The sequence below is a fragment of the Cyprinus carpio genome, chromosome A22, assembly GCF_018340385.1.
Source record: "Cyprinus carpio isolate SPL01 chromosome A22, ASM1834038v1, whole genome shotgun sequence".
NCBI lineage: Eukaryota > Metazoa > Chordata > Actinopteri > Cypriniformes > Cyprinidae > Cyprinus > Cyprinus carpio.
This window is the reverse complement of record NC_056593.1, coordinates 14,852,743-14,924,831: the sequence shown is the minus strand read 5'-3', so window position 1 is coordinate 14,924,831 and position 72,089 is coordinate 14,852,743. Positions and strand designations below refer to the sequence as shown.

Here is a 72,089-nt window from a genome sequence, read left to right as displayed (position 1 = left end):
ACTGTGTTCCGATTGACATGTACATTCATTCACGGATTTGCACTACACCATTTCCTGCAGCGTCTTCACACACAGATGAAACTTACTAGAGAAGTGTGACATAATATACCTCTGTAAATGAATAAAATTAAAATTCACATCATGCACACTGTAATGCCCTTTGAATGAAACATATCTGGAATCATGGCAGAATCACAGTCGAATAGAACAAACGTCTGACGTGATAAGAGAAACATACAAAATGTGCATCACGAAACCCACTTTTGGAAGTGTAAATATAATTTTTCCAGTATAAATATCCTTCTTTTTTTTTAAGTTCTTCATGGAACCATGAATGCCAATAAAGTGTTTAAAAACAATATATGAAATCATATTTTACCAAAACAAAAGTTCTAACAAAACCATAATTCTGATCTCTTCTAATCTGAATTGTTTTCTTCTGTTTGAACAGTATTTATAAATAAGACGTTAGTGGGAGGATGGGGTAATCCACCGCCTACTACGACTGCTGCCACAACATCTGCTCCTATGACCACCGTACCAAGTACTGCAGCAGCAACTACCAACCCTATTACCACTACTACCAGTCCTAACAACACCCCTTTATAAACAACTCCAAACCCACAACAACACCTGTTATCACTACTACCACCCCTGTTATAACTACTACCAATCCTACTACCACCCCTGTTATAACTACTTCCAATCCTACTACCACCCCTGTTATCACTACTACCAGTCCTACTTCCACCACATTAAGTGCTATGACCACCACATCACCCATAACTACCACTTCATCAACATCAACTACCATCCCTAACCAGCTTTTAACCACTTCTCAATTTCTCTACAGGTATGCATTTCAGAAGAGTTCCGCTAAATTCTGGCCTGTAAAAATAAATAAAAGACCATTTCAAGTTTTGGTTCGAGGATGACTTATTAGTTTCATTTGCAGGTAATACCCTTTCCAGAGGAAACACTCAACGGTTTGACCTTCCCACTAACTGTGATTGGTCAGACTAGTCTATTCACACAGCTTTGCCCTCCAGGAACAGCCAGTGGTATGTAATATTACAAAGTAAACAGTCCATAAAATGACAAAAAAAACATAATCCATAAGCCCTACCCGTTCAGTGAAAAAAAAAGACAATTAATTATAAGATAATAGGCCATACATAATCTCATGTCTTTATCTTGACAATTCTTATATAAACAACAAACAAAAATAAAAAAATAAAATGCCACAAACTTAAATATATATAGTGTAATTCTAAACTGTAATTCAGTGTCAGACCTATTTGTCATGTCAGTAATAAGTACAATAAGCATAATGCTAAAATTCCTATGTTTGGAACTTGTTTATTTATTTCGGTTTTGTGCCCTTCTATGGAAGCAAGCAAATGTATACGAAATACCGAAGTTGCTTTTGTGTCCTGTTTTATTATATGTATCTTCTGTAGCTGGTTTTTCCAAAATGGCCCTTCAGCTCAGTGGTTACTGAACTCTTGTACCCACTTTTCCCAGCATTTGCCAGTGTGAGTTACTAAGCGCAGTTCTGGACCTGTGGGCTTGAACTGGGAGTGGTTGTTAGAACGGCAAAGTAACGACTGGCCAGGGCTGTATATTTATTGGTGCTTTGCAAATTCTAGGAAGTAGTGCATCAACTGATTTGACAATTTTTAACGAATTTACACGTATATCTATTTGAATGATCAAATAGTTGTTTATTGCTAAACTGTTTCTACTATTGTAGACTGTATCATGGTTAGTGAATAATAGACATATTATATATATATTGTCATTTCCATTTAAGCGGAGCATTAGCAACTTTACTTAATTGTATTATATTATATTGATCCATTTTTTAAAAAATGTTAAAATTGAAGCCCTAATTACCATACATTGGCTTGTATAAAAAATATAATTATGTTATATACTAAATATTTTGAGTTTGGTGGCATTTTAATGATGATAATTGAGTTTGATTACTGTCGGCAACACACATAGCTTGTCTTGCACCAAATAAACTGATTGATAACCAATCAGGACTTATGATAGTTAGTTAATCTAGAGCTCACGTATCAGATGTAAAAAATAAATAAATAAAATACAGTTGTAAAAAATATTACAGGGCTCGCACAATATGCAGTACAGGCCTTGTGTTTGATCCCGACTCATGGCACACAGGGTGAGGATGCTCCTTTTGAATTAACAAATATTGGCAACTATGTGTTTCCTGCGTTGCTCTTCATGTTTTAGGGGAACTCCTGGAAGAGAATGATGTACGTTTCCCGTCTCGATGTTCCAGCCATGCTCCACCTCCAAACCTGAGCACCTAACATCTCCAGAACATCACCTGCAGCTTGCTTTGATTGTCCAATAACCCTGCTGTCCCGCATAGCTTGTTTAAATGAGGTAAGAATGTACAAACAGTTACAATATAGTTAATTTGTTTGTCTGAACAAGGTGACTAGAATTTAAAATCATTATGTAGAAATGTAAATATATATTGTAATAATCGATAAATGATATAATCTTTTATACAGTCAGTTGGCAGAGCTCATGGGTGGCCACCATCATCTCCACAGCTTCAATGACACACTGAGAGAACTGGAAGACGACTAACCCTCTGTAAGACGCACTACAAAGGCTCTGTGAAAGTATTTTACACTCCACACATAGCTCTGGTCACACTACACAAACATCAATATACACTTGTGAAATGTTATTTAATAACTAACAAATGAGCAACACAACCACTTTCTTGTAATGGGAGCTTATTTACAACCCACGCCACAAACCAAACATTACACATAAATAAATGATATATGTTTTCACTATTAATATTAGTTTACTTATTTTAGTCATATATTATATAATTAACCCAATATCCCATTATATATAGATATCTAGATATATCATATTTAAAACAAGAAACAAATTAATTAAACCTGCAAGATTTAGCTAAATCATTAAAACTCTAAAGAATGGACCAGATTATAATAAAATGTCCTCCGACAATCTAAGCATCAATTCTCTCATTATCACTCACCAAAGTGCACACTATGTAAAAAAGACTGTCATTAACTGACAAACTAGTGATTTAAAGGGAGCCTTCTTTACACTTGCTATTCATATCAATTGTCAAGTATCACAGCTAAAAAATATAAATAAAAATTCATCCGCATTTAAATGCAGATGTGTATCATATTCCTTAAAAATATCAGACATGCAAGATTTGAGCTGGCAGACGCCGACATCGATGCTAGAGATGCAATGCACGGAGGCATCGTACTTCTTATTATGTCTACTATTAAAAATTTTATATCAACTTACAATGCTCCACAATCTTGCGTTTCGGTTTAATTTTTGAGTAACCCTTTCTGCATGCGTACACAACAAATTATTTACTTATGTGTAAATTCATAGTTTCAAAATGTAGAAACTGCCATTTTATTTGCAGTCCTGCTAGCATTTATATAATTTATTTGTACAATAATATTAACTTAAACACTGCTTATAATACTTCTTTTATTATTATACTGGCAAACCCCATAAGATTTTATTAAACAAGTTTATAAGAGGGGGCCCAGGGCATCCGTTTTAAATCTTGATTAAGAACCGTGGTTTCCCGGACACTAATGTAATCAACGAATTGGAGCGGCATCGGCCCGTTTAGATCATTTTAAAACTCAGATAGCATTCAAATTTACAGGTTATAACTTAATCTGTTTGCGGGTTGTATAACTTGTGAAGATTTACTTTTTAATGCCGATCCCATACTGTAACTAAAAAAACTGTGGCCTCTATTTCTTATTCATATTCAAGTGGTTTGTGTGCGAAAAAAAATTATTGTATTTTAACTGCGCATGCCATGACAGGGAGGGGCGCCCTCATCGTTTCACATAATTTTTTTTTTCCTGATTATTTTAAATAACTTAAAATTGGGGTGTCTCACATACATTGAAAATATATCTACAGAAAGCTTGAAATGTCTACGTTTTAAATGAACCAATTCAAAAAAAAAAAAAACAAAAGCATTATGTAATCTGTGAAGTATATCATACTGTGGAGATGAGAGTCCCATCACCTGGTGAATTTCATCTTGCAGCCGACAAAAAACATTAGTTTTTATTAAAATCACATGAAAGATGGAGACGACAAGACAGGTGTTAGGGTGCAGACCCAGCTGAAACCGAAACCTCATCGTATCCTCTGCTGAAAGAACAGCTCGTTGAACTTGGAAGGAAATTAAGTGAAGGCTGGGCCATATCTAAGCTCTATTATGTTGTGAAAGCTGTGTTTACCTAGGGAGACCAAACTAGCAGCTTATAAATCTCGACCATCACTCTTCTTGAGTTAGAGGTTACATTACGCTAAATACTTAACATTGTTGCATTGGTGGTTAAAATAAGCAAGAAGTTATTAAGAAACTTTGTGTTTTCACCATTTTTGTTTTCTATTTTGCCACAAAAAATAATACAAACACATCCACCACAGTCTCTCCTGAGCAATGACGGTGTTTTGTTCCCTGAATGAATCAACCGTTTTATAATAATTTTGGTTCAATCAGCAATGAACATCACTTATTAACAGTGACTTGCTGACACTCTACGTTTCGTATTATTTTTCACATTTAAAAAAATCTTTTGATTATTTATTTTATTATTTATTTAAATTTCAAATGAGTTAGGGCTATTCAACATTTTATGTCCTCATATATCAAAACATTATTTTCTGCATTCGTAATGGCAGGTTAATGCATTCATGTCGCTGCATTAAAACAGTGTGGAAAACAACAATCTAAATGCCACTTCTTCTGAGAAGCTTCTGTGTTTCCTCCTGCCATTGAAAAGTGTGATTTGTTTATACTGGATTTTGTCCTGGTAACAGGCCCAAATGTCTTATATTAGATTCTAAATAAATAACTGATTACTTTTTAATTAAACAAACAACTAGTTTGAGATTTAAAAAATGCCTATACCCCATCGGGTGGCAAAAAACTCAGTTTCCCCTGAGAGCGGCCGCAGTCCCTGCAGAGTTTAGTTCCAACACACATACCATGTACGTTTTCCCAATAAGCCTAAATGATTACATTAGCTGGAGTCAGGTGTGTTTAATTAGGGTTATATCTCCGCTCTGTGTTGGGGGGCTGTGCCCCCCAGGGGGGGGTGCGCGGCTGGGGAGTCTGACACCCTAGGTCTATCCCTGTGGGTTGTTTTTCCTCCCCTCCCACTGTTAAACTGTAACTAGGTAATTCTTTACTCTGAGTAATTTTTAGCAATCTACTTTTGTACTTTACCTTGAGGGGTAATATTTAGACGTCTCGTATCACTTGTAGTTATAAAATTTCATTAATGTAGGATACTTTTACTTGAGTAGAATATGTTTTTGAACTCTTTCCACCTCTGATCAAGAATCAGACGTTTTTTTTACCAAGAATGAACCGAAATAGAAAACATTTAGCTTCTAATCTGTGTTATAAATATATATATATATATATATATATATATAAATGGACTATAGCCTAAGACTATCTCATGTTTTGAAATTAACTCACTGTAAATTTTCTAATGGTTTTTAAGGATGTTATAATGGTATATTATACTGTTATTGTTGTTTTACTTCGTTGTTTCATCTCCGTTTACAAACTAACATTTTACAATTACAGTCAGTTTGCAATCCGTCCCTTTACAGCCACCTGGCAGTAGTTTATAAATGATTTTAACATGTGACTGACTTGCAGTTAACGCCACAGGCATCACGATTTTTTTAGCGTTATTACCCATGCTGGTTGTCCACCTACTATATATATATATATATATATATATATATATATATATATATATATATATATATATATATATATAACAAATGTAAAAAGTTAATTTAATTTTAGTGGCTAATAAAATATAATAACAAATATATATATATAATTTTATGTAAATAATTAAACTTAATTATTGTTCATGCTATTTTATGAAACAATACGATACGATAAACTTTATTGTGAGACTGAGTCTGAAATTTATCTTGTGTTACAGCAGGTTCACTTAAAAATTACAGTACTTTATCACATAAACAACAAAGACTACAGAACTCTCTCTCTCTCTCTCTCTCTCTCTCTCACACACACACACACACACACACACACAAAGAGCATTTACTTTTTATATTTTTTAGAGTTATTCAATGCTAATACAGCTTGATGTACAAATGAATTCTTTAACTTAATTACGACTGTATCTTGGGACCTTATATCGTTGATTAGATGGCAACAGTACAAATTCATTTCTACAACACATGATTAGGTTCAGAAACTATTTTGGGGGGGGGTTTTTATTACAAGTCTTACAAGATTATAATGATAAGATAGTTCATATGCTTTTTGAAGTGGCTGACCCACTATTTTAGAGCAGATTTTTAGTAAGTTCAGTAGCTTTGTTTTTAGACTAACAGATGGACTCATATAACAAACCGAATTACAGTACTGCAAGAGCACTCATGATTACAGACATAAAAAACAATAAAATAATCTGCTTTCTTGCTCTCCAAATGACCTCAGTCTATGGAGAAAGTAGATTCTTTGCATTGATTTTTTACAGGTACTATCTATATGATCTCTCCATGATAATGCCTTTTGTCTATCCATACTCAACCTAAGTACTTATATGCTTCTACTTGTTTGATGTTCTCTTCATGTATAACAACAGGTGTTGTATAAAAATGTCAGCAACAGGCCCGCTAATACTATCTCCATAAAGTTAATACTGAGAGGCATTTATAGTCACACCATTCAACCAGTTTGTTTACCTTGGTATTTTTCTTTTCTTTTTGTGTAAACCTTTTTTTTGTTGTAGTCATTATATATATAAATCAATTATAAATAGTCATTATTTAAGTGAAAAAATACTAATTTAAATACTACTGCATATATATTTATTTGTCCCTTAACAACATTTACATTTTAGATTGTATATAACTTACTCAACAAAACTTATGTAAAATAGATACCGTGCGTAAAACTTCTGAACTTTATAACTGAAGAAAATGACTAAGAATTGCGCCTTGTGTATTATATTATAGGCAACTATAATATTGTTGTTGTTGTTGAGATGGATAGTGTTAACCCCCCTTTTTTTTTTTTTTTTGCATGTTAATAATAATTTCTATAGTCTCACAAAGGACTTTTGGAGGATTTTTGCTTTTGAACAGATACGCAAAGAAGACTCCTAGGGTGTATACTGGTGCAGCCAAGCCTAGCGGTGCAAAGCATCAGGTTGCCAAATTGGACACTACAAGTGCAATTCTACTCTACAACGGGTCAGTGCGAAGGAAACCTCATATATAAAGCTCATATAAAACTAATTTACTATACATCTGCTGATGATATTCAAGAAAGAACTGTTTATACTCCTTAAAAACTAAAGAACTTAAGTTGCATTTAGTTACTGTACGGACTGTGAGAGTATTTCTCCTGAAAGAAATCGGATGCAGGTGCAGGCCGGCTGCTAACTGGTCATCCTCTTCAGGGACGTCCCCAGTTGATCTCCTGTTAACTATGAAACTGCAGAATGATTCCAAAAATGACTGGGGTAACTGTTTTATGTTTCTGTTTCTCATTTTGGTGTTCCTTAAAAAGTCAAAGTTTGGAGGCCCTTTTCCCTTCTGTTTCCCCATAGGGAACAAAAATCTCGGTATTGGAGTTGTGCTTTATGAAAATGATAAGTTTTTCAACTCAAAACAATTTAATAGTGAACTCGATACCAAGAGAAGGAGTGAGGGTGTCGACCAGCAGCCTGTCAGACAGAAAAAGCTTGCTTGATAACGTGGAGTTCACCATCAAGACAGAGGTAAATGATTGTAAAATCATAATGATTACATAAAATATAGCAGCCTCAGTCACTTGTGTTATTACTCAATGGGAATATTCTACATATGAATAATGTACAATCAGTTGTTACTTCAAAATTAACCCTGGTCAAGAAATAAATAAATAAATAAATAAATAAAATGAATGAATGAATGAATGAATGAACAAATAAATAAATAAATAAAAGGAAATAAATAATAATAATAATATTGAAATTAAATAATGAAAATACTGATCTAATATTGACAGAAAAAAAGAATTATAATTTATGTATTTTTCATGAATATTTTTCTGAATATTTTAATAAAATTAATATAATAATTAAAACAATAGTGTACACATTTAAAATCATACTTTTGAATAAATTGTATACATTAAATTTGAATGTAATAAGGATACAATAAATTAGGAATGAAACAAGTTAATTAACTAACTAGTTAAACATTACATGCATTTAAGTGTAGTCACCAATATTGATTATTTTTGCATGTTAACAATTTTTGTATCTTTGTTCTCATATAGTTACAGCTTAAAGACTTTCTATAGAAAGTAAATACTAAGTGCATTGCATTGTGTCTTTCTTTTTCCAAATACATCCCGGCTCAGCATCTATGACTTTGCCTGTGTTTTTGGGACTACGCCTCAATAGACTGAGAACCGTGGGCTGCGTCAAAATACGCCGATCCCAGTGGAGTGCACTGTGACTGTAACCACACAAACCAACTTTGCTGTTCTTGTGGTTAGTTTAACATCATATTTTCAGCTAGTGACTGCCTAGCAGGCAGCATAATGGAATATACTTTCCCATAGAAACTCACTAGTTGCAGTAAATAATGTTCCCCCAGCGTGAAGGCGCAGGGAAACAATTCGTACTGATTTCAAAAGATCTGCTGTTAGCAGGTTTGCCTTAGTCAGTCAAGTCACCTTTATTTATATAGCGCTTTATACAAAAAAGATTGTGGTCAAAGCAACTGCACAACATTAATTAGGAAAAAGAGTGTGTCAATTGAATGCAAAATGACAGTTAAAGGAATTTCATCTTGGATTATGTTAGTGATGTCATTCATCGTCAGTTCCGTGTGTAAAAGCGGACAGCTGGCCAAGGTAAACCCCACAAAACTCCATCAGGACAGTAATGGAGAGCGAAAAGAACCTTGGGAGAAAACCCCCAAAGTGTTACCGGTTTCCGATTTACCTAATGGTAAAAGCAGCCTTAAAAATCCTTTAAAACGCGGATTTGGATATTAGGAAGCGTAATTAGTGTGCTATGTGTAAACCCAGGGTAAAGAGATAGGTATTTAATCTAGATTTAAACTTGCGAAGAGTGTGTCCTGCCTGCCCGAACAATGTTAGGTGGGGTTATTCTAGTAGAGTTTGGACGCTAACTAGGAAAGAGGATCTGTCCGCCCCGCAGTTGATTTTGATAATTCTTGGTAGTCATCAAATTGCCCTGATGGTTTGTGGATGGGGAATGCACGCGGACGTGGAGGACTGACTATAATGTAACCAAGAGCTTGTTCAAATACTGGGTTGCTAAAACCAGGTTCCTCAATATCCGTGCCCGCGGGGAGAGAATAATGTTTGGCCCGCGCTAATTTCAAATAAATGTGGAATGAAAATTCAAAACGCAAGCAGTCAGGAAAGCTACATTAACTACACCGGACGACGAGCAGCGCGGCGCGATGACAAATCCCCCGACAGAAAACTGCTGGCACTCGTTCTATTTATGACTGCCGCTGACACAAAGTTCAAAATATCTGCATCTGCTGTTTGTCGTCCTGGTCGCGGTTTAGATTATACCATGTGACAGCTAAAAACATGGCCAAGTGTTAAGTACAGAAAAGTGGACACTGAAAATAGATGTATTTCAGATGTGAAATGGACTCTTGAATGACAGTTTTGAGGTGATTGTGAGTGAGTGTGATACCATCTCTATGGATGCTGGGTTAGCAGTGAGTTCTAGTTGTAACGTAGAGTTTGCTTTAGCATCATTTTATTTTTCAAGATCTGAGTGGGGTAAAAAATCTATGTGTTGCTTTGCTTACACTATAGCTATTAAAGTGCACTAATATCAAACTCACAGTTAGAACTTTTAACAGCTGAAGTACAATCACATAATCATTACCTGAGATTATCAATGTCATTTTTTTTGTATGTTTGTTTCCTTGCCGTACTGACTTCTGCAAGAAATAAAAAAGCATTTTCTAAAATAGATTGTCCTGTCGCTTATTGTGTCACGTGGGTCGCTGTCGCGGGTGGTTGTAAAGACAAAAACTACGATGGAAAATACGTTTTATCTCGCTTGTCAAGTACTGTTTGGGACCACAACGGTGTTTCAGTTTGATTACCGCCCCAAAAAATCTAAGTATATAAAATATGCAATGCTGATATTGATTTAATATTTGAATCTGCAACCCTTAGGGCAAGTGGAGAGAAGAGAGATCCAGTCTGGAGATGAAAGAAGGAACAGTTGGATTTGCATCGGGCAGAGCATGGAGATCCAGATTTTTTTTGTTTGTTCATTATGTTTTTAATATTCACAGGCAAAGTTCTTCTGTATCTAAAAGCAAAAGTGGCGTCATATTGTTGTTTGAATAAACAGACTACAGGGGTGGAAAATATGAATATTTATTCTTGTGGACCATCTTTTGATTATTTTAGACATCAAAAGCAACAATACTATAATAATTGTAATAATTTTCAGTATATATATATATAGTATATATAGATATATATATGTATAGATATATTATTAAATTAAATTTTAGCATTTAGCAGACGCTTTTTATCCAAGCAAAACCTTACAGTTGCAGTTCAGGCTATCAAGTTGTTTACCTATCATGTGTTCCGCGGGGAAATCAAACCCCCCACACCTTGCGCTTGTTAACGAATGCTCTACCCCTAACCGCTTGAGGACGCAGGAGCACTAACAGATATATATCTATAAAATAGGTCAGTGGCCCTTGGCTTGAGGTATCGTTCTGGCAGAATTCGGCCTCCTCTGTGAAAACTAATTCTAGGAACCCTGTGCCTAAACCATTCAGGCTTTATAAGTAATAAGCAAGATTTTAAAAAGTCTAACTAGCAATGTTTGATAGGGAACCCAGTGCAGTGTTTGATAGAACCTCGGCGCTAATCATGATCATATAGACTTCTGGTTCTAGTACTTCGACTCTAGGCTACGGCTCTACTGTTTGCTCTCCTGCGTGAACCAGTTTGGAGTTTTGTTGTATATTAAGCGTGCAGAACAACCACATACCAATAAAGCATTCCAATAATCTAACTCCCTTGATGTCATAACGGCATGGATTATAACTTTTCTCTGCGGCATTTGACATTGAAAGCATAGGCTGTAAATTTAGATATATTGTTTTGAGATGGAAAAATTGAGCTTTACACAATGCTAGTAAGACGTAACTATTTGTTATGTTCAGCGTACCTTAATGTGGGTAGTTAGTAAATAACCACACGAGCACTTTAATGTTTGGTGAATGTAGATGACTAGTATTATTTATTATCGAGGTATTTCTCTCTCTTTTGTTATAGATGAGCTTTAGAGCAAGACTACACTTATTCTGGGAAGCTTTTAAACTGGGATCAGCTTGTGGGTATGGCAGTCTGTCTATTGGGGTTTGGTCCTCTACCGCTATTTTATCAAATTAAGACCAGGTTAATGCACTGGATACACTTAAGAAAAATAGTCCCTTTACTGTACGTTGTAAACCATGGGAAAATAATTATGTCATTGTACAGTATACTTTGATTTAGGGAGCATGCACAATTAATCAAATTTCTTAATCGCAATTACAATTTACTGATGTCCACCAATTTCATATCGTTTTAAGCAGCTTTTAATCATTAGTTCTACACATGCTTAAGATTTTTTTTTTTCTTTCCATTGTTTTCATTTAGTTTTTAGTATCAACATTATAATATCATGCATATTTTTTACTTTTTTTATTTTAAAGAAGAAACCTGAATCCAATTTATAGTTGAGCATTTGAGGCTTAAAAACTATAGAAAAGCAATACAAGTTTTGTCAGTTTGAGTGTTTTCAGCTGTTTTATTTTTTATATAAATAACAGTATATATGGCAATGCAGTTCCTTCAAACAGTGGTATAACGCTATTCAAAACATCATTATATACAAATTTTTTTTTTTTTTGTTTGTGATCAGCATGATTAATAATCGCAATTACAATTTCAAGGGGAATAATCGACAATTATGATTTTTGTCATAATCGTGCAGCCCTACTTTGATTTCATACTACTGAATGAACCATATTGTTGCAAAATGTCAATATTTAGGGTACCTTCTCATTCTACTTCAAATAATACCAACCCATTTTTACCATGCAGACACTGAGGACAAATAAGTCCTTTCTTAATCAGTATTTTGTCGTTATATTTTCCAGTAAAACAATGTACTGAAAAGCATTCTTAATCAAAGAAATGTATTTAGAACAAAATTGCTAATTTGTTTTACATAGTATATTGTTGGAAATCAGGTTCCCCATACTTTATTTATTTATATTTTACGCATAAGTCTAGCAATATTTTAGTGGATTGTGTGCTTCCCCCTAAAAAAACGTATTTTACCCGATAGTGTAAGATAAAATAAATAATAAAATTCAAATACATTCTATATTCTAATTATTTTATTTTTATTTTAATTATTTTTTTTTAGGGATATCCAATATATTAGGATCCATATCTATTTTAGTATCATGTAACATTCATTCTATAAAAATGCTATTTACAAAACCGTTAAAACGTATTCTTTCAGTCAAATCAATCAATGTTCTATGTTTCATACTGCACAATATAATGTTGTGATGCCTTAATGTTGTAATGCTTGATTTACATTTAGCATTTACAATTATTTAACTTTTTTATAGTGTTTTATTTTTATTTATTTTTATTTGGACAAAATAGTATAGAATTTTATTATTGTTCATGTGTTGGTTATTTTTCACCATAAAAAAGCAAATAATTATTAGCATACTGTTGCCAGGATTTTACATTACTCGCTGCATCAAATAACAACTTTTTACTGGAAACAGAGACAAAACACAGATTTTTTTTTTTTTTTTTTTTTTTTTCAAATTTATTGCAGATCATGTATTTCTATTGTATCATGTCCACCAAAATAATAGTAATTCTATAGAACTTGGTTTATGGAAAGCAGTCAAAATTAAAGTTGTATTTCATTTTTTATTAATCCTCAGGCATCTGATTTTTTTTCATAAACTCTACAGAAAACAGAGAAGAGTCCCAACTCCACTATGCTCTTAGTGAACCGCTGTTTGTGCAATGACCCACCTCCTACCTGCTCTTCATTTTTGGGATCAACAATCCTGTCAAGAGCTCAAGAGGCATTCAGATTTCATGGAGCAGAAGTGTTATTCCTTCTTCAGTATTTGCAGTGAGAGGAATATTGATCAGGGTCCTTGTACAGCAAGTCAAAGCTCTTTTTGCAGTACTTCCTGCTGGCCACATTTGCCTGGAACAGCCTGTATGCGGCCTCTGTGTTTTTCCCTCATTATAAATGCCCTCAACGGTCCGCCCCCCGAGCTTTCCCGTGCACACATCGCCATGACAGTCGGCTGGGGTACATTTAACACACGATATTAAAAGTCATGACAGTTTGATTCTGTTTGCTAGTTACCTTGTAAATAATAGATAGATGGTAATTAAATATGTTTATATCTAATAGTAAGACTTCTGACTGCTATCTGATTTCATGTTATATGTAATGTTAATATTAAAATTCCTATAACTATATAGTGAATATACTACTATAAACAGTAAAATAATACGATCATTTTAAAAATGCTATATGGAAATTTAGGCTTCACAACATTTATAAAGTATCAGTATGGAAATGGATATTCTTTTTGAGATTAGCTGAAGATGATGCATTTAAACCATTGATTATATGTATGTTGTATTGTTAAAGATTAACTTACTTGAAGTGAGCAAAAGTAGCCTAGCTCTGAGCAATATATAACATGAGAAAGGAGCATGAGTATAATCAAATAATTTATAATAATCATTCCTGAATAATCACTTCAATATAGATATTGTCTAGGTCTGCCTTGCGGTTCATTGTCGGCATCTCACTGTCCACCACCTACAGCTTTAGGAACCCTTTAGGTTATCGACAAGAGGAGTTGTATGTGAAAAATCGCTTTCTATCGCTTTATCCCACCTTATATTTCCACAGCAGGAAGATGAGCTATTTTCTGTGAAACTGTGGTAGAAACCTTCCACTTCTTTAGCCACTAGAGTTTAAATGACTAGAAAAATAACAGTCAGTAAATGGGAGAAAAAACTCTTCCCAGATAGCAACACATACTGTCTGCAAGATGTCTGTTAAAGATCTTTAAAGCATCTGCTGTTGTACAAACATCTGATAGAAGTCTTTAAGACTTGCTAAATGTCTATTTGACATCTGATTGGCAACATCAGCTATAGACGTATTGCAGATGAGCAAATACTCTACAAAATATGTCTTGCAGATTTAAATGCAGACATCAAATATACTCTGTGATGTACGTGTGGTATCAGGGAAGTAATGTGGATTTTTGTAATTTTATTTGTCCTATTAGGTTGCAAACAAAATATTTTTAATGTTAGAGCATTACTTGCACATTCCCCAGTTTTTCTCTGTCTTTTATTTCTCTTCTGTATTGTTGTAGTTGTTGGTTGGGCGTCTCTGGACAAGGCGGGAAGATTTGATCCGAAACTGGCCGATGTTGTGGGGTTTCTTGCTCCCTCTAGCGGTCATGTTGTGTTTTAACACATCTCTGCTTGTCTACTTTCTCTCAAACCATCTGCTGGGCGAATCCCAACCTCAAGAGGTACGTAAACTGAACCATGAACGAATGGTCCATGTTGAAAACAAAGTTCGAGGTTAATGTAAACTGAATTGATGCTGTTAAAGGCATACTCCATCCCAAAATGAAAATTTTGTCATTATTCACTTACCCCCATGTCGTTCCAAACCTGTAAAAGCTTCGTTAGTCTTCGGAACACAATTTAAGATATTTTGGATGAAAACAGGGAGGCTTGAGACTGTCCCATAGACTCCCAAATAAATAACAGTGTGTCAAGGTCCAGGCAAGTATGAAAAAGCATCGTCAGAATACTCCATCTGCCATCAGTGATTCAACCATAATGTAATGAAGCGGACTAGAATACTTTTTTGTAAATGAAGAAAACAAAACAATAACAACTTATTTCAAACATTTTAAGCAAAAAGCGCATCGGCGCAGCGCGGCTTACACGGAAGAGCGTACACAATCTATGTACTGCTCAGAATTGCCAAAATGGCGCTACGCTGATTTGGAGAGACACAGAGGAGAGGAATTGTTGAATAAAGTTATTATTTTTGTTTTCTTTATGTACAAAAAGTATTCTCGTTGCTTCATAATGTTACGGTTGAATCACTGATCTCACATGGACCATTAGAATGATGCTTTTCATACTTTCCTGGACCTTGACACTGTTATTTATTTGGGAGTCTATGGGACAGTCACAGCATCCCGGTTTTCATCCAAAATATCTTAAATTGTGTTCTGAAGACGAACAAAGCTTTTACGGGTTTGGAAACGACATGGGGGTATAGGGATTAATGATAAAAATTAAATTTTGCAGTGGAGTAACCCTTTAATAACAATCCTTTACTACAATATAATAAGTTTTGGTTTGAAAATTATTTGAATTCTCTCATGTGTCCAGTATCTGAGGTGTAATTCTAAGAGTGCCAACATTTGCAGTTCTGTATAGGTTAATATTTTCTATATTATTTAATATGTTCATTTTGGTTCTTTAGCTCACGAGCGACTCCTATGAAGAAAGAAGATTTTGAGTAGTTTCTCTCTGGCTGTGGTGCTCGGTTTGTCCTGGATCATTGGTTACTTTGTTCTCATCACTCATGACAAAACACTTTACATCATTCTCAGTGTGTGGTCTTTTCTCTCTCTGCAACACGACACAGGTGCGTTCATATGCTATGCTTATTATTATTATTATTGATAAACTGACACTAAGGATGGTATTTCATATTCAAAAAAATATTTTTGTTACATCTATTCAAGCTGGTGTTTTAAAATATTATGCATATCTCTGTCTTGCATTGATTGGTGACTGACCACTAAATTTTCTGTCCTTCAAAGGGTGTTCAGATTTTCATTTTATTCACACTGCAGTCTTTTCTAAGGACAAGGACTCGTAATAAACTGGATTCTAAGACTGAATCAAAGGCGGAGCCTTAAAAAATGGACACCAAAAAGAGGACAACGACAATATCATATCGCGTTATCATTCTTTTATTATTTATATTTATTTTAATTTAAACTACTGTATATTTTAGTGATAGAAAACCATTTGTCTGTTGACGTTTATTTTAATTTAATTTAATATCAAATGAATAGTCTCATATACTCATATTGTACAAGTAAAGTTGACAGAAATTTCAGCTATTACAATGCAGACAGTCCTTTAACCTTTACTTTAGTCTTTAATTTTTATTTGACTTGCTTTAGATACAGTATAAATGGATTTAAATTTGCATTGCACCCATAAAAAAAAAAAAAAAAAAAAATTATCTGCAAATGTATGTGGTTTGTTTTATTTACTCTTTATGGCTCTCAAGGTTCAGCCAATGTGAAACAACCAGTGTTGGGCAAGTTACTCTGAAAATGTAATCAAATTACTGATTACTGATTATTACTTTTAAAAGTAATCACGTTAATTTTCTGATTACTTTATTTCAAAATATATGTAGTAATTAGTTACATTACTAGTTACGTTACTTTTTTCTCCATGAAATTTATGAAATCCCAGCATACACGCTCCCGATAAATATTTGTTAGTAAAGCATCAACATTCACAGAACACTGTTATTTTTAACTTTTTATAATCTCAGTTCAGTGCATGGTTTGGCATGGGCATGCAAGCAAAGGCAAAGAGCCACTGCTGCTTTATAATCTCTAAAAGACAAAACAGTTTCATTGCAATCTCACAAATCTCTGTTATAACCACAAATAAATATATGCATAATGAATATTTCATAATGTCTACAATGTCGTGTGTTATGAGAGGATTCGTTGAGCACGGCAACATATTTCAGCACTGCATTGCTCAGCGCCAGCTGCAGATAGCATAAATAGAAACTGCTTGCACCTGTAAATTGTTTTATTTTTTTATATTAGTTCATGTTGCATTTGTGCAATAGTGAATAATTTATTTGTTTTAGAGGAGGATTTTATGTTTGGATATTTCTATTTTGTGGGAGTCCCATGAATCATTTTATTCTCTCCCGCATCCCACACACACGAGTGTCTGCCCGCCAGCACCAGCACCTGCATTCTGTTGTGTCGGGTCTCGCGGCGCAGGTCTTAATCCCCGTGGTACTTGACTCGGACAGTGCGTGTGCTATATACTTTTTACAATCTCTAGATTATAAAAACACTGCATTCTGTCAGCAATGTAACGCGGCAGTAACGTACAGAGACCTCGACTTGTGTAACTATACTCTAATTACTATTTTGAAAATTATTATAAACGCATTAAATTACTCCGTGTACTAAAAAAGTAATCAACTTACAGTAAAGTTACTAAGTAATACGTTACTGCCCAACACTGGAAACAAACACATATGGAACAGACAATAGAATCCTAATCCTAAACTCTAAATAAATTCACTTCATATTTAAGCATAAAAAGGTTATTCAGGATGATATTGTAAATAAAAACTGTTACTGCATAAAGAAACTTTTTTTTTATTAATTTTTATTTTTATTTTTTATTTTATTTATTTATTTATTTAAAAAAAAAAATTTTTTTTAGAGTGTAGGAAACCAGGAACAAGGAACTCGTATAGAAAAGGATGAAAATAATATCAATATAAAATACTATGAACACAGATGACTCCTGTAAATCTTTGCATTTGTATTGCAGCTGTAAATTAAACATGAATATATATATATATATATCTATATATATATATATATATATATATATATATATATATATATATATATATATATAAAATATATATATATATATATTAAATAAGGATTGGACAAACAGATAATGTAAACACATGGGAAAATAAGCAATAATTTATTCTTTATTAAGGTGTTTGTACCACTTTTTTACCGCACAGTTCCATCTTGGTGTTTCAACCTTCTTAGATCATAACCCTTTTCAGCACTTCACCTGGACTAAAGTCAGTGAAACAAGATGAATTTGTTATCAACATGAACATCTTTAAAGGCATTAGTCCAATAGCTTAGTGTTCTGTCATAATAAACAAAAAAATCACCAAAAAATTCTGACAAAATAAACAGTTTCCAAAATCTGAATTCAGGGTGTCTACCACATAAAAGATTCCTAGAAAACATCAACAGCAATCTTTCCGAAACCGTTTAATCCAAACAAAATTCATCAAACAGATGTTTAAAAAACAACATTGTTCACACAGTGGGTTTTGAGTAATATTACAGCTAGGTGATTTGTCTGGCCAGGGCAGATGTTGAAGTTTCCATCTTGGGGTTTCAGCTGTCCATGGTTTTATGATCATGACACATTTTTCAGCACTTTAGCACTGTGATTAAAGTTTGTAGCAGTTGCAGATCTTATATGGATGTTGGCTTTGTTAGGTCAACACTGTAATCAGTTTTTGTGGAAAACATCCTTTAAGGCGGATATTGAGGTTTTCTGTCACTTTACTGCAGTAGTCTTTTTGTTGGTTGGACTTTACACCTTCTTAGTGTTCAGTGGTCCCTTTCATTCACTTTCAGTTTTCAGCCACTTTTCTTTTCTGCAGATGAAATCTTGTCATGCTTTGTCATAATCGTAAAGACTGTTATTTTTAAAAACACCAAACAATTGGGATATTAAGGTTACATGTAAAAAATCCAAAAAAAAAAATAAAATATATATATAAATCAGCATCATTTTCACTGTGTCCTACAGAACTGTATAATCCCATAATAATTGGTTTCACATTATTTTGTCTAGCCTCTGTATGTGCCGTGTGAATAACACAGAGTAATATGCAATATACTATTATTGTGCAGTGTTGTTGTCTTTTTAGTTTCTCATTAACATTAGTTTGATTGTAAATGGATGGCTTTTTTCTGATGGACTAATGAACTTCAAACTCCAGCAATGATCCAGCCCTGCCTCTGCTTTATAAACCTGACAGGAACAAGAGTAGTTAGTTAGTAGTTAGTTTTATAAATGTCATATCCAATACGTGTGAAATGGACTACTCTCTTCTGCTCTTAATCTTCACCTCAGGTAAGGTGTAAAATTTTGGTGTAGGATTAATTTTGAAACATTTTCACTCCAAAGCTGCTAGTAACTTTCTCAAATAGTTACAGAAAATAAACTGAAATTAACCTTTTTAAATTTAGAAGTAGAAAATGGTATTAAAAAAAAAAAAAAAAAAAAAAAAAAAAAAAGGTCATTATTAGTACAAATGGTCAGGTTATTGCTTCTCTTTCGTAATGTAGATTTTTGGTGCTTTATCTGAGTAGTTTATTTACAGTACCACAAGACACTTCCTGTGTAATGTTTATCTCTTTACCACACCATTGCATTTACTAGCTGCAAAAAAAACATAATATGAAAAAAAAACGCCAAAAAAAAATAAAAAAAAAAAAAACTTTATAAAATATCACTGAATATTTATGTAACCATACGTAACTTTTTTACTGAAGGTAGTTTTTGATCTCAGTTTTTAGGGGTTATTAAAAATGAGACACATTTGCTATTATTTTAATCCTCAACTGTCATTTAACAGTTTTTAAACTAGCAGAAGTCATAAACCAGGTTTAAATACCAGTTGCACTATGATGAATGCCATTATTGTATATTAAAAAGTTAATTATTGTATTGAAAAAACATTTTAGGTGTTTTTTTTATTTTTTGGATTAGATCAAATAGCATTTTAAGCTGTTATATGGGCCTCTTACAACACAATGTCATATTTTCTTTCCATTCTTATTGGAAAAAAAGTATATTCTATATTCATGAAACCAAATTAATGTGGAAAAAAAAAATACCCTGAACCCAGAAGTGGATTTACACAAACTGAGAAAGTCAAAAATTGTTGTGCTCTGCTCTCCCCTACTAATTTGACTACATAATGTACCATAACAAACAATATAAACAAATAAAAACAAATTTCACAAAGGGGACTGTGCAATGTATGTGTGTATGCAGTGCAAATATGTAAATATGCAGTTACAAATATATAGAATTTATATGTTTAGTATGAATGAAATTCAGACTGCTCTCTCCTGCGGCCTTGTGATGGATAGTAAAGTGTCCATTGAATGCACACTTCAGAATTCCAGTGGAAGGTAATAGATCATCCATAGACTTTTCACCTACTGTTTTGTATTTACTATGAATTTGGGAATACTACTTTTTAGGCAAACCTACTTTTTTTAGGGTTTTTTTTTTTCGTGCATACAATATGGTAGGGGAATATTCGATTCAGATGCTAGCAACAGGGTTAGTCAGACAGAGGGCCCTATCAAAACCCCTGCCGCAATGTGAAACCAGGTGCAATACAAGTGTTTTTTTGCTAGTTTCAGCAGCCTAATGCAGTTATCTTTTTTTTTTACGTCCTGCACCACGTTGTTTAAAAAGCAAATGCATTTGGTCTGAAAACGAGTTGTGTTCAGGCATATTGCTGGCACTTTGCTATTTTGAGGCAACTGAAATAGACTGCACCATTGACCAACAAAAACCAGTTCTAAAGTCTGGCACTATATATATATATATATGGTTATTTAAAGAGTGCGTTAGAAGGCTAATATGCGCCTATAGGCGGGTGAATAATGCGTGTCCACTTTGCTTATTACACACACAGAAATACGCAGCAGCACACATTTTTAAAAATGAAAAATTAAAGGATTAAAATGTAAAAGATTATTATTGTGTACATAAATATGAAACTACTTACATTATATAATGGATAGTCATTTCATGTATTAGATTTACTTGTACGAGCAGATCCATTCCCTCACTAGAGAGGCACTGAGTTTTTCCCCTTGCCAATTCCGCCATGTAAATACCGAATCTGCCATGGCGCGAGCACAACTGGATTGTAAAATCAAATGGGAGATGAGACTCTGATTGGTTTATGGCACGTTACGCCCAAAACACACCCATTACTCATTAAGAGAATAGGGACAACCCTTTTAGAACATGTGCGGGGTTAAAACCCACCGAGCATTTTCATATCTTTAAACTAGCAAAAGGGGGATTCGGACATGCCCTAAGCGCAATTGCACTGTGCGCTTAAGACCATGCGCTTAGATCGTTAAAATAGGGCCCTGACTCTTCTTGTCTAAATCACCTTTCTGTCCGCTATCTCTGACATTTGCATAGGATAGTTGCATTTCGCCCCCTAGAGGCAGTCATACAGAACTTTCAAATTACTCTACAAACATTCATGCTATGCCGCAACCTGTTCTATAAAACCTTCCGCTATGCTTTTAAGGTTCTGAATTTTCCCCAGTCCTTTTGACTGGAAAATTTAATGTTTTGTTTGTTTTAGATTTTTTTTACTTCTTCGGAATGGTACGAAAACTTGGTACTGCAATGTGATCAAAAATAAATAAATAAATAAATAAAAAACCATGGACATTATTCAAAAAGGTAAATGGTCCTGTAACAAAAGTCACACACTTGTACTTGTTCACAGTCAGAAATGAGCATATTGAAAATTAATGAGAATGCAAACTTCATGTAATGGAAAATATTTGGTGATGCACCTAAACAAGATCTTACTGAAAGCTCTAAAACAATATCAAACTAAATTATAGTATATTCATTTCATTTAAATACAAAAGTTTGGTCACCTTTGACTACCATGCGAACAGCACCAGAGTGGTAAACTATAAAAGAGTACTCAACTGAGAGATAAGCTGATGTATGTGTGTGAAAAAATATCATATATCGTGTTAAAAAGTAAATAAATAACACGGCGCATGAGAACACAGTTCCAGTCTCTGTTTTTATTGGAGGCTGTATCAGATAAGGCAGATGATTCACATGCCTAAGAATTCTCCTTAGCTGTTAGAAAATTCAATGTAAACATCTTGGGGCTTATTGCTTTAATAAGCTCACTCACTGATGAAAAAATGCCAATACATCATTTAAATTTGAGGAAATAATCAGTTTTTATTGTCCTTAATAATGAACATTATGCACAGGAAGCTCTTTTAGTATGATCTGCATCAGTATTTTACTGCTCATTCTTTCATATAATCAACAATTACTACCAACGTATAAAACAAACTCACTGAGACAGCTGACACTTTCTTTTCCATCGTTATTTTATTATATCCATTATGTGCTTGTACAGACAAAAACATATAGAACAGTGAAACTGTGCCACATATTCTCTGACATGTTTTGCAGGCACTTGACATGACAGTGACATGAGCTCCTCTGACAGAGCCCTTCACACCTATTGGTTGTTGCTCTCAAAAGTTGCTCAGCATTTGCAAAAGTTAATCATATGTCACCTACATCCTTGTGTCACCAATCACTGTTTCTCATAACACCAGAAATCACCGCTTCTCCACGTGAAATTAATCAATGGATCATGTCACTGCATGTTGTGATGTTAGTCAGACTGTGTTTTTTCTGTTCTAAGCAGTCATTTCTTGGACTGAATATAAAATGGCAAACTGGCCCAGATTTAGCAAGACTAAAGGTCGGTTCAATACATTTGTCTGATTTTTTGTCTCTGTAAACAGCTGTTTTTGAGAAGACTTGGTGTCTAAATACTACAGAGAGCACCACCAGCACACCCAACTACAGCATCAGTACAACATTCAGCAGCCTGTACACAACAGTAACCGTGCCGAGTCTGGTGTGTGAAAACAAGGGTATCTTACAAGACGGGATCTGCATCTGCCCAGATGATTGGACTGGAACTACCTGCAACATACGTAAAACCCATTGAAAATATTGTATGATATGCAGACTGAATAATCTTGTAAAGGGTCTAAAGATTACTAACAGTCTTGTTTTTTTTTTGTTTTGTACAGAAAATTTCTGCCCTGAACAGAAGCCCTCACACACTAGCAAATTCACCTTTCCAAAAACTGTCCTAGGCCAGTTTGCTTCCTCCGTAGAGAGATGTCCACCAGAAACAACAATTGGTATTTGTCTCTCTACTAGCTTCCTTTTTTATCACAGTATGCAGTAATATATATAAAGTGGGTATGGAAAGTATTCAGACCCCCTTAAATTTTTCAGTCTTTGTTATATTGCAGCCATTTGCTAAAATCATTTAAGTTCATTTTCTTTCTCATTAATGTACACACAGCACCCCATATTGACAGAAAAACACTGAATTGTTGACATTTTTGCAGAATTATTAAAAAAGAAAAACTGAAATATCACATGGTCCTAAGTATTCAGAACCCTTTGCTGTGACACTCATATATTTAACACTCAGGTGCTGTCCATTTCTTCTGATCATCCTTGAGATGGTTCTACACCTTCATTTGAGTCCAGCTGTGTTTGATTATACTGATTGGACTTGATTAGGAAAGCCACACACCTGTCTATATAAGACCTTACAGCTCACAGCGCATGTCAGAGCAAATGAGAATCATGAGGTCAAAGGAACTGCCTGAAGAGCTCAGAAACAGAATTGTGGCAAGGCACAGATCTGGCCAAGGTTACAAATAAATTTCTGCTGCACTTAAGGTTCCTAAGAGCACAGTGGCCTCCATAATCCTTAAATGGAAGACCTTTTGGGATGACCCGAACCCTTCCTAGAGCTGGCCGTCCGGCCAAACTGAGCTATCGGGGGAGAAGAGCCTTGGTGAGAGAGGTAAAGAAGAACCCAAAGATCACTGTGGCTGAGCTCCAGAGATGCAGTCGGGAGATGGGAGAAAGTTGTAGAAAGTCAACCATCACTCCAGCCCTCCACCAGTCGGGGCTTTATGGCAGAGTGGCCCGACGGAAGCCTCTCCTCAGTGCAAGACACTAAAAAACACCTGAAGGACTCCAAGATGGTGAGAAATAAGATTCTCTGGTCTGCTGAGACCAAAGATAGAACTTTTTGGGCTTAATTCTAAGCGGTATGTGTGGAGAAAAAACACTGGCACTGCTCATCACCTGTCGTGTTTTTCAGCTGCAGGGACAGGACGACTGGTTGCAGCATCATGCTGTGGGGGTGTTTTTCAGCTGCAGGGACAGGACGACTGGTTGCAATCGAGGGAAAGATGAATGCGGCCAACTACAGGGATATTCCGGATGAAAACCTTATCCAGAGTGCTCAGGACCTCAGACTGGGCCGAAGGTTCACCTTCCAACAAGACAATGACCCTAAGCACACAGCTAAAATAACGAAGGAGTGGCTTCACAATGACTCCGTGACTGTTCTTGAATGGCCCAGCCAGAGCCCTGACTTAAACCCAATTGAGCATCTCTGAAGAGACCTGAAAATGGCTGTCCACCAACGTTTACCATCCAACCTGACAGAACTGGAGAAGATCTGCACGGAGGAGTGGCAGAGGATCCCCAAATCCAGGTGTGAAAAACTTGTTGCATCTTTCCCAAAAAGACTCATGGCTGTATTAGATCAAAAGGGTGCTTCCACTAAATACTGAGCAAAGGTTCTGAATACTTAGGACCATGTGATATTTCAGTTTTTCTTTTTTATAAATGTGCAAATATCTCAACAATTCTGTGTTTTTCTGTCAATATGGGGTGCTGTGTGTACATTAATGAGGACAAAAATGAACTTAAATGATTTAACAAATGGCTGCAACATAACAAAGAGTGAAAAATTTAAGGGGGTTTGAATACTTTCTGTACCCACTGTATGTTTATATATATAATTTTATTTTATTTTTTTTTTCAGCTGCATGCACCAGGCATCAGCCCTCTGTAATATAGCTACTCACTCATTTTGATTCTCCAAACATACTCAACTGTAGTTTGACCCTGGATGCCATTAATGCATGGGTATGTAATATATGCCTGATGACTGTAATATTTTTCTATTTATTTATTTATTTTAAATCAAGGTTTCTGGAGCTACTCCTTAAAATCAACACAACATCACAAACTCATCAAAAAAAACAGAACTTAGCCTCCAGCACCCAGATCCTCACATCCATACCAGAACGGCTAACACCCCACAACATCACAAATGCAGCTCAAATAACCAACATCCTGCTTTCTGACCAACAAACTACACACACTACGGTACTTAATAAGCCTTAAGCAGATATTAACATTTAAAGTTACTTCATGATTTTAAAAATACAACATTTAAATATATCATAATGTTACTAATTATTCCCTTTTTTCTTTTTTTTTTTCTTTTCTTTCTTTTGTGTAATCTATAGACAAGTAACTGTAATCTGATTACAAAGATTTTAAAATATAATAATATAGCTGCAAGCAGCTATTACCAGGGTCCAAGCATTTTAATGTCTTTAAAGGGGACATAACACACAGTTTCTGCCAATCTCATGTTAGTCTTGAGTACCTATAGAGTAGCATTGCATCCTTCATATCGCCGAACAGTCTTTAGTATCAGTTTCCAAAAAAGACAGATACAGCTTTACACTTCTCTGAAAATAGTTGAGCTTCTGGCGAAGGAAGTACAACCTTTTAGCCTGATTTATACTTCTGCGTCAGAGCTACGCCATAGCCTTTATGCCGTAGGCTGCACGTCAGTTTTCATTTATACTTCTGTGTTGTTGTCCATGTCAATGTGCAGTACACATGCAAACCGCTAGTCTGCAGTGTCCACACACATGTTGCTGGTGTAACCCGCAGTACCACAGCAAAAGCCGAAGAAGAAGTGGCTCGTCGGAGAAGCATTATAGCCTTGATGGCGGCAAATAAATATCAAATTAAATCATTATTTAAAACTACAAAAAGGAGAAAACAACAGAACAGGAGAAGATATTGCATTCTTTCAATCTCCACAAGGACTTGTACCATGGCATGGCAACTACTGATGTATAATGCTATGTAGTATAATAAATGATAAGACACTTGTTATTTGCTTTGTTTTATTTTATATAAGAAGGTGTAACATTAAAATATATTAAAGTGCACATTATAAAAACACACCAAACTCAAGTACATACGGAGGAAGGGGTTCTAGCTAGTGATGCGCGGGTCATCTCATAACCCGCGGTTGGGGCGGGAAAAGAAATTGTCACTTTATTTGTGGGGCGGGTTGGGGCGGGTCATAAAAAAAACAAAAAAACATACGTTGTAGTGTTGGGTGATATGGTCATTTTTTCAAATCAGATCAGATCGACGATACACAATATTATCGTGCATGGGTGGAGTAAGAGAGAGACTCTTTGTTCTTGTCATTGCATAACTATTTGGTGTTTTCGAAAAAATATACTTTAAAACATACTGATAAACTAACGTTAAATATAAAATTTACTGTATTTTAAAGAGCTAGGTTCATATATAGTCGGACGCAACTGTCATATTGCGCGTCCTGTGACAAATTTACCGCACGGTATCAGTCTAAATGTTCAGTCAACGGTGAAAATCAATAGTAGCCTAGATTTCATTTAAAGTCCATCAGTTTAAACACTAATATTGGACATAAACGAAACATGTTAAATATAAAGTATTTAAAAACAGGCAAGTTCATATATGGAGTAAAGTTGAATTGAACTGATGCATCGGTCATACAGCGCTCTGGACCACGCGCTGCCACAGAAACAAGGAGGAGATGCATTCTAACATAACTGTGGCATTAAACTCAGTTAGTGAGGGCTTGTTTAAAATATTGCACATATACAGGCCGTTCAGATTACTTGTTAAAGTGCAATAAAATACCTTATATCTGCAGACGATGTACATCTGTTTGTGGATAGAGACTTCTTCACCGACTACAGGCTCTAATCTTCATTTGCGCGCACGTGTGTGTGAAATGCGGTGCTGAAGTGAAATAGCTGGGCAGTTTGATAGCCGAATTATAATAGGCCGCCTCATAATCTGCGGGACGGGTTGGGGCGGGTAAAGAAATGTAACTTTATTTGCAGGGCGGGCTGGGGCGGGCCAAATAATTTCATAAAAGCGGGACCCGCGGGTTGGAAAAAAACCCGACCCACGCATCACTAGTTCTAGCAGACCAACCACAACGCTTGCAGTCCACGTAGAATTGACTCGCTGTTAGATTTTTGGAGAGGTGCATGTCGGGGCTGAGGCATCAGGCTATGGCATAGGTTACGGCGTAGAGTGTGCATCTATGTGTAGGCTATGGCGTAGGTCCGACGCAGAATATAAATCAGCCTTTAGACGTGCAGTCGTTGGTGTACAAGGAGAAGAGCAGTGGGGAGAGCACACATCCCTGAGGGGCGCCAGTGCTGATGGTTCTGCTGTTAGACATTAATTTTCCTAGTTTCACTAGCTGCTGCTGGTGATCCTCTGACAGATAGAGCTAGGAACAGAGAGATCTCAAAGAGTGTTGGGATGATGGTGTTGAAGGCCGGACTGAAGTCTACAAACAGGATCCTCACATAAGTCCCTGGTTTGTCCAGATGCTGCAGGATGAAGTGCAGTCCCATGTTCACCGCATCATCCACAGACCTGTTTGCTTGATAAGCAAACTGCAGGAGGTCCAGTGATGTCCTTCAGACAAGCTAACAGAGGGGAGTTGATGGAGGTGTTAATGTTTGTATAATGAGATGGTCAGAATGGTGCTGGGGTGTAAAACCAGGACTTTTAAATTAGCAGCCATCCTAGAGGCAAAATTGTTTAGAATGAGGAGATCTATCATAAGATATGAAGATCAAGTGTATGTATGAAACATTTCAGGCCATTTGCCACAAAAATACAGTTTTTGCAACTTCAAACCACCGATGGGATGATCTCCATAAAAGTCTGCATGATTCTTTGCAATGGCACGTCACACACACTCAGCTGATTTTGTGATGGTCTAGGCCATCTGTGATGGTCTTAGCCCTATCATGTGATTTGCCATAGAAATACAGTGTTTGCAGCTTTTTGAGGGTTAATGGGCCACCGATGGTCCGATCTCCATAAAAGTTTGCATGCTTCTTTGCAATGTCACGTTGCATGCACTCAGCTGATTTCGTAAAGTTATGAGTTTTTGTTTAGGAACAATAGGCTTTTGGGCACACTTGGCAACATACGTTTTCAAAGGATCCAGTTATGGCTTTCCAAATGCTGTTCAAAAAACCCTAGGACTAGTTAGCAAAAGGATTTTTTTAATATTGAATAATTAACAAAAGATTTGATGGACAGCACTGGTTCTTGATTCATAGTTGTTCAGAATAAGGAAATCTATCATATGATATGAATATTGTGTGTATGTGTGAAAAGTCGTGGAATATACAATCTTTTACACACTTGAAAAAAAACAATATCGCCACCTAGAGGACGATTTCTTTCAAATTTCTCACAGACTTTTAAGGCCACGAGTCAAACAGGCCCACCAAGTTTCATTCCGATCAGCCTCCGCTTACACTGTTTTAAAAAGGTGCTTGAACTTCATTGGCCAACGGTAGCTATGTTTTTTGAGATTGAGACTGCCTTGGCACTTTAGACACAGACACTGCATGTGAATTTTCTAGTCAATTGAACTAACGGATGTGTAGTTATAGCCGTTTTTAGGTTTTTGTCCTGTTATAGTGCCACACAGTGGCCTGACTCCACAATTTTTTTCTCATGTGACCTCACATTGAGTAGGTTTTTCAAAAAATCCAAAATAGCTGAATTGCCAGAATTTCAGTGATATAAGACACGAGTCTGTGACAAGCACTTTAGGAGTCATGAGCGATTTTGTACTTTTGATCAGTGTCAAAACTTTTTTTTAAACTTCACATGAAATAGACATATATACTAATTTGACTAATCCAGGTACAGCACAGAACACTATATGTAATGTCATGTAATACTGAATACCATCCACAATTGTCTTGAAAAACATTTTCTTCTTCATTGTGCAGGATATTGCCATATCGGCAGTTGCTACAATCAGTCAGCTCCTGAATGCAAGTCATGAGATGTACTCTTCAGTTGACCATACTGCAATTTCTGAGTAACAAAACATTTCACACTCCTTGATTTGCCACTGACAGTACCATTTAATAGTATATGCAAAATTCATAAGCACTCTATTTTTTTCTGACTTCAGATTTTGTTTGTTCAGATTAACACAGACTCTACAGAAACTCTCTCTGCGTGAGAAACCAAATCCATTGTTGGTGCAACCGAAAATGGCAGTGCAGTCACTGAAGGGACAAACGCCAATCCGACAAGTGCAATTAACCTCTTTTAAAGGCAAGGGTTTGAAGTTTGTACAAAAATATTAAGCAGCAAAACCATTTCAGCGTTGATAATAATTAAAAATGTTTCCTGAGGAGCAAATCAGCATATTAGAATGATTTTTGAAGGATCGTGTGACACTGAAGACTGAAGTAACAATGCTGAAAATTCAGCTTTGTCATCACAAGAATAATTTACAAATTAAAATATATTAAAATAGAAAACATAACATTTCACAATATTACCATTTTACTGTATTTATGATAAGTAATGTAGACAAATAATGCAGGTGAGCATAAGAGATTACTTTGTAATTGTTCTAAACTTTTGATCGATAGTGTCCTGTATATACTGTAGGAGTAAAGCTATTATAAATATCCTTTTAGCATGTTAGCGTGCTTCTAAAAGACATACTTATCTTAATATTTCCAGGGCTGAATGACAACTTTTTACCTGACAGAATTAAACTGCATATAACAGAGGCTGAAGTTTCCAAACATATAGTTGACCTTCAAATGAATGTCACATTCAGTGAAGGTAAAGCTGGATTGAGACTCTACTCTACAACTTTACTTTTCCTTTTCTTGTATTTTGAAATTCCACATAAAATGATCTGTTGTGAGTTATATTTTAATAGTGACTATTTCACTTTTTCTGTAGATTTTGATAAAGATATTGGGTTTGTCCTCTATGATAATGATCAGTTCTTCCAGTCAAAAAGCTTTAAACCTTCTCTGGATACCAAGAGAAGAGTTATATCTGCTAATCTTCAAGAAAATTCTGGAATAGATCAGGTTCAGTTTGCAGTCACACCATCGGTGAGCAGCTAGTCCAACATCACACCTCTTGCTTTTCAGCATGGTTATAATTACATTATAAAGTATGCAATACCTTCCAATTTCACCTAAATTTTCAGGCCTTACTGATGGTAGGAAGCCATTTTCTACACTCTTTAAAATAAAGGTTACATTTCAGGAACCATGTTTGGTTCCCCAAAGAACCTTTCAGTGAACAGTTCTTAAAGAACCACCTTTTTCCACTATAAATACACTTTTGTGGAATGGAAAGGTTCCACTAATGTGATAAAAAATTCTTAATGGAACAATCAAAGCCAATAAAGAACTTTTATTTTTAAAGGGGTCATGCAATGGAGAATCAAAATATTATTGATATTTACATATATACAAAGTTAGAATACTGCAAGTTTCACAACTCAAAACTAGCTCCCCAGTTAAAAATATTAATATTTATTTTCTACCCTTCTGAAACGTCTGAATTTGACACCTCTTATCATGCATCATTACCATATGTAATCAAGAATCCATGTTCTGAACAGCTCATGTTTGTTTATCAATCATAACAGCGATGTGCTGTTAGATAAAGACCCTCAAACTCAGATGTTGTTCTGTCAGTGGATGGAAAGAAACTCCAAAACCTTGCATAGCCTTCCTAAATATCTGAGCCTTAGAAATGCATTGCTGAAATGGGATTAGAAATGCATTGCTTCAAAATCCTAAAATGTTTCTTTATTTTAATGTTTAAATTAGACTTTGAATAATAGATTTACAGTGTGACTCTACTGAACAGCATTCAGTTTAATCACCACTCCATGTTAATGTGCTGCTTTGATTGGTGAGCACACACACACACACACACACACACACACACACACACCGAGAGAGAGAGAGAACATCTCAGGTTACACATGTAGCCGTAGTTCCCCAAGAGGGAATGAGATGCTTGGTCTTCTAGCAGGCACTTTGGGTACTGCCGCCAGGAGGACCAGTGTTTGAAGCACGTGTGAAACAACTCCAATCCCATTGGCCCACGTAGCCCGTGATGTCACAGGCAGCTGCCCATAAGTATAAGTGGGCATCTGCTGAACACGTCACCAACTTGGTTGTCTGAAGGAGACTAAAAAACAGGCAAGCCCTAGGCATCGCAAGGGGACGCAGAGTCTCGTTCCCTTTCTGGGAACTGGGGTTACATGCGTAATTCTTTTAGGGAACTCGCGCTGCATCTTCTAGCGGACACTTTGGGGAACAGAATGCCCACTCAGCCATGCCACGGCACATGCCTGTGCACCTGGTGAGAATGACGCCTGAGGCCACTAACATAACTCAGAAAAATGGGGAACCAGGCTAATCAGGTGGGACATCCCATTAACCAAGCTAAGAACATGGCTATCCTCAGAAGGCTATGTTACAATGAGCCAAGGCGCCTCAAGCCCAATAAGCAGCGTCTCTTTGCGCTCGCCTGCCTCTGCGCCCAACTCCTAGAGATAGAAAGGGCAAAGGTGGCCATGCTAGTCTTCTGATCCTGTCTATGATTTTCAGATCGAGATGGACCAGCCCCCTCAGAGGTTTTAGAGGAAGACTTGGGATGGCAGGGAATGAACTTCCTGTAAGGTAGTAGACCGTGCCTTTTCCTCCCTGAACTTCTCGACCAGTGCCTCAACGAAGGAGCCGAAATGCCCGGAAGGCAACAGTGGATCATAGCCACAAGATTTAACCACCATCAATGACTTTGCCTGTGTGTTTTGGAGTTATGATAAACAGGATTAGATCACTGATGATTGCACTAAAAACAAGAGTCCCTCGGGACATGCAGTTTGCAGCTGTAAAAAACTAAAAATGCAAATGTTGCTATTCTGATGGTAAGATATATTTACATCATGCCCCTCTGAAGTCACCATTGCTTAGTGGTGTGAAGAGCCAAGTCTATGGTGCAGCGCAGTTCTTCAACTGCCTCAGGGGACAAACGCTTGCCCTCATCTAGGTCTCTGAGTAAGTCAGCTTAGTAAGCTTGTAACACAGTCATTGTGTGCAAGGCTCCACCAGCTTGATTGTGCCCTGAAGTGGTCTGGATGGCAGGCCAGGAGTCTTTAAAGAAGACAACTAACTCTGGGAGAGAACGCTCGTGAGCGTCTTCTCCAAAGGGGGCATCTTTGCGTATCCATGCTTAGCCGCACCCTCAACATTAGCATAATCTGCATGCTGAAAAAATTTTTACTAGCTGTTAAACTATTCGCATAATACCAATTCGACAATGTCCCTCAATGACTTTGCCTGCTTGTTTTGGAGTTATGATAAACAGGACTGGATCACTGACAGTTGCACTAAAAGTGAGAGTCCCTCGTTACATGTAGTTGCTAGCTGTTAAAAACTAAGCAAACTTTGCTATTCTGATGGTAAGATATATTTACATCATGCCCCTCTGAAGCCACCATTGCTTAGTGGTGCGAAGAGCCAAGTCTGTGGTTCAGCGCAGTTCCTATCATCAACATCGTCAACCACATCTATTGCATGACTCTCACTAGATGAACTAAATATAGCACTATCGGTGGGATCCAATAACCCAAGAGAAAGAGCATCGGGATCCCGAAAGCACTCTAGCTTGCAGGTCCATACCCTTCTCAAACTTTTCTGCAAGCTCAACCAGAGAATCCCCACAATCTGAGCCTTCGCTATGCCTAAGCAATAGTAGCACCCAAACCACGAGATGCAGATGCTTGTCCCTCATGTCACGACACACACACAGGTAGATCCAATTGCAGTGTTTTATTGGGATAATCCAAATCTCATGATCAGCCAGGCAAAGGTCACAATCCAGGTAAGCAGTCCAAAAACAAGAAACATAAACATCGGCAAGGAAACACGAAAAAACAGGGTGACATTAAACAAGGACTCCGTAACAAAGACAGAACAACCAGGGTATTTATAGACAGGTGCAAACAATGTAAGTGGGGACAGCTGAATACAATGAACAGTGATGAATACAGACAAGGCTAGTGGGAAATGTAGTTCCTAATGTGGGGTGATGATATGGGGAAGTGAGACCTCTAGCGGACACCCAGGGATACACAACCCAGACACTGTGACATTACCCCCCCTCTAAGGAGCAGCTTCCAGATGCTCCTCAGAAACCAAAACAAAACCCAAAACAATAAGACCAGGAGGGAGGTGGACTGGTGGAGGTAGAACAGGGGGAGGGATGGAGGGCCAGGCCCGTGTAGGGGAACAGGGACAGGCAGTGATGGCTCCACTGGCAGCCAAGGTGGATCAGTTAGTTCAGGGGGCCAGGGTGGACCCGAAAGTTCAGGGGACCACGAGGGACCAGGCAGTTCAGCTGGCCACGGAGGATCCGTCAGTTCCGGTTGTGCCGACGGCCAGGGAGGAACCCGCCATTTGAGCAACCAGAGCGGAACCTGCCATCCCGGAGGCCCTGCGGAGACGTGAAGGCATTCTGGAAGGCCTGCGGAGACGTGAAGGCGCTCTGGACGGCCTGTGGAGACGTGAAGGCGCTCTGGACGGCCTGTGGAGACGTGAAGGTGCTCTGGACGGCCTGTGGAGACGTGAGGCGCCTCGGCTTCGGGCACCGCCTCTGGAACGGCCTCGGACACCGCCTCGGGCACCGCCTCAGTCACGGCATCGGGAACGGCATCGGGAACCGCCTCGGGAATGGCCTCGGGCTCGGGCACCGCCTCGGGCACCGCATCGGGAATGGCCTCGGTCTCGGGCACTGCATCGGGAATGGCCTCGGGCACCGCATCGGGCACGGCCTCGGGCACGGCCTCGGGAACAGCCTTGGACATGGCCTCGGTCATCGGGCATTGGGAACGGCCTCGGACCAGCCTCGGGAACGACCTCGGGCTCGGAACCGCCTCGGTCACGGCATCGGGAACGGCCTCGGGCACCGCCTCGGTCACGGCATCGGGAACGGCATCGGGCACCGCATTGGTCACCGCCTCGGTCCACCGCATCGGTCACGGCATCGGGAACGGCCTCGGGCACCGCCTCGGTCACGGCATCGGTCACCGCCTCGGGAACGGCCTCGGGCACCGCATCGGGCACCCGCATTGGTCACCCGGAACGCCTCGGGAACGGCCTCGGGCAACCGCCCACCGCCTCGGGAACGGCCTCAGCCACCTTCGGTCACGGCATCGGGCACCACCTCAGGAATGGCCTCGGGCTCAAGCACCTCCTCGGTCCCGAACATCGGGAACGGCCTCGGCACCGCCTCGGGAGACAGGCATCGTCGGCCACGGCCTCCGAAACAGCATCGGGCACCGCCTCGTCCTCCTTCGCATCGGGCTGTGCCTCCGCATCGGGCACTGCCTCGTGCTCCGGAACAGCATCGGGCACCGGCCTCGGCCTCCGGAACGTCCTCCGGGCATCGGGAACGTAGCCTCGCCTGTCGGCATCCCCTCGGGAACGGCCTGGCAGGCATCGGTGGCACCCCTCGGCCTCCGCAACGGCATCGGGCACCGCCTCTGCCTCCGCATTGGGCATCGGGCCATCCTCGCAACGGCCTCAGGAACTGCCTCTTTCGGTAGCGGCTGTTCGGGAACGTCCTCCTGGACGGCATGACATGCTAGCCCTGGAACGTCCTCTGGGCCTTGAGGAACGGTAGACGCCCGTCTCCTCCTCCTCAGCCCTCTATGATGTGGAGCTGGTGGTTAATTGGTCTGGAGACTCAGGCATAGAGTCGGCCATCTTGTCTGGCGACGCAGGTGTGGATTCGGCCATCTTGTGCTGTGGCGCTGGGCTGGCGGCCATCTTGTGCTGTGGCGCTGGGCTGGCGGCCATCTTATCTGGAGACTCAGGTGTGGTTGATGTATCCCACTGAGCACGATGGTGCAGGTAATTGGTAAACCCCCAAAAGTCCAGGATCTCCAGCCCCTTCATCTCCCATTGAGGCAAAGGGTCATCCAGGCAATCGTTAAACAAGTCTTTCAGGGCTGCATCATTATAACCTAACCCCGACTGCCATGGTCCAAACAATTGCACCAGGCCACCCACCTCACTCCCCTTTGACGAAGGGGTGGTTAAATTCAGGAATCTCCCCCTCCGTTCCTCCATGGTGGCTGGGGAACCAATTCGAAATCCCACACCGCTGGAATTTAGGCATGACGGAGTCCTTCTGTCATGACACGCACACAAACAGGTAGATCCAATTGCAGTGTTTTATTGGGATAATCCAAATCTCATAATCAGCCAGGCAAAGGTCACAATCCAGGTAAGCAGTCCAAAAACAAGAAAACATAAACATCGGCAAGGAAACACGAAAAAACCAGGGTGACATTAAACAAGGACTCCGTAACAAAGACAGAACAAACCAGGGTATTTATAGACAGGTGCAAACAATGTAAGTGGGGACAGCTGAATACAATGAACAGTGATGAATACAGACAAGGCTAGTGGGAAATGTAGTTCCTAAGGTGGGGTGATGATATGGGGAAGTGAGACCTCTAGCGGACACCCAGGGATACACAACCCAGACACCGTGACAAGCCATCCCTCAACTGAGGACTGCTCTGCTCTCGGTTACTGAAGCCCTGTGACTGGCAAGAGCAGCTTCCAAATCCTCAGTACTCATCTTGCTGGATCTGTCTGCTGCTTTTGACACAGTTAATCACCAGATTCTACTGTCCACCCTCAGAAAGATGGGCATCTCTGGAACCGCACTCCTGTGGTTTAAGTCCTTCAGGGTGTCTTGGAGAGGTGAAGTTTCTAACACAACTTCTTGCTACTGGGGTTCCTCAAGGCTCAGTACTTGGACCACTTCTCTTCTCCATCTACATGACGTCATTAGGATCTGTCATAAACGGCTTTTCCTATCACTGCTATGCTGATGACACTCAACTCTACTTCTCATTCCAACCAGATGATCCGGTGGTAGCTGCTCGCATTGCAGCCTGTCTGAGTGACATTTCTAGCTGGATGAATGACCATCACCTTCAGCGCAACCTTACTAAGACAGAACTGCTGGTGGTTCCAGTTAACCAATCGTTACATCACAACTACTCTATACAGCTAGGTTCGTCAACCATAACTCCTTCCAGGAGAGCCAGAAACCTAGGAGTTGTGATGGATCATCAGTTAAGCTTCACAGACCATATTGCTACAACTACCCGGTCCTTCAGATTTGCCTTATACAACATTAGGAAGATTAGACCTTTCCTGTCAGAGCAAGCCACCCAACTTCTTGTCCAACATCTTGTTCTCTACAGACTGGACTATTGTAATGCTCTCCTGGCGGGCCTTCCTGCATGTACTATCAAACCTCTACAACTGATCCAGAATGCAGCGGCGAGGGCTGTCTTCAATGAGCCAAAAAAAGCTCATGTTACTCCTCTCCTCATCAGGTTACACTGGCTACCAATAGCCGCTCATATCAAATTCAAGGTACTGATGCTTGCCTACAAGACGACCAAAACTCAGTAGTTCAAACTTATGTGCCCTCCAGAAGCTTGGATTCTGTAAGTGAACGGCGCCTCGTGGTGCCATTCCAAAGAGGTTCAAAATCACTCTCACAGACCATTTCCTGGACTGTGCCCGGCTGGTGGAATGACCTCCCAATCTCAATTCGAACATCCAAGTCTTTACTCATTTTCAAAAAACATCTAAAGACTCATCTTTTTCGCCAGCACTTGACCAACAAATACTAGCACTTACCTTTTCTTGTCTATCCTAATCTTGAAAAAAAATAAAAATAAAAAAAAATAAAACCTTGCTACGGGTTCTGGGCTAGACAAACTGAGACTTGTCATGGCAATTGTATACTGTTGTTGTTCTCTCGTTGGTCTGATTGCTTCTATTGTTCTCATTTGTAAGTCGCATTGGATAAAAGCGTCTGCTAAATGATTAAATGTTAATATAAACCTTGGACATGGGGAACACACTTTCTAAAATGCTCACTTGCCTTGGTTTCTCCATAGTGCCTTGGCACGCACTGTCAAAAAAATAATTCCTGAAGACAACAAAAGTTGATAATTTGTTCGGTAGGTGCCCTATTATACTTCCAGGCAACCGCCTGTGACATTACGGGCTACGTGAGGACCCCTCAGTTAACCAATCACAGCAGTGGGCATTTGCTTCTGTTTCTGGAAGAGGTAACACCTCTTTCACATCTTCACATTTCTTTAATATTTTTTGTTTCTTTTTTTTTTTTCTGTGAGGATGGAAAATGTTAATTTTTACAAATATTGAACCTTTTTTTTGGTGAAGCAAAACTTAGTTTATAAATTAACCATGATAAACAATATAAAAATCTGAAACTGCATTCCATGACCCCTTTAGAGTGTATAAACTATACTGTGATGTTCCTCATTATCAAATACATTGACACGGGTCTGTACAAGTATGGTATTTATAAATTAATACATTGTTGAACTTTCAGGCCGATTCGACAATGTCCCTCAATGACTTTGCCTGCGTGTTTTGGAGTTATGATAAACAGGACTGGATCACTGACGGTTGCACTAAAAACAAGAGTCCCTCGGGACATGTAGTTTGCAGTTGTAAAAAACTAAAAAATGCAAACTTTGCTATTCTGATGGTAAGATATATTTACATCAAGATGTAAATACCATTTATATTTGAGTTAAATGGATCAGTAGAGTCTGTGATGCTATGAATTAAAGCCATTTCCACTAGAATCTAATGCAGGTGTCATTTTCTGCAGGCATTTGATATCAATTATCAATATTCTGAAGCCTTGCATTGGATCAGCATCACCGGCTGTGCTCTGTCTGTGGTGGGACTGTCTGTCACAGCATTGTACCAAATCATTACCAGGTAAAAGTGTACACTGTTAATCGTACAGCTTTTTGCAGTGGTGAAGCATTTTATTTTTTCATATTCATACACATACCACAGGAAGTCAAGAGGAGGCACCCCTACTCTGCTAGTGGTGAACATCTGCTTGAGTATGACGGTTTTCTACCTTCTCTTCATCTTCGGCATAAACAACCCTGTCCAACATGTGAATGGAACAAAGATGTCTGGCGAGAATATAGTTCCTGAGTCTGATCACCACAAGTACTCAGATCAGGGACCCTGTACGGCATTTACAGCTCTGCTTCAGTACTTCCTGTTGCTTACGTTCACTTGGAACACTCTGTACGGCATTAATGTGTTTCTGCTGTTCAAAAACTCAGTGTCTGGAACACCTCCATGGTTTCCACAGGTCGCCATGGCTGTCGGATGGGGTAGGGGACATTGAACGTGCACAAAACACTAATGTGTTATTTAATTTATGACTTACTTCTTAGAAAAGGTGTTCAAATAGGTTACATTATGGGTTAAAATAATATATGTGTAAATGTATTAAATGGTTTAAATATTCACATTTGTATTGCTGTTATGCCAGTGTTGTGTGTGGTCCGATTCATGAGCAAATTACTCTTATGAGCCGGTTCTTTCAAAGGATCATTCGAAAAACCTCACCAGCTGAAGAGTTATGAGTCTTCATTGAATGAATTGAATTCAGTCAAATCAGTTACTAATTCAACACCTGGCCCATTTACAGAACTGCAAGTTATTGTTACTTTCAGTGATGTCTATGGTGAAATGCAGTGAAATTTGTGTCCTGAATGGTCATGAAACTCTGCGTCATTACAATCTAATTGTGTGGAACTGAATCCTGTGGCATTTTCCTACCAGTGTGATAAACCATATAAAAATTTACTTATATTTTTTGAGCATTATCTATATTTACTACAATTATGTTGAGTATATATTGTTTATACTGAGTATTGTGTTGGAGGCTCAGTCCAAAGGTGAAATTAAGCAAACTGTGACTGATTAGGCTTTAGAAATCACTCATTTTGCTCAAACTAAATTAAAATAGTCTTCTGTATTGTCTTCTTCTATAATCACTTCTATATTGTTATTAACCAACATTTTAAAGAATATTGCAAAAAAAAAAAAATGCTTAGTTCATTCTCCCACTTCCATACATCCTGGGTATTAATTGCACAACAAACATATGACTAAACCTTAACCATCAAAAAATGTCTCTAATATATAAAAATGCCATCAGTGTCTATAAAGCTTTTCCTGTTTAGGTTTGCCTGCTGTTATTGTTGGTATCTCATTGGGTTCCACTTACCGTGTGGAGGAGCCTTTAGGTTATCGACAAGAAGAGTTGTAAGTAACAAATATAACCTCACTAATTTATTTTTAATTCAGTTTATTTAATATCATTACATTGATTTTGGAAATTTTGGTTCAGTTGTCATTTTTCTTTTCTGCAGTTGCTGGCTGGCTTCACTGGACCACAAACAAAAATTCAATATAAAGAAACCCATGTTTTGGGGATTCGTGCTCCCTTTACTGCTCATGCTGATCTCAAACACAGCAATACTGCTGCACTTCTCTTACAAAATCTGCAGGACCAACCCTAATTTAAACAAGTGTGTGTTACTTTGGGACCAGAAAACATCAGTTATCCACCAGATTTATGGGAAAATATTTCACAGATAACACACTGTTTCTGTTTAGATCACGTAAAACTTCTCTGACGAAGAAGATGATGAGTAGTTTTTCTCTGGCAGTGATGCTCGGCTTGTCTTGGGTCACAGGTTACATTTTAATGATCACCCAAGAAAAAAATCTCAAATTTATTCTCAGTTTGGTTTTCTGTCTATTAAACACAACACAGGTGGGTTAATTGCACAAACATTCACAAATAGCTTATAATGGATTGTCAGTGCTTCAGTATCCATTAAAAGATTTTTTTTTTCTTTTTCATTTCCAAAGGGTGTTCAGATATTCATATTATTCGCTCTGAGGCCTTTTCTAAACTCGAATCCAGCTATTCTTAACTCTCTGCGTGCGCCAGAAATAGGCTTACACAAAAAAACATTTTTTTTATGGAAAAATAAGATCCCAGAAAGCAACGATAGCTACAAATCCACAGATGATGACTCACCCTGACAGGCCATCAAAGGTAATAATACATATATCACAATATCTAAACAAATACAATATACAAACCTCCCTTTCCTTATCAAAACTTTTCTTTAGATCCGGCGTAGATCGTTGGTGGGACTGTGGTCTTCACCTCAGGAGTTGTATACATCATGCAGTGAAGGCTCATTAAATGAATTAAGACAAGGAGGAATATCAGCTTGAGTTAGATATTTTCAGAAATTGTCATTAGGAGTTTATTGGGCTTTGTTCACACTGCACACAAATCTGATTTGGCTTTAATTTTCACACTTTAGGATTGATTGTCAACACATTTACTCACTCTCAGACCATCCAAGATGTAGATGAGATTGTTTCTTCATGGGAACAGATTTAGAGAAATTTATCTTCACATTACTCACTCACCATTGGATCCTCTGCATTTGAATAGGTGCCATCAGAATGAAAGTCCAAACAGCTGATAAAATCAAAACAATAATCCACAAGTAATCTACTCGACTCCAAATTGTTATTACTCTGTAAAATATATCTGAGCATCATAATGATTGTGATCCTTGAAATGTCCCTCAGATGTCTGCAGTGCATCTTTGATCTACAGTGTGTAGAAAACTATATTAGCCTTAGAACAGAACATTGAGGAACTCAATTTGTAATGTCTGGAAACTATAGTTCAGTGTTTGCAATAATCATAGTACCAGCAACACACATCTACAAGAAGCATGTAAAACTGCACTCTTGTCTAAATGTAGGATTATTTTGAATAAAATATGTGATGGAAACATTGTGAATGGTTTTGTTTTTCTTTTTATATTAACTGCTTTTTACAGTAGGAGCTCTTGCCCTTTTCATCTCACTTTTCTTTCTGCAGAGCTGCGACAAATTGTGTATTTAAGTCAGTGCAGCACCAATATTTGTGCCAAACAGTGGATTATGTCCTGCAGAGAGTCATAGGCCAACACAAAACCATCATGAGGAAAATGTATGAAACCTTATTTGAGGGAATCAAATTACAAAATAATAATTATAATAATAATAAAATAATAATAATAAAAAAACCTTATTAAACAGAATCTACACACAGCTCTACATCATAGAGAGAGATGGTAAATGCTTAAATGAAGAACATGAAATTTCAAAGATGGAGAGGACACCCAGGACCCATTGAACCAACTTTGCCCTCTGCTCTGGTCTTAACATCCTGGGAGTTTTCAGTACTTCATATATATATATATGTATATATATATATATATATATATATATATATATATCATATATATATATATATAAAACAGTGGTTTACTGAACAAATTGTGTCTTAGTCTTTAAATAAATACAATTACAATTTACTTAAGGGAAAAAAGCTATATGCTGTAAACTGGAGCCCTTTACTTGCACATTACTACATTATTTAAGGTTTCAAACAAGAGTCAAAACTGTTAAATTCAGTTGCTGTTTATTTATAAGTTGCATATATGGCAGTTTTTGCATTAACTTCTAAATCTAATTATAAAATTATGTTTCTACTCCGTTTGTCATTGGAGATATAATCATTTAAAGAGTGGCTGTCATAAATTGTTCTGATGATTGTTCTGATGAACAGATGTATTTAAATATACATTAAATAATCAAGACATCACTAACAGGTTAAGTAAAATATAATGAATATATAAGATAATATAGTGAAGCAGTTTCGCTATGAATATATCAGCGAATTCTCATGCCTCAGGCTGGATATATCTATGCCTGTGCATCATGCAACTGAACTTGTACATGCATCAAGATTTTGCTAAACTGGTCTTATTTGAACAACAGTATGTTTTGAATGCTAAGTTCAGCCTTGCTTTCTTGTTGAGTGATGCTTTTAAAGTGTTTTTTTTTGTAATGTTCAGTAGTATTGAGTTCTCTCAGTGGCATGCTGTTAATTGGACTGTTGTGTTTTTCTCAATGCTGTGGTCATTTCTGAAGTTGCTTTTGGATGGAAAATTTGATATGCACAAGCTCTTCAATCTGCCTTCTTATCTTATCTTTTTTTTTTTTTTTTTTTGCCTTTAAGAAATATTTTTAATATAAAGATCATTCAGTGTCACCATATTTGAGTGAATTTTTCATCTTATTTTCTTTGTGCTGAAGTTCCAGAGCTGGGTCCTAATATACTGGGTTGAGGATGTTGTTTTTTTTTCAACTAAATATAGATTTATTCTCAATCTCGTTGTCTTGTTTGTATATGATCTCTCTATTGAGTCCAATCTTACATTTACATTTATTTATTTACAAGTGGAACTAATATTAATAAAGGTCGTAGAAGTATTGTTCATTGCTAGTTCATGCTAGAGTAATGAACTTATGTTAACATATAAAACCTTAAACATTTGTTGTAAACCAGGCACACCCCTTCATCACAGTGGTGTTCTCAGTGCTTTTCAATGGGGTATTCTTTTGACTAATTAGAGATGTCAGGAATTGTGTGTTTTGGAAAGCTTCTTTGTTCTGTCTAGGTTGTCTTTCTATAATCTCGCTGATCAGAGTTGTGAAAGTATGGCATCAGCTCTACAATCATCAAACTACCCCATTTGATCGCTGGACTTGAGTCAAAATGACCTGAAGGATTCCGGAGTGAAGTTGCTCTCTGAAGCACTAAAGAGTCCAAACTGTCAACTCAACATCCTGAGATGATAAAAATAGGTAATGATTAATTTTTTTATGAGTTTACAATGGTAACCCACCTTACTCGCCAGTACTATAGTGTATTGCTCCTTTACTGTGCTGTTTTATTGCTGCTCCTCAATCTGCCACTTACTGTACAGGTCCTATTGCTATTTTCCACTCTTACCCTATCTGTATAAATGGAAGTTCTACAAACTGCATAAATTCTGCATAAATTTTTAAATTCAAAATCAAGACATTTCAGTTTACTCCCAATTTTGGAATTAAAATGTTCTGGTCTTTACATACTGTTTTTTTTTTCAGTATCTTTGGACTTTGGGTTTGTAGTTGTGTCTGAAAATAATTATTACACACAATGGCAACAAACACACTGAAAAACAAAAATACATTTTCTATTTGTGTCTGAACACACATTTAAAATAGAAGTAGCCAGTGACCTCATTTCAGGTTTTTTTGCTTTTTTTTTTTTTTTTTTTTTTACATTTATGCATTTGTTAGATTATTTATTCAAAGCAATTTACACAGTTTGTTCACAGTGTGTTACAGACTGTTGACTTATCATAATATTCGAAAGCCCCACATAATGGATTAACTTTGCTATTCTGATGGTAAGATACATTTACATCAAGATGTAAATACCATTTATATTTGAGTTAAATGGATCAGTAGAGTCTATGATGCTATGAATTAAAGCCATTTCCACTAGAATCTAATGCAGTTGTCATTTTCTGCAGGCATTTGATATCAATTATCAATATTCTGAAGCCTTGCATTGGATCAGCATCACCGGCTCTGCTCTGTCTGTGGTGGGACTGTCTGTCACAGCATTGTACCAAATCATTACCAGGTAAAAGTGTACACTGTTAATCGTACAGCTTTTTGCAGTGGTGAAGCATTTTTTTTCATATTCATACACATACCACAGGAAGTCAAGAGGAGGCAGCCCTACTCTGCTAGTGGTGAACATCTGCTTGAGTATGACGGTTTTCTACCTTCTCTTCATCTTCGGCATAAACAACCCTGTCCAACATGTGAATGGAGCAAAGATGTCTGGCGAGAATATAGTTCCTGAGTCTGATCATCACAAGTACTCAGATCAGGGACCCTGTACGGCATTTACAGCTCTGCTTCAGTACTTCCTGTTGCTTACGTTCACTTGGAACACTCTGTACGGCATTAATGTGTTTCTGCTGTTCAAAAACTCAGTGTCTGGAACACCTCCATGGTTTCCACAGGTCGCCATGGCTGTCGGATGGGGTAGGGGACATTGAACGTGCACAAAACACTAATGTGTTATTTAATTTATGACTTACTTCTTATTAAAGGTGTTCAAATAGGTTACATTATGGGTTAAAATAATATATGTGTAAATGTATTAAATGGTATGAATATTCACATTTGTATTGCTGTTATGCCAGTGTTGTGTGTGGTCCGATTCATGAGCAAATTACTCTTATGAGCCAGTTCTTTCAAAGGATCATTCGAAAAACCTCACCAGCTGAAGAGTTATGAGTCTTCATTGAATGAATTGAATTCAGTCAAATCAGTTACTAATTCAACACCTGGCCCATTTAGAGAAATGCAAGTTATTGTTACTTTCAGTGATGTCTATGGTGAAATGCAGTGAAATTTGTGTCCTGAATGGTCATGAAACTCTGCGTTATTACAATCTAATTGTGTGGAACTGAATCCTGTGGCATTTTCCTACCAGTGTGATAAACCAAATAAAAATTTACTTTTTTTTTTGAGCATTATCTATATTTAATACAATTATGTTGAGTATATATTGTTTATACTGAGTATTGTGTTGGAGGCTCAGTCCAAAGGTGAAATTAAGCAAACTGTGACTGATTAGGCTTTAGAAATCACTCATTTTGCTCAAACTAAATTAAAAATAGTCTTCTGTATTGTCTTCTTCTATAATCACTTCTATATTGTTATTAACCAACATTTTAAAGAATATTGCAAAAAAAAAAATGCTTAGCTCGTTCTCCCACTTCCATACATCCTGGGTATTAATTGCACAACAAACATATGACTAAACCTTAACCATCAAAAAATGTCTCTAATATATAAAAATGCCATCAGTGTCTATAAAGCTTTTCCTGTTTAGGTTTGCCTGCTGTTATTGTTGGTATCTCATTGGGTTCCACTTACCGTGTGGAGGAGCCTTTAGGTTATCGACAAGAAGAGTTGTAAGTAACAAATATAACTTCACTAATTTATTTTTAATTCAGTTTATTTAATATTATTACATTGATTTCAGAAATTTTGGTTCAGTTGTCATTTTTCTTTTCTGCAGTTGCTGGCTGGCTTCACTGGACCACAAACAAAAATTCAATATAAAGAAACCCATGTTTTGGGGATTCGTGCTCCCTTTACTGCTCATGCTGATCTCAAACACAGCAATACTGCTGCACTTCTCTTACAAAATCTGCAGGACCAACCCTAATTTAAACAAGTGTGTTTACTTTGGGACCAGAAAACATCAGTTATCCACCAGATTTATGGGAAAATATTTCACAGATAACACACTGTTTCTGTTTAGATCACGTAAAACTTCTCTGAAGAAGAAGATGATGAGTAGTTTTTCTCTGGCAGTGATGCTCGGCTTGTCTTGGGTCACAGGTTACATTTTACTGATCACCCAAGAAAAAAATCTCAAATTTATTCTCGGTTTGGTTTTCTGTCTATTAAACACAACACAGGTGGGTTAATTGCACAAACATTCACAAATAGCTTATAATGGATTGTCAGTGCTTCAGTATCCATTAAAAGATTTTTTTTTTCTTCTTTCTCATTTCCAAAGGGTGTTCAGATATTCATATTATTCGCTCTGAGGCCTTTTCTAAACTCGAATCCAGCTATTTTAACTCTCTGCGTGCGCCAGAAATAGGCTTACACAAAAAAAAAAAAAATTTATGGAAAAATAAGATCCCAGAAAGCAACGATAGCTACAAATCCACAGATGGTGACTCACCCTGACAGGCCATCAAAGGTAATAATACATATATCACAATATCTAAACAAATACAATATACAAACCTCCCTTTCCTTATCAAAACTTTTCTTTAGATCCGGCGTAGATCGTTGGTGGGACTGTGGTCTTCACCTCAGGAGTGGTATACATCATGCAGTGAAGGCTCATTAAATGAATTAAGACAAGGAGGAATATCAGCTTGAGTTAGATATTTTCAGAAATTGTCATTAGGAGTTTATTGGGCTTTGTTCACACTGCACACAAATCTGATTTGGCTTTAATTTTTCACACTTTAGGATTGATTGTCAACACACATTTACTCACTCTCAGACCATCCAAGATGTAGATGAGATTGTTTCTTCATGGGAACAGATTTAGAGAAATTTATCTTCACATTACTCACTCACCATTGGATCCTCTGCATTTGAATAGGTGCCATCAGAATGAAAGTCCAAACAGCTGATAAAATCAAAACAATAATCCACAAGTAATCTACTCGACTCCAAATTGTGTTATTACTCTGTAAAATATATCTGAGCATCATAATGATTGTGATCCTTGAAATGTCCCTCAGATGTCTGCAGTGCATCTTTGATCTACAGTGTGTAGAAAACTATATTAGCCTTAGAACAGAACATTGAGGAACTCAATTTGTAATGTCTGGAAACTATAGTTCAGTGTTTGCAATAATCATAGTACCAGCAACACACATCTACAAGAAGCATGTAAAACTGCACTCTTGTCTTAATGTAGGATTATTTTGAATAAAATATGTGATGGAAACATTGTGAATGGTTTTGTTTTTCTTTTTATATTAACTGCTTTTTTACAGTAGGAGTTCTTGCCCTTTTCATCTCACTTTTCTTTCTGCAGAGATGCGACAAATTGTGTATTTAAGTCAGTGCAGCACCAAATATTTGTGCCAAACAGTGGATTATGTCCTGCAGAGAGTCATAGGCCAACACAAAACCATCATGAGGAAAATGTATGAAACCTTATTTGAGGGAATCAAATTACAAAATAATAATTATAATAATAATAAAATAATAATAATAAAAAAAACCTTCTTAAACAGAATCTACACACAGCTCTACATCATAGAGGGAGATGGTAAATGCTTAAATGAAGAACATGAAATTTCAAAGATGGAGAGGACACCCAGGACCCATTGAACCAACTTTGCCCTCTGCTCTGGTCTTAACATCCTGGGAGTTTTCAGTACTTCATATATATATATATATATATATATATATATATATATATATATATATATATATATATATATATATTAAACAGTGGTTTACTGAACAAATTGTGTCTTAGTCTTTAAATAAATACAATTACAATTTACTTAAGGGAAAAAAGCTATATGCTGTAAACTGGAGCCCTTTACTTGCACATTACTACATTATTTAAGGTTTCAAACAAGAGTCAAAACTGTTAAATTCAGTTGCTGTTTATTTATAAGTTGCATATATGGCGCATTAATTCATTAACTTCTAAATCTAATTATAAAATTATGTTTCTACTCCGTTTGTCATTGGAGATATAATCATTTAAAGAGTGGCTGTCATAAATTGTTCTGATGATTGTTCTGATGAACAGATGTATTTAAATATACATTAAATAATCAAGACATCACTAACAGGTTAAGTAAAATATAATGAATATATAAGATAATATAGTGAAGCAGTTTCGCTATGAATATATCAGCGAATTCTCATGCCTCAGGCTGGATATATCTATGCCTGTGCATCATGCAACTGAACTTGTACATGCATCAAGATGTTGCTAAACTGGTTTTATTTGAACAACAGTATGTTTTGAATGCTAAGTTCAGCCTTGCTTTCTTGTTGAGTGATGCTTTTAAAGTGTCTTTTTTATAATGTTCAGTAGTATTGAGTTCTCTCAGTGGCATGCTGTTAATTGGACTGTTGTGTTTTTCTCAATGCTGTGGTCATTTCTGAAGTTGCTTTTGGATGGAAAATTTGATATGCACAAGCTCTTCAATCTGCCTTCTTATCTTATCTTTTTTTTTTTTTTTTGCCTTTAAGAAATATTTTTAATATAAAGAGCATTCAGTGTCACCATATTTGAGTGAATTTTTCATCTTATTTTCTTTGTGCTGAAGTTCCAGAGCTGGGTTCTAATATACTGGGTTGAGGATGTTGTTTTTTTCAACTAAATATAGATTTATTCTCTATCTCGTTGTCTTGTTTGTATATGATCTCTCTGTTGAGTCCAATCTTACATTTACATTTATTTATTTACAAGTGGAACTAATATTAATAAATGTCGTAGAAGTATTGTTCATTGCTAGTTCATGCTAGAGTAATGAACTTATGTTAACATATAAAACCTTAAACATTTGTTGTAAACCAGGCACACCCCTTCATCACAGTAGTGTTCTCAGTGCTTTTCAGTGGGGTATTCTTTTGACTTATTAGAGATGTCAGGAATTGTGTGTTTTGGAAAGCTTCTTTGTTCTGCCTAGGTTGTCTTTCTATAATCTCGCTGATCAGAGTTGTGAAAGTATGGCATCAGCTCTACAATCATCAAACTACCCCATGTGATCGCTGGACTTGAGTCAAAATGACCTGAAGGATTCCGGAGTGAAGTTGCTCTCTGAAGCACTAAAGAGTCCAAACTGTCAACTCAACATCCTGAGATAATAAAAATAGATAATGATTCATTTTTTTATGAATTTACAATGGTAACCCACCTTACCCGCCAGTACTATAGTGTATTGCTCCTTTACTGTACTGTTTTATTGCTGCTCCTCAATCTGCCACTTACTGTACAGGTCCTATTGCTATTTTCCACTCTTACCCTATCTGTATAAATGGAAGTTCTACAAACTGCATAAATTCTGCATAAATTTTTAAATTCAAAATCAAGACATTTCAGTTTACCCCCAATTTTGGAATTAAAATGCTCTGGTCTTTACATACTGTTTTTTTCAGTACTTCAGCAGACCCACGCAAGCACATCTTTGGACTTTGGGTTTGTAGTTGTGTCTGAAAATAATTATTACACACAATGGCAACAAACACACTGAAAAACAAAAATACATTTTCTATTTGTGTCTGAACACACATTTAAAATAGAAGTAGCCAGTGACCTCATTTCAGGTTTTTTTTTTTTTTTTTTTTTTTTTTTTTTACATTTATGCATTTGTTAGATTATTTATTCAAAGCAATTTACACAGTTTGTTCACAGTGTGTTACAGACTGTTGACTTATCATAATATTCGAAAGCCCCACATAATGGATATTTATTCTGGCATTCTGGTATTTCTACTGTAATTGACAATGCTGCTTGTTTTTAATTAACAGAAACTGGACGTGTTGATAGATTACTATATATATATATATATATATATAGTTTGTAAATTATTTTGTAAATTATTTTTGTGTTGTACACTTCTGTTATTGTTATAACTTGTTCTACACTTATATAATATACCTAAATACACATAATTTTATAATGCATTTAATCACATTTAATTATTTATGTTTGTAACATCTCTAATTCCACTGATAATGTCATCTTGATGGTTGATTTTTTTTTATTATTATATATATATATATATATATATATATATATATATATATATATATATATATATATATATAAATGGCTGTTAGGAGTATTTCTGAACTGGCCAGCTGGCATTCTGTCCTTTTATAATGTCTCTGACACACTCACACACCTGCACACATTCAACGACACATTCATTGAACCCATCTATGCTGGATGTAGAGTTTGCACTGATAATATTGAATGATGAGAGATTGAACAGCCTGCTTTGAGCAACAACAGTTACAAAAGTTGGGTGAAGGAATTACAGTCCCATTATCTCTCTCTTTAACAGGTCATGAAACCCTAAAACACACATTATTTGAGATGGTAAAATATATGTAAAATACCAGTGTTATTTTAGTATCATCAACATACTAGTAGTTTTTATAAATGGTTTGAATTAGCTTTTATTTTCATATTTATATGCAAAGTTGCATTTTGTTCTTTTAGATTTAATTATTTTATTACATCAAGTTAAATTAAATGGAAATGAGAAACATTTTCTAGCTGAAATTACATACTGTAAGTTCTTATATATTTTATTTTATTTAAAATGTATATATTTCAAATAACAGAAGTTCAAGTAACTATGATAACCCTGTAACACATACTGTATTGTTTGAATTTATCACATTGTTTTGAATATTAAGGGGAAAAGATTATTATTTTTCTTTTGTTAAAACATATTTTGTTTGTTATGATAAATGCTCTGAAGCATCTTAAAAATATAGTGCCATATTTGTACAACAAGGTGGCCCTAAACTCTGTTGTTTTTTAAATTATAATGTGCTTTCATCACTATAGTGAGTATGTTGTAGGTCTGCTGTATTGTGGTTTGTTAAGTTTGCTTGCTTTCTTGCTTAAAACAGTGATAAAAAGAAGACCAATGTACACTGACTACTTTATTCATTTGTTCAGTTGATACTTTTATTTGACAAGTATGCATTAAATTGGTCAAAAGTGACCGACAAGACGGACATTTATAATGTTACAAAAGATTTTTTATTTTTAAATAAATTCTGTTGGTTCAAACATTCTATTCACCAAATAGTCCTGAAAGTGACACTGTATCATGTGACAGGAATGGGGAATGGGGGAATGGTCAGGTAAGTGTTGTATTCATTGCAGTACTTTCCTCTGACCACCAGAGGTCTCTATTTAATGCTAAATAAAATCTAGCCATACCTACAGTATATACGTACCCACGCAGTGCTGCAGGTGCAGTTTTCAGAGCTATCTATCTATCTATATATATATATATATATATACCACCAGAGCACCAGCTTTCAGTCAGTAGAGTGTTTGGTGTCAGAATGTAAAAAGCTGCTGATTGAGTTGGATAAAGGACAAATTATCACAGCAGTGTGTCACAGCCAGGGCCGTCCTTAGCTGATGCGGGGCCTGGTCCATTCATGATGGCATTCCATGGGGGTGGGGGTCCCCTCACGATCACATTCCTTGGGTGCATACTATTGCGATCAATGGATGGTTACAGAGGCTATGACACCTTGAGTCTTTGTTGGGCAGACACAGGCCAGTTGTGCTGTGGGCGATGTTTACTTGGGACACTTTTGGCACAATTACCATTAGCACAATTCCTGGCACCCGTAAGGTATTTGAATATCTTTGCGGTCCAAGTGTACCTATTTATGGCAACTGTGTTCCTTGCCACTGATGGCCATTACCAACAGGATAATGAGCCATGCCACACTGCCAGAATCATCAAGGAGTGGTTTGAGGAAGAAGATGGTGAATCTCTGTTAACGCCTTCACCCCCAGATTTACCCAATCAAACATTAGTGGTACAACTTGGAAAAGCGAATTTGCGCTATATCACCACCACCTCATAATGTACAGGAAGAGGAGGAACTACTGTTGATTGTTGAGGTGGCTCATTGGTGTGTGTGTGTGTGTGTGTGTGTGTGTGTGTGTGTGTGTGTGTGTGTGTTTATCTCTGGAAAAAAATTAGAGACCACTCCAAAATGATCAGTTTTACTGGTTTTTCTATTTATAGTTATGTGTGTGAGTAAAATGAACATATTTGTTTTATTCTATACACTACTGACAACATTTCTCCCAAATTCCAAATAAACATATTGTTATTTAAAGTATTTATTTGCAGAAAATGACAACTGGTCAAAATAACAAAAAAGATGCAGTGCTTACAGACCTCAAATGCCACAATGACTTTATGCCACTTCTGGTGCAAAAATTCCAGCCTTGCTGAAACACCCGAGATCAATGTTCCCTCTATTTTTTTTTTCTTGCTTTCTTCCTTTGGGTGGACAATTCAGCCTCAAAGAAAAACATTCTTTGTTCCAGACCTGTACTGCATATAGACATAAAAGTGTGTAACTTTTAATTTTAATGTGCTATTTGATTTGACCCTTGATGTAACTAAATGATGCACATTTTAAGTTACCTGAGAAAACATTTTTTACAGTGCTCTGTTACTTACCAATAAATTATATTAAAAAACAATTAAATTCTTTATAATAATAAAATAAATAAATAAATAAAAAACACAAGATACTGTGGCTTGCAGGTTGCAGATGTTGGGCAAAGCTGAAAATTGGACTCATCAGGGAAGATGACCTTACTCCAGTCCTCTACGGTCAAATCCTTATGGTTTTTCTTCTTTTCTTCACTCAAAACATTTGTTTTCAACTGTTTTGGCATGATCAATAGTAAGTAATTGATTCCGATTACTTTTGATGTACTACTAGCACTGCTTTTGCCATCCAGATGGTCCAATTGCAAGAGGATAGTGATGAGCACAGCAGTGGTTTTTATACTTTTCCTTGTTAAATAAGATTTGGTTGAGGTGATCACCTAATCAGTACTTCATTAAGCAGAATGAGGTGCGCTTGTGTTGTAATTCAACAGACACTGGAATGGAATGGCTGCCATACATGTAGGGAAAATCCCCTTAATTTGTTCCAGAGGAGTATATATATTCTGAGTTTTTGACTTCAGAAGAGTTAACACAATTTGTTTGGACCATGTGTTTGATCATTCTGCTGCACATGCAAACAATGTAATATAAAATTTTTTTTTTTTTTTTTTTTTGCATTGCATTGCATTTAAGCTTTGAAGGTGCTTCTGACATGAAGGCTTCGCTGTTCTCTCTCTCTCTCTCTAAGTCTCTCTCTCTTTAGTTCCTCATTTAGCTGTATGTGATGTCTGTTTCCTTGAAAATAGATCCATGATGGATGGACTTCCCACTCTAGCAATGATCCACCCCTGACTCTGCTTTATAAACCAGACAGTAATAAGAGGTGTTCATATTAGTAGTAGTTTTATATTTGTTGTATCCTATATGTGTAAAATGGAGTACTTTCTGCTTTTAACAATTTCCTCAGGTAAGGTTCACTTTTAAGATGGTTACAATTGTTATATTAGTTAATTACAGATACAGTTAATGCTTAAATATTACATATTGAAAAACAGTTTTTGCAGTTGTTGTTATTAATGATTAACAAAAATTAACAATAATAAAAAAAGTATTTTCCACTATATTAATTATAATTCATTAATAATGAATATATTTTTAACAATAATGCCATGTTGTTATTATTATTATTATTATTATTATTATTTAAAATGGTTAAATTATTGTTTCTTTTTAATAATGTATAGTTTTGGTGCTTTATCCGAGTTTGTAAAGGACAGCAAGACAATATTATGTTTCTCTATTTACTCTGTTGGAACAACACACAACTATGATGTTTGTTTGCTCGTTTTCTTGGTTCATTTCCATATGTTTGCATATCACAGTTCTGTGTACCCACTGCATGTCACATCTTCATTGTCTTGTTAAGTAGATACATCAGACATACTAATTTGACTAAAACATTTCCCATGCACAGTCACCTTCATGTTGTATCTCTTCCATTTGTTTTTAGTAAAAACAGTATGACGTCCAAATGGAGCAAACTTTGACAGTATGTGAGTCATTCACAATATTAAAGGGAAAACGTGATAAAGTCAGGGATGGCAAAAGAACACACATCCTTCACTCAAGTAGAAGTACAGATACTCAGATTTCAAAAGACTCTGGTAAAAGTTGAAGCACTGACTACACTTTTTCATGTATGGGCTCTGACATGTACTTAAGTAAAAACTAGCTATTATTACTACCTGTTTTAATGTCACGCTGGGACCTCACATCATATTAGGACATTAATACAGAAGAAATTAAAATTAAAATATTGTTAGCTAATCAATGTATCCAGACTGAACAACCACCATGTAGAACACAAGCAGAAAAAAAAACTAAGTTGACAGATTTTTTTTATATATATATATATATATCTGCTCTGGAGAAGAAAAAAAAAAAGTATGGATATGGATGTTTACTTCCAACTACTTTAGAGAAAAGTGTTATTTTTTCCCATTTTTTCCCAAAGTAGGGTGTTGTGAGTATTAGTGAGTACACACATAATGCAATGTTTGTTTTTTGCATACTAGTAGCCGGAGGGCAGAAATGCCACAAGTGAGACTCACAGAAGTACTAGAACTTATGACGTTCCAGAAAATCCCTTATATGGACAAAGGCATCCAGATATACCTTGTAGCCAAATAAAATGCAGAGAAACATTTTATCCCAGAACATTCTCAGAATGTCCCCACTAGAGTCAAGGATGTCGCCTAGTAATGTTCCCAGATTGTTCCACAAAGTTCTGAGTTCTTTTAAGCATCGGAGAAAGTTATTTAGCGGACCTTCAGAATTCAGGACATTCTGGGAATGTTTAGGGGACCATTACTATAGGACTGTTACATTTGGATACTGGGCTTGCAAAGAGCAGGCAAGGGAGCGGATTCAAATGCAGCAGTTTATTCAAAGGGTAATCCAACAGCCCAATTCAAAACACAGGCGTCAAAACACAGGTAATCAGTCCAAACAAAACCAAGCAGGGAAAATAAGGCACAAAGAAACCACAAAGGAAAACGGGGTAACATCCACAACAACTGACAAACGCCAGACTGACACACACAGCTTTAAACACAGGGGCAAACAAATTGCTCAGTGTAAAAAAAACACATATCAAATAGCAGACAATCTGATTTTGCCTTCAGCCATTGATAAGTGCAAAACAATGTTTGGGAATGACAAGTGTGTAAATTAACTGAAAACCATTCTGTTGTCGGATACAACCATTGCTCGGCAGATTAAAGAAATGGCATCTGATGTAAGGGCAAACTGAAGCTGGCAGAAACCTTTGCGTTACAGCTGGATGAGACAGATGTCACAAATGATCTTTGGCATTTGTACGCTTTGCAAATGGAAATAAAATGCAGCAATAATTTTTGTTTGTGGCTGCCCTGAATGCACCACAAGCTCTGAAATTTCCAAAGCAATTGATGAGTTTTTCCAATAGCATGACATACCCTGGGCAAAATTTATTGCGCTGTGTACTGATGGCGCGAGATCTATGGCCGGATTAAAAAGTGGACTAATTGCGCTTGCCAAACAAGTAGACCCAAATGTGCTGTGGACTCACTGCATGTTACATAGAGAGTCTCTGGCTGCGAAACATTATGGATTCTGTTGTAAAAGCTGTTAATTTTATTAAGAGTAGCGCTTTGCAAATATGCCTTTTCGCTTCTCTGTGTGCTGCAGCAGGAGAAGAACACACAACGCTGCTATCATTCTGAGGTCTATTGGCTTTCTTGTGGATCAGTATTGTTGCATGTGTTTGAATTACACGCATCTATTCACAAGTGTCTACTTAAACATTGTGCAGAGCTGACTGCAGAGTTCAATGACAATACATGGCTCACTAAATTTGCATATTTGTTTTCTCTGAGCTAAACAGACTTAACACTTCTATGTAGGGCCATGATGCACATGCCATTCAGTTGTATGACAAGATGTATGGTTTACTGAAGAAAATGAAAAGATGGAGAAAGCTGGGTAATTGCGCTGTGCTCTCGCCACAAGTGACACATTTAATTGTTGCACACTTAGAGACTCGAGGGGCAATTTGGAACTTTTCTGAAGCTGAGTCCTGGCGAAAGGACAAGACATGGATACAGTTTCCATTTAAAGACAATACATCGGATGGATCAAATTTAACAGTGACAGAGCAGGATCAACTTGTTGATTTAAGCACTGACAGTACATACAGAAACCTATATGATCCAGTTCTGGATCCCTTGCCAGAAAGACTTTCCCCAGCTGGCAACAAAGGCCATGATGAGCCTTTACACCAAAACACCCGATAATAAAAAGTGCATTCTCCTCCCTCTCCTACTTGAAAACTGAAAAACTGCAGCCTGAGTCTAATATGATGCTAGGCCTAACAACACTGATATCCCTGAGAATAGACAGCCTTTGTAATTAACCAGGGTCAGTCATCTCATTAAATATGTCTTAAACTTAAAGCTGAAGTTCATGTAAACATATAATTGTCCACTTGTCAGTAAAATTAAAATGTATAAAACTGCAAATCTACTTAAATAGACAACTGTGAACAACTTAATACATTGTAATTTTAATTGCAGCATATATGTTTGTTATGATGCATAAATCTTTTTAACAATGAAAATATACAGACAATGATGCATGTACAACAACAACAACATGATTCTAATTGTCTTACCATAATGACCCTGGACCACAAAACCAGTCTTAAGTGTCAATTTTGATGTTTGGTTTATTAGCATCTGACAATATTTGGCTGAGATACAACTATTTGAGAAAATCCGGAATCTGAGGCTGCAAAAAAATCTAAATATTGAGAAAATCGCATTTAAAGTTGTGCAAATGAAGTTCTTAGCAATGCATATTACTAACCTGGAATTAGTCAGACTGATTCTTCTTGTCTAAAGCCACATTTCCATTATCTCTGACATTTGCGTTTGATTGTTGAAATTTACTGTTTAGTGGCAGTCGCATGGAACTTTCAAATTGGTCGTGAAGCAGCCTTTACCTTCTGCTTATTCACCAAGGCAAAAGGAATATTTTGAATGATGTGAATGAATATAAAGGATGTACAGTATTAATATAAGAATAACTTGGTAAGCTGGACCAGATTTAGCAAGACTAAAGGCAAGTGGTCACAGTTTGATACTTTTGTCTGATGTTTTGTCTCTGTAAACAGCTATTTTTGATCAGACCTGGTGTCAAAACTATTCCAGCAGCACCCTAAGACCAAACAACATCACCAATCCAACTGTGGTGTGTGAAAACATGGGTACTTTACAAAACGGGATCTGCCTCTGCCTCGATGATTGGACCGGAGCCTCCTGCAGCATTTGTAAAACCCATTGAAAATATTGCATGATATATAGACTGAATAATCTTGTAATAGCATTCAAGATTTTTAACAGTCTTGTATTTTAATTTAATTTAATTAATTAATTTATCTACTTTTTTACAGCAAATTTCTGCCCTGGACAAAACCTAAAACAATTCACCTTTCCAAAAACTGTCTTAGGACAGTTTGCTTCCTCCGTAGAGCGATGTCCACCAGAAACAACAAATGGTACTTAAGTCTATTACTGTACCTTTCTGTGTTTACAATACACACTCAATGTATGAATGTACTTTAAGTATCTCTTTATTTAACATACACACGCTAATTTTTTTTCTTTTTTTAATTTATTTTTTTAAGCTGGCATCCCCCAGGCTTCGGCCCTCTGTAATAAAACGAGTCACTCATTTGATTCTCCAAACACTGTAGATTGTAGTTTGACCCTGGACACCATTAATGCAGATGTAAGTAATCAATGTATAATAATAATTGTAATATATAGTCCTATAAAACATACATGAATTTTGCTCAGATGAAAACAGAAAAGGTCTGATTCCAAAGTTGATTTTTTTTTTTTTTTTTTTTTTTTAATGAAGCTTTCTGGAGCTACTCCTGAACAAAAACAGAACTTAGCCGCCAGCACCCAGATCCTCACATCCATACCAGAACGGCTAACACCTCACAACATCACAAATGCAGCAAAAATAACCAACAAGCTGCTTTCTGACCAACTAAAAACACAAAATATGGTACTTAATAAGCCTTAAACCAAATTTACAATTTAAAATCTACTGTCATGAGGGACATTTCCCCATTTTCTCTATTCATACTGTGTATAAAGCCATTGTCTTTAATGTATAACTGACAATATTATAATATAATATTATATAATGTACTATATATTATTTGTATTAATGACAATAAATGTTATAATGCTGAATGTGTAATTATAGGTATTATGTAAGTCAAGGATCTCCAACCCTGCTCCTGGAGAGCTACCGTCCTGCAGACTTCAGTTCCAAGCCTGCTCCAACACACCTGTCTGCAATTATCAAGTAGCCCTGAACACCTTGATTAGCTGCTTCAGGTGTGTTTGTTTGGGGTTGGAGCTGAAATCTGTAGGACAGTAGCTCTCCAGGAGCAGGGTTGGAGATCCCTGATGTAAGGTATTATAAATTAATTGTATTATTCAGATTATTCTTATTATTATTTTTAAATGTCAATTCAGGCTAACACTAGCAAGACAATGTTTATTATTATTTTATTATAAGACAATTATTATTATTATTATTACTTGTTCATGTCTTTTTTCTTTCACTTTCTTTCTCTGTTTGCATGAATTACATATCTTTTTGTTCATAATTTGCATGTTGTTATTTCTACATGTAGTGTATTTGACTACTCCAGGTACACCACAGAACATTATACATAATCTACTGCATGGGTCCAATTTTTGATTCTGTTTATGTAACCGCACAGACACTTTTATTGTCTGCACAGCACCCACAGTGAGATATCATGCTCATCTTCCTTACAAAACCAAGTATGTCTGTAATGTTTTTATAATACTGTATCCATTTCCAGAGTTGTCTTAAGAAACTTTTCTTCTTCATTGTGCAGGATATTGCCGTATCAGCAGTCGCTACAATCAGTCAGCTCCTGAACGCAAGTCATGAGATGTACACTTCTGTTGACCATGATGCAATTTCTGAGTAACTAAACATTTCACACTCGCTATACTGCCACTGACATACAGTAACATCTTAAATGCAAAATTCATAAGCATTCACATTTTGAATTGCTGTCTGACTTTAGATTGTGTTTGTTCAGACTAACACAGACTCTACAGAATCTCTCTCTGCGTGAGAACTCAAATTCATTGTTGGTGCAACCGAATGTGGCAGTGCAGTCGCTGAAGATGCAAACTCCAATCCAAAATGTTCAATTAACCTCCTTAAAAGGCAAGTGTGTGCTCATTTAAGTTTGAATGTACATGTATAATGAGAACTCTCAAGAAAAATAGGAAGAAACTAAAAGTCTAAAATAAAATTAGGCAATATGTTGAATATGAAAAGGTTATTTTAATTATGTATATAAGGTGTGAAGCTATACTATAAGGTATGTAATGTATTTATTTATTTGTTTCAATTCATGTACATTTTTGGGTTAAAAATATAGCAAGACACTGTCTACTTGTTATTTTTTGTTCATATATTAATGTTTATAATGTTATATTATATATAATGTCATATATAAATATATATATATATATATATATATATATATAATAATAATAATAATACATTTTATAATGCTGTAACTAAGGGTATAATATATTATTTGTACAATTAATTACAGGTTTTATTTAATGTGTTTAAAGTTTAATTAAGGGTATGAGGTGTGGTAACACATTTATTATACAGAATATTAATGTTTATATATATATATATATATATATATATACACACACACACACACACACACACACACACACACACACGCATGCATATATATACAGTGAGAATAGAAAAGAATCACACCCTTTTAAAATAATCACATTTTGTTGCTTTGCAGCCTGAAGTTAAGGTGGACACAGTTCTTGTTTAATCTCAATACACTGAGTAAATACAGCAATCTTCATTTCAGGTTTTACATCATGCCATCAAATTTGTTGATGCGGTAGATGAAATCAATTTCATCTATCAACTTGAATTCCATGTTTGTTGGTTTTTTTTTGTTTGGGTTTTGTTTTTTTGCCTGCATGGTCTGAAGATGATCTAAACCAAATCTGGTGAAAATAGGACTAGAGGTCTAGGTTTTCAACATAAATCAAAATGGTGGACAGGAAGTTTGAATGATTATGGCATAACCAGTACCAATGTTCTTGGCATAATACAAGATATCTGTAATGACAAGACTCATGACAACAGGCAAAATTCTTAAAAAAAAATTAGCATTTTTTGATATTTCATTAAAATTTTTGACCACAAGGTGGTGCTGCCACAAAAAGTTTTGAGTACCCTCAGGGCAAGGTGCCGAAGACACATACCAAGTTTTGTAACAATATGCCAATGCAGTCATAAAATATCACTTTTTTTTTTGGTCAAAATTCTAAATTCTAGGCCGATGCCTAAAAAAAATAAATAAATAAATAAATAAATAAAAATAGTACCATTCGACTCTGCATGCTGCTCCAAATGATATTTGGTCAAACCATTTATAAGTCATAAGCAAAAAATAAATAAATAATAGACAATAAAAGCCACGTTTCAGGTCTCCTGACCACTAGGTGGCACTGTGCTGAAACTGTGCAGGTAAACAGATCATTGTTGTCATAACACACCAAGTATGGTCTGAATAAGCTAAAGTTTTGTGAAGATATAGCCTCACATCCACTTTGGCGTGCTCTTCAACAAATTTGTTTGCACGTTATTTTGAAACGTCTAATCAACTTGATTTCCATGTTTTGTTTTGTTTTTTCTTTTTTTGTCAACATGGCCTGAAAATCTGACAAAGGGTCTAGGGGGAGTTCGAAAGAGTTTTTATGATGGAAAATAACATCATAGGAACTCATTTGAATCGGCATGAGCCAAGGAATCTGGGGGAAAAATAATTTCGTTTCTAGCCCATATGGTTAAAAAGTTATCAGCATGAATGTGAGTGCAACTTTGGACAAGTGATGGCGGTAGAGTTAGAGACTCTAAATTTGGTTGATGTATTTACCATATGGTTCTATGGGCTACCATAGACTTCCAGAGCAATAGGTGCCTACCTTCAGTGCTTGGCCACTAATAATAATAGTAATAATAATACCAATTACTTTTATAATGATGGTGTAATTTAGAATATTTATATGGTATAACATTTTAATCGTAATAATATTTATTATTATTATTATTATTATTATTATTATGCCACTATAATGTAAATATTGTTTTGGACAGTTAGCTTGCTTCTAACAGTCATATTTATCTTTATTTCTAATTTCTCCAGGGCAGAGTGATTTCTTTTTGCCTGACAGAATAAAACTGAATACAGGACATGCTGAGATTTTCAAAGATAATGTTGATCTTCAAATTAATATCACATTAACTGAAGGTAAAACTGGATTTAGACTCAACTCTATACTTTTCCACAACTTGTATTTTGTGATTTTTCCACATTAAATGATTTGGTGAGAATTGTATTATTTTAATAGTAACCATATCTCACTCTTTCTGTAGATTCTAATGAAGTTGTTGGGTTTGTCCTCTACAATAATGACCAGTTCTTCCGGTCAAAAAGCTTTCAACCTTCTCTGGATACCGAGAGAAAAGTGATGTCTGCTAATATTCAAGAAAATCTTAAGTTTGAGGTTATGTTTACAGTCACACCAACGGTGAGCAGCTAGTTCAACATCACACTTCCCTCTGTGCTTAATTTTAGTGAAATTCTAAAGTACTCAATACCCCCCGTCACATTTCACCAAAATTTTCAGGCCTTACTATTGGTAGGAAGCCATAGAAATACAAAGTTCTGTCATGAAACTCTAGAAACTCTAAACTCTAGACTATCCAATGAGCTTGCTGATCAACATTCAAATACTTGGCTAGTGCTTGCTGTAGCAGTTGCAGGGGGCTTCAGAGCAGGGCTGGCCCAGGTCATTGGTGCCCTAGTCGAGATTTTAGATGAATGAAAATGCATATTTTTCAATTAAAGAAAACTTAAGAGAGTGTGAGTGTGGGGTGCTTCTGGTGCTTGGATTTGTACTTCAACAATAAGGTCCAATTAAGAATACGCTAGAAGTTTCTCTCTCTCTCTCTCTCTCTCTCTCTATTTAACAGCATTACCTTACAATGAAAGACTTCTTCCCTCAGATAGATTGAATAATAAAAAATAAAAAAACAGACTGAATGCAAAAAAAAATAAAAAAAAAATGATTTCCTGCCTTTCTGGATGTTGGGCTCATGATCAATAAGTTGTTTGCATTTACCCAAACTGATTTGGCAAAATCAAAACGCAGATGGTAAGGGAAGTGCCGCTCGCCGTGAAGCGTGAGCAGCCAGCAGAGGATTCCGCTTGGTCTTAAAGCCTTCCCCAACCAGCTAGTCCACAAATAAAACAATGATTTGTGCAAAAAGAATGATTTATTTTCAATTGAGAATTTGTTATTAATATGGTCTAGTGAAAATAATAATATGGGCTGCAAGTAGGGCTGTCACAAGATTAGATTTTCATATCACGGTTATTGTGGCCATAAGAATTCACGATATCGATATATCGTGATATCTATAGAAACCTTGGTGGGACAAGATATTAGTTAAATTATTTTTACTTTGTTTATTGAGTGTTTTTTTTTTTTTTTTACCCAACAAACATAAGGATACTGATAAATGCAGGGCACAAGACTCTGGCTTTCTCTGTCTTCTTTGAAGCTCCTATGAAATAACAACAGAAAATACTGTCAAGTTCAACAGTATGATGAATAAATATTAATGGCGTTGTGGTATATCGTCACACACTAAATTACCACAATATAGATAATTGTTGCTTTGAATATCACGGTAATCATCAATACTGGTATTTCGCGACACCCCTAGCTGCGAGAAAATAATAAATATATAGAGTGGGGCTGCTATGAGTGCAAGCAGACAGCATCCTTATTTCAATCCAGTGGCATGACAACACCGGCCCTCACGGCCAAAAATACAGACCGGCCCACTGGGATTCCAATCCGGGCTTGTTTAGAAATTATATTTTAAGAGCACCTTAAATGGCAAAAATAGTTTAACTGCGTGCACCATGCATAAATAATTCGTTATGATGATGTATTATAATTACGGCATGACACAGAAAGTGTTTTAATTAGTCGAATATGACATGTTGTCAAATCTTATGATTTTTCATTTATGTCTATTTTATTTTATTCTAACATTATTTTAATCAGTTCGATGATCAATCAGTACTAAAATTATGGTAACTGTCAGAAATTATTTTGCTTAATATATGGGTGTAGGAGCACACAATGGTCACAAGAGGGTGCACTTCCGACCAAAAAAATATTTCGTGCAGCGCCCTAGCCAACTGCCTATGTCGCCTATGCCACAGGCCGGCCCTGCTTCAGAGATCCTCCACCTTCCCCAGCTCCACCTGTATAGATCTGCTATTGGTTGATTTCACGTATTTTATATATGTGGGTTATTTCATATATGTTATATGTGCAGTAGCAGTATGCTCACAGCAGCATGTCTGTGGATGTACCGGGAGTAGCAAGTCTCAGTACTTGCTCTGTCAAAGCAGCTGCAGCATAGCAGATCTATTCTGCCAAGACCAAACACATTAACTTGTTTATTACCATGTTAAATTCTCAGAGAGTTGTCACGACAGAACTATACTGCAACATTCCTCAAACACTTAAGAAGAAGTAGGCACAGTTATGTGGTTATGAATTAATACATTATTGTACTTTCAGGCCGTTTCCACTTTATCCCTCAATGACTTTGCATGTGTGTTTTGGAGTTACACTAAAAATGACTGGAGCACAGAAGGCTGCACCAAAATTACGAGCCCCTCTGGACCTGCAGTTTGCAGATGTAAACCTGTAAAAAATAGAAATGGAAATGCAAATGAAAATGCAAACTTTGCCATTTTAATGGTAAGGTATATTTGCAAAAGGATGTAAATGTCATTTATGTTGGAATTATATGGATCAGTACAGTCTTAAAAAGTAAATGTTCCGAAAGGTTTTTTTTTTCTTCTTCTTTTTTTTTTTTTTAAGTGATGCTTTAGAAGATCTGTTTTAAGTTCCCCAAAGAACCTTTCATTGCAAAGTTTTTAAAAAGGATTTTTTTTTTCTTATAGTGAAGAACATTTTAAAATTTTCTCTATCTAACGTTATTAACATTTTATCTATCTAACATTATTAAAATTTTTTGAACCTTGATTATAATTTTTGACCACAAGAGTGGTCCTTCAGGGCATGGTGCTGAAGACACATACCAAGCTTCGTAACGATATGCCAATGCATTCATAAAATATAGCATTTTTTGTCAAAATTCTAAATGGACGACTCATAAGCAAAAATAGCCATTTTTCATATCTCTTGACCACTAGGTGGCACTGTGCTGAAACAGTGCAGGCAACCTCAGATCATGGTTGCCATAACACATCAAGTTTGGCCTGAATATGCTAAAGTGTTTTAAAGATATAGCCTCACGTCTATGATGCAGTGAATTAAAGTCCATTGCCACTAGAATTTCATGGAGCTGCCGTTTTTATTTATTTATTGATTTTTTTTCTGCAGGCATTTGATGTCAACTATCAATATTCTGAAGCCTTGCACTGGATCAGCATCACCGGCTGTGCTCTGTCTGTGGTGGGACTGTCTGTCACAGCATTGTACCAAATCATAACCAGGTGAAAGTTTATAGTTTACACTGTTAAGCATAGACAGCTACTGACAGGAAGGGCTTTTTTGCAGTGGTGAAGCAGTTTTTTAATATTCATACACATGTCACAGGAAGTCAAGAGGAGGCAGCCCTACTCTGCTAGTAGTGAATGTCTGCATAAGCATGACGGTTTTCTACCTTCTCTTCCTCTTCGGCATAAACAACCCTGTCGAACATGTGAATGTAGCAAAGATGTCTGGCGAGAATATAGTTCCTGAGTCTGATCACCACAAGTACTCAGATCAGGGACCCTGTACGGCATTTACAGCTCTGCTTCAGTACTTCCTGTTGCTTACGTTCACTTGGAACACTCTGTACGGCATTAATGTGTTCCTGCTCTTCAAAAACTCAGTGTCTGGAACACCTTCATGGTTTCCACTGGTCGCCATGGCTGTCGGATGGGGTAGGAGACATTGAATGTGCACAAAACTGATGTATTGTTTAATTTATTACCAACTTCTTAAAGTTGTAAGGGTTTAAATGTATTGTCTTCTGTTTGTATTACCATATTGTGAAGCCATAAATGTCTCCAATATGCAATGCCATCAGTGTCTATAAAGCTTTTCCTGTTTAGGTTTGCCTGCTGTCATTGTTGGTATCTCATTGGGTTCCACTTACCATGTGGAGGAGCCTTTAGGTTATCGACAAGAAGAGTTGTAAGTAACAAATATTTTTTTTAACTTTTAACCTCACTTAAACATGAACTTCTCTACTTTATTTATTTTATTTAATATCATTACATTGATTTTGGAAATGTTGGTTTGGTTGTCATTTTTCTTTTCTGCAGTTGCTGGCTGGCTTCAGTGGACCACAATCAAAAGTTCAGTATAAAGAAACCCATGTTTTGGGGATTCGTGCTCCCTTTACTGCTCATGCTGATCTCAAACACAGCAATACTGCTGCACTTCTCCTACAAAATCTGCAGGACCAACCCTAACTTAAACAGGTGTGTTTACTTTGGGGCCAGAAAACATCAGTTATCCACCAGATTTATGAGAAAATATTTCACCAGTAACACACTGTTGCTGTTTAGATCAGGTAAAACTTCTCTGAAGAAGAAGATGATGAGTAGTTTTTCTCTGGCAGTGATGCTCGGCTTGTCTTGGGTCACAGGTTACATTTTAATGATCACCCAAGAAAAAAATCTCAAATTTATTCTCAGTGTGGTTTTCTGTCTATTAAACACAACACAGGTGGGTTAATTGCACAAACATTCACAAATAGCTTATAATGGATTGTCAATGCTTCAGTATCCATTAAAAGATTTTTTTTTTTCTTTTTCATTTCCAAAGGGTGTTCAGATATTCATCTTATTTGCTCTGAGGCCTTTTCTAAACTCAAATCCAGCTATTCTTAACTATCTGCATGCACCAGAAATAGGCTTTCACAAGAAATCTTTTTTTTTATGGAAAAATAAGATACCAGAAAGCAACGATAGCTACAAATCCACAGATGGTGACTCACCCTGACAGGCCATCAAAGGTAATAATACATATATCACAATATCACAATATCTAAACCAGTACAATATACAAACCATCTTTTCCTTGTCAAAACTCTTCTTTAGATCCGGCGTAGATTGTTGGTGAGAATGTGGTCTTCACTTTAGCAGTGATATACATCATGCAGTGAAGGCTCATTAAATGAATGGAGACAAGGAGGAATAACATATTTGATTTGGTTTTAACTTTCACTCTTTAGGACTAATTGTCGACACATTTCTCCGGTTATGCAATATGACCTGCTTATTCCAAAAGTATTAGCACTATTCATTACTAATGAATGTCACATAGTAAAAGGAATAGTTCATCTAAAAATAATTTTTTTGCTGAAAATGTACTCACCCTCAGGTCATCCAAGATGTAGATGAGTTTTCTTCATGGAAACAGATTTAGAGAAATTTACCTTTACATCACTTGATCGCCAATGGATCCTCTGCAGTTAAATGGGTGCCATCAGAATGAGAGTTCAAACAGCTGACAGAAACATCACAATAATCCACAAGTAATCCACACCACTCCAGTCCATCAGTTAACATCTTGTAAAGTGAAAAGATGCATGTTTTCAAGAAGCGAAAAAAATCATTAACGCGCTTTAACTCTAAGCTGTTGCTTCTGAACAAAATACGAGTTCATCATCGATAATAATGGTTCCTCTGGTGAAAAAGTCCATCCCTGTTGTCCTCTCACATCAAAATCCGCTGGAATGTTTATTTAGAATGTTTTGGACTTTTTTTTTTTTTGGCTTGTAAATGGGGCTTAATCTGTGCATATTTCTCTCCTAATTCAGACAAGATGACTTTTGATAATAGAAGACTCATATTTTAGATGGAAACAATAGTTTGAAGTTAAAACATCTTAATGATTGATAAGTTTTTTTTTTTTTTTTTTTTACAAACACAAAGCTTTTCGCTCCACAAGACGTTAATTGATGTACTGGAGTGGTGTGAATTACGTGTGGATTACTGTGATGTTTTTATCAGCTGTTTGGACTCCAATGCCAAATTTATTCAAATCAGTTCCAATGATCTGTTCCAAAAATAAACTCATCTACATCTTGGATGGCCTAAGTACATCTTGCAACACATTTTCATTTTGGGGTTAACTATTGCTTTCGAGCATATACAAAAATGTGCAGCTTCCCAAACGATGATAAAAACTGCTTGAAATCTGATCTGATTGTGACACACATTGCACCTGGTTTTATTTTGATTTATTTGCTGTTCATACATAAGAAACTAAAATTATTTGATGTGGATATGCCAGTCCAATTTTTGCTGCCCGTCTAAACAAAGCATGACAACTAAAGTTTGGCACAGTAAGCACATTGTCAGCCTGCAGTTTTTGCCATGTCTGATTGATGTACTCTGTTGTAAAATAACATAAATGTACTGTAAACACACCAATCTTAAGAGTTTGGCTTATTGCTTTTTTACTAATTGACTGTTGTCATATATTAAACATTGATGAAATGACGTGGAATGTTGGGTCTGAATTTATTTTTGAGATCTTATATTTATACATTTCTTTACCAAATTAAAATTGATTTCTTGAAATGAATGACTCAGAAATCCAGATTCCTGTGTTATCTGTTTAGTGGTGATTTTAAATGCATGGGGTCATGGAAGATTTTCTGTATAATACGGGCCCAGACCTCTAAAGCCAAGTAAGGAGAGCTTCTCCACCAGGGGGAACTATTTACAAAAAAATAAAAAATAAATAAAAAATAATTTGTGATACCTAGAAGATACATAAACTGTAGTTCATTGTAGTATGCATTGAATACATATCTGTATATTGGATATTTATTTCCTCTTTTTGTTCTGCTTTGATTCAAATCAGGGTCTGACACTATTCAGTTGTGCATTGAGGAAAGACAAGCTAAAACAAACAAACAAACAAGTAAATAAATAAAAACAGTAGGTCCAGAGAAATCCAGAATCTGTCAAACATTTAACAGTTATCGTTTAGCCCTGCAACATGTTCTTATTTACCTAAGTAAAGCTGCCAAACCTGTTAGATTCGCTTGAAGGCATGATACTAGATCAGAGCTCATCTGACCACAGAAATTCAAAACAAGAGGTGACCTTATTATATCCCTGTTCTACAGAAATTCATAATTACAATACCAAATGCAAATCATCTATGCTAGTAAAAAACATGGTGAAGCTATTCCCAATTCTTGTTATTAGCAAGTGACAAGGTTTTGGAGCAGGTGCCAGACCACTCTGGTTATTATTTTCTGTCCTCACAGAGACACAAGTTGGAATATTACTCGATCCTACGGTTCAGCATTTAAATAAAACAGTTCTCTACAACTCATAATTCACTATTTATAGCTGGTAGTCCACACATTAAGGCGTTTTCTCTTCCTTTGTAGACAATGACCTCATTGCCATCGTCATAGCGGTTCTGACCTGTTCAGTCATGTGTGTTTAAATGCTAAAATGGTTAATTGACCCTGGTCACAATGTCACTCTGTGACACTCGTAATTCCCTCATCCACCACAAGAGGGCGAAAACGTTCTGTTCCAGTCAACATCTGTGAAGGAAATATTAATATCAATTGACTTCTTAAATACATTCATCACAGATGTGATGCTAAACAAACAGGTAAACACAACTGTATGATGTTAAATTGCATATACAAATAACAGACCTTTTCCCTTTTCTGCCACACAAGATTTGTGCCCTGTAGTTTTCAGGATTGTTTCTGAATAGCAATTACTGTATATGAACTAGTTGTTTAACATTAAATCCTGCTCAGGATGTCTGGAATTGAGTACAAAGCACCGGGTTCTCCTTTCTGGTCTGCTGGTTTTTACCACTTTTGGGGTACATATTGCCAAAAGGTTTCCAAAAACAACTCACAACACACTTTCGGCCTGTTTTGTTAAAACTTCAATATTTACTGCAAAGGTGATTGGGCTTCCGTGTCCTACGTTGCTCCTGAACTTACGTGTGTTTCAGAAAGAGAGCAAAATGTTCTGGGAATTCCTGGCTATCGTGTGTCTCTGTGATCTCAACTGATGCTGGTAAGTGACCCGTTAGCGTCACGCTCGACAGTCAAACGTGCGGCTCGTGAAATAAATACTGGTCTCTGTAAGTGTGAGGGATTTGTGTTGGCACACATTTTGACGGCTTATGAGAGGGCAGAGGATTTCCTGCCAGTATGGTGGTTCTTTTAGAGGTCTTTTTAATGATTCTGACTTGGATCAAGGTCACAAGACTGTTATTTTGACTGGTCATATGATTGTATTTTTTTAGATATTAGTAACATCTGAGCAGATATTTACAACTAATTATGGTTTTATCATTATAAAACTTATTTGAAACATTATTTGAAAGGTCAATTTGCAATTTGTACATTAGAGCCCAATGCAATTTTAAAGACATGGAATGTTTTCAAACAGGTTTCCCCAAACACTCCTATCATCTGCAATGAAACAGCCTCAAACACACGTCATTGGCTGAGCAAGTGTTGCTATGCTAGGCTGGTTGGATCAAACAAAAGAGAGCAACTTTAGAGAAGAAATCAGCTTATACTTGGTTTGCATGTAATTGTCTTTGCATATTAAACTGAGAAAATACTAAGAAAGCATTCTAACATCAAAACCACATGAACCACAAAACTGAAAATGAGCTTCATACTAAAAAAAAAAAAAAAATGTCTCATTCAGAGTATGTATGTATTACATTATGTTAATTTAAAATCGTCACAGATGATCATAAGTTGCAGATGATTTTAATTTGACACTTACAATGCTGTTACTTTATGATGCGCATGTTTCTCATTAAAGCCCTGATGTCCTCTGTCTCATCGTGTGAACTCAGTTATTATTGAATAATTGCTGGAGATGCCTGTTTTAGGCCTGTTTTGTCCAGAGATGCTTCAACAGTCTTTAAATCTTTAATCTATCTGTCAATTCATCCGAACAATGTGTTCACCATCTCTCAAAATGACAAAATACTACAGTTTGTTTCAGACCACCATTAGCAATGGTGAAATATAACTAGAGTGGAAAAGAGGTGAGTGAGGCTTGGATTATTTTATGGCTGTCACTATAAGTCATTATTCACTTTCAAATCAGCCCATTCATTTCTTTTATTTTTTAATGAATCAGTGGATTTTATCAAAGTGGAGATTCTTGTTTTGATTCTCGTCTGTTGTTTTGGCCACCTTATGTACAGTATATGAGCTACATTTACCTGGGTAGATAATGTCAAGTTTCAATTGTGTCCAGTGGTTCACATGTCAAGCATAAACAAGTTTTGATAATACAAAACCCCTTCATAACTGAGTCATTCAGTCATCTTGGCCAAATATCCCTGCGTTTGTTTTGGTTGCTCAGCAGGGGGCCCAATTCTGGGCTCAGAACCAGATTGTAAGCTTAACAGGGTTTACAGGAATGTCTGGATCTATATGTTTGTGTGCATACATGCGTTTGTGGTTTTGGCTGTAGTTCAGCATGTTGTTGTTGAGATTTGTGGCCCACCGAGCTTGTGAATCAGTGGGAAGGTATGGTAAGACACTCTCCTGCTGTGTTCCATGTTGGCATTTATTTAGTTTCTTCACTTTTGTTGTTTTTCTCTTTCTAGCTGTTCTTCTCCTTTCCCATCTGATAAATTATCCAATAAGCAATGTATGTTAACCGCAAGTTTGACAATCCTTGATTCAGTGCACTTTTTCCCATGCCATAATTCATGACAGGCCAGGAACGGCCAAATGCTGTTTGACATCAGCCTGCATAGAGTTAGATGAAGCAAACCATATTTCCTCAATATTCCTCATTGTTTTAGAGACTATTGAGACATTCCTACCTACTCGACTGTCGTATCAGGACAAAATAAGAGTATCCAAGATAAAAATACAATGTCTCTTTTTTTAATGTTGTTTTTTTTTTAACAAATTTAATTTGATGACAGTATAACATGTCTAATGTCATGTGGCGTAACTAGCAAGTAATGTAAAACTCCAGGCGAAAAACGAGTGGTATTGTGGTTGACCTGGGTTATTTTTTTGCACCCTCTTTGGTTCTTACCTCAAAGTTATGGACCTAGATTGTAGTGTACCAGTGAAATCTAAGCGAAGGTCAGAACTGTGGCTAACAGTTGATATTAGAGTTTTTTATGCAGGTGAAGTGTATTTACCCCACTGTAAAAGCGGCCTACCTCGGGCTGTCAGCCCAACTGCTTCCCACTTCCTGATCTGTCAGTACTTTTCTCTACTTTCACCCAATGTCTAAGCTCTTGCTAAAATTAGAATAAGAGTGGTAAAATAGCAAAGGAAGGAAAAAGAAAACATTTACCAAGGAATTTGGTTTGACCCAGACATTTAGCGCTCTGTATAGCACACAGCTTTGACGGCAAGGTTGATGGCACGTGGAGGGAAGATGACCTCACGTGTGCTCATGGAAATGGAACGTGTGTGCCTGAGAGAGACCACCACACTCTGTCGGGACACTGGGAGAGGGAGAGATCTGAACTGATAAGATATTCATGGAAGTTTGATTTGGACTGCGTTGTCGGCCTGGAGCGAAACTTCAGCTGCCATTGAGATGTATGGCAATGCTAATGCTAATGTTTTATCCAGTTATTATGCACTCCTTTCTTAGACAAGTATGCATTTTCAGACTTGTTTATACTGGATAGTGCTGGTTTGGTTCTGGACTTTTGATAGGGCTGATTTATTGTCGTAGGACTTGCTAGTTAAGCTAGACTTGGTGGAGATGGCAGAACATTTGTGACCCTGGACCACAAAACCAGTCTTAAGTCGCTGGGGTATATTTGTAACAATAGCCCAACATACAATGTATGGGTCAAAATTATAGTTTTTTTTGTATGCCAAAAATCATTAGGATATTAAGTAAAGATCATGTTCCATGAAGATATTTTGTACATTTCCTACTGTAAATATATTAAAACGTAATTTTTAATTAGCAATATGCATTGTTAAGAACTTAATTTGGACAACTTTAAAGGTGATTTTCTCAATATTTGGGTTTTTTTGCACTCTCAGATTCCAGATTTTCAAATAGTTGTATCTTGGCCAAATATTGTTCTATACTAACAAAACATACATCAATGGAAAGCTTATTTCTTCAGCTTTATTCATGTATAAATCTCAATCTTGAAAATTGACCCTTATGACTGGTTTTGTGGTTCAGGGTCACCAGTCTCCAGTTTACCCACTGTTCTGCACATAAACATAACATGTTAAAAATAATAGAGATGATGAAGTGTTGGCTATGTTATTATTGGATGCTGTTGCCAAGCATATGCTGATTCCCAATTGGCCATGGTCTGATTGACATGCCCTTCTGCTTCGTCCCAGATAGTGATATGTTTGGTCTGTTTGGAGCTCCGTCCCAATGGACCTCCACCCGGAGCACTGGCTGATGAATGGTATGTCACGGATAGATGTTGGGGAATGGAGAAAGTGAAAGATAGAGACAGAAACTCCTCGGATCTCTCAGAGTATTCCTAGCTTAGTGAGGAGTGATATTAACCATATGACTCTGGAGTCTGAATACTGATAATAATTCCCCGAAAGCCCAGAAATGATAATTGGGTCTTCTTAGTTGTTGAGTTCCACGAAACATGTCAATGAGAGCTTACTCTGAAAGCCGGTGCTGAAAATTCTCTGACCTCCCAAGAGTGTTCTGGTTTTGTTGAATGAAGGCCATTTCACCAACAGACACCGAAAAACGAGCTCTGTCAGCGGCTGCTGGCACTGGTCCACGCTTGTTTTCACTGATTAAAC

The 72,089-nt window shown here is 36.6% G+C and overlaps 4 protein-coding genes and 1 long non-coding RNA gene across 5 annotated transcripts; all 5 read left to right on the top strand.

The window, feature by feature from the left end:
• Positions 1-25,007: 25,007 nt before the first annotated feature.
• Positions 25,008-40,694, top strand: LOC122134909 (adhesion G-protein coupled receptor G7-like). The gene is made up of 13 exons (XM_042712011.1): positions 25,008-25,135; positions 28,882-28,973; positions 29,085-29,215; positions 29,633-29,737; positions 29,861-30,018; positions 37,382-37,540; positions 37,667-37,779; positions 37,861-38,192; positions 39,051-39,132; positions 39,240-39,398; positions 39,487-39,646; positions 39,745-39,934; positions 40,012-40,694. Exons 2-12 carry the CDS (start codon positions 28,939-28,941, stop codon positions 39,919-39,921), a joined length of 1,611 nt encoding a protein of 536 aa, XP_042567945.1. The 5' UTR covers positions 25,008-25,135; positions 28,882-28,938; the 3' UTR covers positions 39,922-39,934; positions 40,012-40,694.
• Positions 40,695-43,187: 2,493 nt separating this feature from the next.
• Positions 43,188-45,311, top strand: LOC109046712 (adhesion G-protein coupled receptor G7-like). Its single transcript, XM_042712490.1, has 5 exons — positions 43,188-43,426; positions 43,505-43,836; positions 44,693-44,774; positions 44,882-45,040; positions 45,128-45,311. The coding sequence occupies exons 2-5, from the start codon at positions 43,557-43,559 to the stop codon at positions 45,294-45,296; spliced, it is 690 nt and encodes a 229-aa protein (XP_042568424.1). The 5' UTR covers positions 43,188-43,426; positions 43,505-43,556; the 3' UTR covers positions 45,297-45,311.
• A 7,055-nt stretch (positions 45,312-52,366) lies between these two features.
• Positions 52,367-58,381, top strand: LOC109047001 (adhesion G-protein coupled receptor G7-like). Its single transcript, XM_019064752.2, has 7 exons — positions 52,367-52,503; positions 56,248-56,403; positions 56,527-56,631; positions 56,761-56,864; positions 56,997-57,149; positions 58,021-58,112; positions 58,231-58,381. The coding sequence occupies exons 1-7, from the start codon at positions 52,461-52,463 to the stop codon at positions 58,379-58,381; spliced, it is 804 nt and encodes a 267-aa protein (XP_018920297.1). The 5' UTR covers positions 52,367-52,460.
• Positions 58,382-59,172: 791 nt separating this feature from the next.
• Positions 59,173-63,012, top strand: LOC122135041. The gene is made up of 3 exons (XR_006153281.1): positions 59,173-60,498; positions 60,624-60,778; positions 62,852-63,012. It is a non-coding gene; the product is annotated as an uncharacterized LOC122135041 (long non-coding RNA).
• A 450-nt stretch (positions 63,013-63,462) lies between these two features.
• LOC109047002 (adhesion G-protein coupled receptor G7-like) lies at positions 63,463-65,732 on the top strand. Its single transcript, XM_042712489.1, has 7 exons — positions 63,463-63,795; positions 63,899-64,230; positions 64,402-64,483; positions 64,615-64,773; positions 64,861-65,020; positions 65,120-65,309; positions 65,395-65,732. The coding sequence occupies exons 2-6, from the start codon at positions 63,951-63,953 to the stop codon at positions 65,294-65,296; spliced, it is 858 nt and encodes a 285-aa protein (XP_042568423.1). The 5' UTR covers positions 63,463-63,795; positions 63,899-63,950; the 3' UTR covers positions 65,297-65,309; positions 65,395-65,732.
• The last annotated feature ends 6,357 nt before the right edge of the window (positions 65,733-72,089 follow it).

Coding starts and splice junctions, on each gene's coding strand:
- LOC122134909 (XM_042712011.1), top strand. CDS start 28,939: ATGTACTCTTCAGTTGACCATACTGCAATTTCTGA. Junction 29,216..29,632: donor GCAATTAACCTCTTTTAAAG/GCAAGGGTTTGA, acceptor TAATATTTCCAG/GGCTGAATGACAACTTTTTA. Junction 39,647..39,744: donor GTCTATTAAACACAACACAG/GTGGGTTAATTG, acceptor TCATTTCCAAAG/GGTGTTCAGATATTCATATT.
- LOC109046712 (XM_042712490.1), top strand. CDS start 43,557: ATGACGGTTTTCTACCTTCTCTTCATCTTCGGCATAAACAACCCTGTC. Junction 43,837..44,692: donor CGCCATGGCTGTCGGATGGG/GTAGGGGACATT, acceptor TTTCCTGTTTAG/GTTTGCCTGCTGTTATTGTT. Junction 45,041..45,127: donor ACCAACCCTAATTTAAACAA/GTGTGTTTACTT, acceptor GTTTCTGTTTAG/ATCACGTAAAACTTCTCTGA.
- LOC109047001 (XM_019064752.2), top strand. CDS start 52,461: ATGTGTAAAATGGAGTACTTTCTGCTTTTAACAATTTCCTCAG. Junction 56,865..56,996: donor TGGACACCATTAATGCAGAT/GTAAGTAATCAA, acceptor TTTTTAATGAAG/CTTTCTGGAGCTACTCCTGA. Junction 58,113..58,230: donor GACCATGATGCAATTTCTGA/GTAACTAAACAT, acceptor GTGTTTGTTCAG/ACTAACACAGACTCTACAGA.
- LOC109047002 (XM_042712489.1), top strand. CDS start 63,951: ATGACGGTTTTCTACCTTCTCTTCCTCTTCGGCATAAACAACCCTGTC. Junction 64,774..64,860: donor ACCAACCCTAACTTAAACAG/GTGTGTTTACTT, acceptor GTTGCTGTTTAG/ATCAGGTAAAACTTCTCTGA. Junction 65,021..65,119: donor GTCTATTAAACACAACACAG/GTGGGTTAATTG, acceptor TCATTTCCAAAG/GGTGTTCAGATATTCATCTT.